Below are 72,089 nucleotides of genomic sequence, written 5' to 3'. Positions count from 1 at the left end.
TTATGTTTATGTATGCATTATTGCACTACTTACAATTTTGTGTTTATTTAAGTTTGTCCACTAAGAACACCAATTTTGATTGTGATCCTTTGCATGCAAAAATCAACTACTAAGGAGGTGTCTTCTGGTATTGCCATAAAAACAATACCACAATGTGCATCTTGTTTCAATTATTTAATGATTTGGTCAAATTATTTTCACATGTTTTCACATTTCCGGTCTTTTGTATGAACTTTTCCTTCAGGGTTTGAAGAGATCATTTGTCTTGATTTTTTATGGCCGAGTGGAAACCACTGTGTCATTTAGGGAGGCACATATTTATAAAGGAAGTTCTAATAAATTCATAGGTAAAAGTGACAACCTTGAATTCCTTAAAGAGATGAATTTCTCCCATTCTTTTACTAATAATTTTTCATCAACATTTTTTAAAATGGTGGTGTATGAAGGAGCTTCTACAAACAAACATCAAACATATTTTCTTCATGATGAAACCTTTGAATGTTAGAGGTTGTATAAATTTTTCATGTTACTACATTAGGGTCATATGTGCTAACAGGGATGGTGGCCAATTTTAAGACCTCTATAGGTTGCACCTATTTTTCTACATGACCATTATTAGCCATGGAATAAATTCCAAAAAGGAGATGTCGGGCATAAATCCACCCCCAAAGCATGTTTTGGGGTGAATTGTGGGCACAGGGCATGAAAGTATAATAGAGTCATAGGGTTTTCCGCCCTGGTTTTGTAATGTAATGTCGGCTAGATAGACCTACCCATGGTCCGCTGACCATGGGATTGTATAAATAGAGTGAGGCTCTAAGTGTAGAAAGGAGATAGATAATAGAATAGAAGAATGAAAGAGTCTAATTGATTAAGTCACAGTGCAGAGTGTGCCTTTGGGTTGTAGGGTAGGAGAAGGATCTGCAACTGAGTGCGCAGACCCTTGCAGCTGAGTGCACAAAGGCCTAGTAGTCCACAGCTAAGTGCGTGGACCCCTGCAGCTGAGTGCGCAGGGTGTAGTCGAGTCTGTAAATAAGGAAGGAATTAATAAAGAGAAGTTTTATCATAATTCTGTGTATCTGTTCTTGGGCCAATGCATGTTTAATTTGAAAATGTACTATTTATTTACTACGCGCACTTATATGAATGATTTATCTTTTTAAGAATAAATTAAAGCTAATATAATCACTAACATTGGAATACCAGTAAAGTCTTGGGTAATAATGCAAAAACACAATGATCAGCCCCTCAGTAGGGCTGCGCGTAGGTAGTATACTATGTTGCGAGGCATGGGAAAGTGCGCAAAGCAACCTGCGTGTAGGGTCAAACTGCAGACCACTTGAATTCATCAGACATATCGAGGGTGTGGAAACTTGGCTCTAGTACCCTCCCATACTACTTTGGGTGAGACCTCAGTCCACTCTCCGCAGACTATTGCTGAAAGGGCCAGTAGTGCTGGGATTTGTTTGGCTAAATCAACTCCAAACCTGGGTTAGGCCCCAATAAGCGAGCAAATGGTTCCATTGCGAGGACCAAGATCTGCATAAGAGATGTCTAATTTCATATCACTGGAATCCAGAAAAGAAAGGAATTGAAGAGTGGTTGGATAGAAACATTCACGAGTTTGCGTCATAGGAAAACAAGAATCCACGACTCTCAAAGGAAGAGTGGTTAGATTGCTACTTATATACGAAAATGCATGAAATTTTCTTTGCATCCTTCCCCTCTAAGTTATACGAGTGGATCGTGAAGCCAGTAGACAGTCAAGGAAGGTATAGGCTTGACAAACCGATTGTGTGGACTCCGGAGTTGGTGTGTGGACTAGAAGCATTGACGAGATCGCACGTGTTGTGGACCATTGGCTCAATCAAATTATAGGAGGGTTTATCATCGAGTTCGTGTTAGATACTTCAGTTAGCTATAGCGAGGTGGAACAATGCTTCCTTAAGGGACTGCGAGGTAAGTACATTAAATCTTTGAACACTTGGATTAAAATGCTACTGTGTGAAAAGTGGGTTATGTGAATAAATTGATGTTTGGGGCTACTCGAAGTGGACAGATCTATAGAAACGAAGGTATCACAGGGCTAGAAACTAGCCCCTTGATTTAGCCTCTGTGTGAAAGCGAGGAAGAGCTCACGAAAGTCTCACCAAGAAGTGCGATCAATTTGATAAAGTAGTGAATTCCGCGCATACCATCCCCACCTACACCACCACCAGTTTCACCATCTTCGCCCTCGTCTTCACCCACACCACCTTTGCCACCACCATAGTTCAATAGGGTGAGTGCGATACAATTGCCAGCGTTCAAAGGAGTGGGGAACAAAGACCCATACTAGTTTTGGTTCATGGTAAAGACTGTATGGGAAGCACAGGGATTCACAAATGATAATATAAAGAAAGCAATGCTAGTTAACGCTTTGCAGGATCACGCACTAATGTGGTACATTAAGCATTCCAATGACCATCCAAACGTAGGGATTGCAGATATCCAAGCTGCACTAAATAGGGAATTTGACAGGCCAAAGTCAGAGACACAGTCGATTATTGGATTTAAGGAGATTGCGATGCTTCCAGGCGAGACCCCGTGGGATCTAGATCAGAGACTAAAGGGTATGATTTGTGAAGCTAACATGACCTTTACAAATGGAAAACACAGTGCATGGTTTGTAGCATCACTAAGGTTGCATCTAGGGATTGTGTTCTCATAGAAGAAGCTATCCACTCAGGTCAAGGCCTTGGAGATTGCAATGAGATTGCACGATACCCCAATACAAGATCCTAACCTGGGAGTTCAACCGATCCACACGCAATTGAAAAGCTTGTGCCTTGAGATGTAGAGTTTGCAACAGGACAGGATAGCTTGTCGACAAGTGCGTGAGGAGGTATGGTGTGTAAAGTGTAAAGGCCATGGACATGACAGGGACCATTGTCCAGTATTCACGAACTACCTAGCAGGAGGAGGGTCAATGCCATTGAGACCAAAGGCATAAGAAGGACCGAACAGGGCGCCTGCATTATGGTGCATGATTTGTCAGATAGGAGCGAAGCATGCTACAGATAACTGCCATCTATTACAGAAGTATACGCAGACTTCCCAATAGTTGTTCTATAATTTCTACAGGTGAGTAGTCCACGATGAGCATACCTGTAGATGTTATGAATTGATGAAGGATCAGACTCCTACCTATAGAGTGCAGACTAAAACATGAGCCCTCAATCAAAATGTAGGGATGGCGCACACTAGATTTCAAGGGTGCGGATGAATTGAAGGTGGAATGGGACCAGGAAGAGGTCACAGACAGCTGATCTATTACAATCACAGAGAGCCTGGGCATTATGGCTATGATTGTACAAATCCAATGAGAGCATCATGCATAATTGTACCCAGTTTGATCATGAGACAGAGGACTCTCCCACACTGATAGAAATGCTGCGATAAAGGAGCACTCCAACCTCCCCCGACTTAGAACCAGCAAATGATGAGGCTTGAGCTGCGTGAGGAGGACCCGAATGTAAACATTGTGCTTTGAAGTGGCATTATGATAGGAGACGACAAAGGCAAGCAGCCTGAAGAGAGTGCATGGTTTCGCAAGGCTCCGACGAAGGAACCAGAATTTGATTTGGAGCACGTTAAGGAGACATTCATGGAAGCTAAGAAGAGCTTCATGGAGGCCTCCACTTCAGGTAGTAAAGACAAACAGGAACTGGAAATGGAGTCAGCAATGCTTACTACCTTTCTAGAGACATGCCTAAAGCTGCTGCACGATAGCAAAGATGTGAAGGGACTACTAGAACTCATCACTTGATGTGATGGGATCGCGCTAGGAGAACCGCATGTAGTTCCGAAGCTTGGGAAGCACACAACTCGAACAGGAAGGGAAATGAGGTTGACTGCATAGATCGGGGAATATTAAATGGATCAAGTGATTTTGGATCTAGGATCTGACGCGAATGTCCTGCCAAAGTAGAGATGGGAGTGCATGGGAAGGTCTGCACTATAATGGTCACTGATTCGGCTGCGAATGGAAAGCCAACAAAAGATCCTACCTATGGGAATATTGCAGGGAATAATGGTGGATATCGAAGGTGCGAGCGCGCTTGCAGATTTCAAAGTGGTAGAGATTTTTGATGATAGCAATCCCTATCCCACGCTAGTGGGAATAGACGGGACCACTGACATGAACAGAGTGATAAATCTAAGGAAGTGCAAAATGATTTTTGAGAAAAAGTCACTGCGTGTAGTGGTACCTTTAGACCTTGTGGAAGGATCACGCTATACAGAGCTAGTGCATGACTATGATAGTGACGACGATCTAGACTATATTTACAAGATAACTGTGTGGGAGCAGGACTGGGTGAATCCAACCGCAGATGGGAGGATCCTGTAGGAATGCAAAAATTCTTGCACTTCAGATTTAGACGAAGAGATAGAACGATGGTTGAATCGGTTACAAGAGGTAACCATGCTCAATTGCAACATGATGATAACATCACTATACTGCATGGAAACAGAGGTAAGAGATCTCCCTATGTATGACGGATTGAATGAGGTGGATGATTTCCTAGACAAATTTCAAAGTGAAGTACTGGAACAACAACGTTTCGACGCTCTAACATCGGCACTATGCGCTACACCTATAAGGTCATGGGGTACGAATAAAATAAGTTTTGAGGATTGGCGCGAATGCAAAAGGATGATCCACATATAGTTTGGAAAGTCTCAGATGCGGATGAAAGCAGGGTATTATGGATGAAACAACCTGCGTGCCCACCTCTCCAAATGAGTACAGGCGTATGGTACACAACCTACACAAACGCACACCATCCTTGCGATAGGTAACACGACCAACAAGCAGGAGTGGGCAACATGATGGTGCAAATGACGAGGTATGGTATGACCAAGCACATCGAAGATTATCCATGTGGAAGCCTTCAACAAAGTATGTGAAGCATTGAACACGGTCCACCATGAGAAGCGAAATGACTGGGACCTATGCGTACAAGCGGTTCTATGGGCTTATAGGACCATGTGCAAAACACTGATCACACGAGCACTTCCAAACCTAAAGTATGAAGCAAAAGATGTAATCCCTATAAGGTATGCAAAGTGTAGTTCACGTAGAGTAGTACCTATAGATACGATGGTCTGCAAAGCCTCGAAAGGAAAGATCACGCAGCCACAAGAAACAAAATGCATGGGACTTTAGGAGAAGTCCAACAAGGAAACCTCAAACTCTAACAACTTGAAGAGGAAAGGGTGCAGTTAAGGAAGAAAAGTGCTTTGATGGATGCGGAATTCAATAAGATGGAGGACGAAATAAAGAGAGATTTTCTCGGAAAAAAGAACAGAGTGGTAAGACAAGAGGCATGAGATCAATATGATAAGTTTAGGCCTATTGTCACAAATTGATCAGTTTGATGCCTTGGATTGGACCAAATATTGCTAAAAATAATGACCACAGTAGTGTGTTGCAAATGGTGAACTATGGAATGCCGACCCTAACAATAAAAGGTGGGGACTCTCTAGGAACCATGACAAAAGATAGGATGGAACTCCACACGGGTTTTGTGACCACCTAACTAGCCAAGAGGAGAACAGTCTTAGTACTCCAGGTAGTTGGAAGGGAGCACGAGACTATAAACTATCCTACCCGAGAGCTACGTGATGTTGAAGATGTACATAGAAGCAGAGAGTCATAAGGTCTGCGTACGCGCAAGTGGGACTGTACTGCCGCACAGATTGGCCAGAAAGTGACCGTTGAAGTCACTATTCATGATGGGATGATCGACTTAAGGCCAAATGGAGCAGGCGGCGAACACTTAAGACGCAATCTATGAACAAGATTTGGGAAAATCTGCTACCAAGAAAGCATTAATGAACTAGAATAGGGGGGAACGGTAGAAGTCAAATTCAAAAGATGGTATAAAATGCAAAGGGTATCCTAGAAAACAACACTTGGTCATTTCCGAATTGAGCGGTTGAACAGAACCATGAGTATTGTGAGCCGAGCGTTAAATAAGCCTTTGAATTTGCGAGTGGTCAATTGCGGCATGAATAAAATGATGACAACTAAGGATGGTCTGGTGATAGAAGAGGTGACTGCCAGTGAGGCTACATAGGCCCCAACTATGGAGGATGTTCTAGAAGGCACTGGGATTATGGCAGAGATCCTGAAATCACCTCATATGCCAAGACCCAAGAAGGATAAACAAGCAATGGTTCCTGTGCATGTGTACCCAAGGAGAAGGGGAAACATGTCATGATAGAAACAGATGAGGAAGAAGAAGGTTTTCACTTCGTCATCATCGCAAAGGAAGAAGACGAAGGCATGGAGGTGGATAATCCACCTTCATACTCTGTGACAAAATTGCCCACCTACACCCTGCCACGAAAAGGGAAGGCCAAAGTGCCCAAGGACCTGGATGAGACCAAGAGTTCGCTCTAGACCCCACTCCTCCCAAACGACATTCTCTTTGAAGGCACACACCCGGGCCGCATGTGAACCATGAAATTTTAATATTGGGACCTCACTAACCTCGAGAAGTTCCTTCAACTTGAGACTCGGAACCTCATGAAACAGAACACTACGGGAGTGGAGACATTGTTAGAGCCGCAGAAGTGGCTGCGTGGAGTGGAAAAGGCCGAGCTACTGAACCTACTATGGGTGTTGCATTTCCACTGTGCCCCAATAGCGATTTTCGTCATCAGGCAGCTACTCTAGTCTTTCAGTGCTTTAGTTATTCCATAGGCTATAGTATAGTAAACCACATACCAATCTGCAATGTTTACTATTTCCTCCATTTCTTCTTGAGATATTCAAGGTGGATCCTGCTCAAACATCAACTTGTACAATGGGATGATACAATGGTTAGTTAGCTTTGCCATCACTCCTCAATAGCTGCAGTCGGAAATCAATTTAAAACAAATGTTGACAAAAGTCTCCTCTGGTGTCCATGTCTAGCTCATGCCAGGGAATTGTAAAGACATGTAAAATATTATTTCCTCATTCTTGGGTGGATTCTGAGCATTAGTCACGTGAACACTGAACTGATGAGCCAAAAAATCCAACGATTTTAATGGCTTCCCATCACTCGCAAACTGGTCCAACACGACTATCCAACCTTCAGGAAATGTTTTTTTGTTCTCTCAACCATATATTCTATAGGAAAAGATGATCAAGGATTGATAAGCCTTCCTAAGGGAATTTGTCATGTAAATATGATTGGGTGTCTATCTAAACTTTGATGACTCCGTCACCTAGTGCTTGACGATATCTCTGATCTTCACAAAGCTATGGGTGGCATAGAAAAATGAATCCATGTGCTTCACCAATTGAGGTAAATTATATATCTGCTCAAATTTCTCTTCCCTAAGGGTGGAAATATCTATCTTGCTGGCACTACTCAATGTCATGGTTTGTTCATCTCTGTGTTAGAAAATCCGACTGATAATTTCCACACATGAGAAGACATGGTACCTGCATGTAACCTTTTATAATCCTGACCACTGGATGCTAAGATAAAATTTTCGGTCCTCTAAGTCTTTCTTGAAGTCCTCTGCAAAAGTATCTTTGATTTGCTGCCTTGTTAATGTTGTACCCTTATCAATGAATAGTTAAGCATCAGCATAAATTGGTATTTCAATTGATATCTACTTAACTGCTTCCCCAATACTTCTTTCGATAGTTTCCTTTGATGCAACTCCCTTGGGTACGATGTTAACTATAGATACTAGAGAGATTCTCAACAACTATTATACCTGTGGGATAGAGAATATAATGATAACAAGAAAATGTCAGCTCAAAAACCAAATCAACTTCAAGACAAGACCAAACAAAAAATAGGGCTCATAATGGGACATATTGTACAATTCTGGTTGACATAGGTAATTGGTTAACTATGTTAACTATGTATTGCGCAATCCCAGTAGTCGGTTGGGAAGCCTGGTGACTAGAACTACATAATGCACAATTCAGTCTTAGGCCAATGCTAGGGGAGATTTCACATTACAGAGTCTCAGAGGCCAAGCTGGGAGGCTATCTCCTAGAATTGCATAGTGAGTATTTGGATTCAGGTTAAGACATCCTCTGTGCAATTCCAAAAGCCAAGGTAGAGTTATTGAGATCCCAGATTTTTCAGTGCATGAAGTGAAGAGTGAGATCTGGGAAAGGGGAGTCAAGATTTTCCCAATGGGACTGTGAAATAAAGAATATCTGAAGGATGGTGTGATGCTGAGTGTAGATATGACTAATTGATGATGCATGCAAGTGAAACAAGCGTAGAAATTAATTAAACTTAAGGAAAATGAAGCATGTGAAGAGAGTCATCATAATAATGATCGTTAGTGCAAAAAGAGGGTAACACATGTGACACTTGGGAAAGGAAATCTAAAACTTGGAAGAACACTTCTACAAACTAAGACAAGTTAAAACACCAATAGTCATTCAAAGAAACAAGTTAAAACACATTCTCATAAGCTAAACAACAAAAAGAAATAGAAAAAGCGTTAAAAGGCTAGAAAAGTAAAACTCACCCAGAAAAGCGATGATGATCGCAATGAAGGTTCCTTGATCTCCTCATGAATTCTAGAGCTCCAAGATGGAATGTGAAAATTATCTCCAGCAACATCGATTAAATAGATTTGGTCAATTTAGGGTTTATGGCATGCATGCCACAAATCTAGGAAAAAGCGACTCTTGGAGGCAGTTTCCAAAATAACTCAAGTGCCTCCCTCGGGTTGCTAAAAAGAGATCCATATTTTTTAGGAATGTTTTTTTCTTTTCTTTTTTTCCCTTTTAGGAAAACATAGCATGCATTGCCCGAAGAGATTGCGTAGTTGTGGGAAGGACCAGGAAACTCTCTAGCTCATGCATTATGCAATTACTAAGCACAATGGGTTCTGCACAATTTATGGGCTGAGTGGCTCCGGGTTTCCTCTCATGTCTTTGCAATTTCCTATCTCAAGGCTAGATTCCATCCAGTTCTATTCATTTCCTAAGTTCAAGACCCACTGTCAGTGTCGACTATGTAATTCCCAAGGGCGAGGCTAGCTTCCCTCAAGAATTGCATAGTCCTATAAGGCAAGATCAAAACTATGGAAAGACCAAGTCAAGAGATCAACTTGTGGGTTAGAAAATAAACTAAGTTTGAGAAAAAAGGCCAAGACAGAAAGAATAAATCTTATTTGAAACACAAGTACCTAGATCAATGCGAGATGAGCTGATGTGATATAGAAGGGAGGCTCGAAAACAAAGCATATGAAAAATTTTGGAGGGTGGTTGTAGCTGTTACAAGTAAATGTTGTTCAACACCCATTGATTTGCCTCTTCTTTCTCAAAATTCTTTCGTATATATTCATTCATTTATAATACTATCTATTTTGTGCAGTATTTTTATAATACTGAACCTATTTTTTGCAAGCTTCATAGTGTAAGCGCTTCACCCCCTTCACCAATAGTGTGAAAGTGACTCATGTGGTGAGATAATCAAGTGGGAAAAGGAAATAAATTTGTGGAAGAGGCAGTCTAGGAGGTGTCAAAAGGTGTATAACATGATATAAACCTAAACTTATTCGCTTAATTCTACGTTTCCAAGTCAAAATTTGGAAATAAATTCAATATGAAAAGTTTCCCCAACCTTCACTTCAAAATTTGAGTTAGAAAAACTTTGGATAAAATATCATCAAGCCCCAACCTAATTGGATAAAATATCACTGGGCATATGGAGTTTTCAATAAGAGGTTGAATGGTTTTCAACCAAAACGTTTGGTTAAGATTTTGGTGAAGGAAAATTTCCAACCTACAACTTCATCTAAAGAGGAAAAATTTTGGTCAAAGCATGAATTAATTTAGAGCCAATGATCGAGTGATCACTAGAGTCCCTACTGGGACTACTAAATATTGCCTAATAAACATAAAAAAATTATATTCTAGTAAAGAAGGGAAAGTATCAAAACAAATGACCACTAGTTTAATAAATAATGGCAGGTGACATGCAACTATATTTCAGTCATCTAGGTAACAAAAATCAAGGATCAAGTTTGGACACTCAAATTTGATGGAAGTGCATCTATGGCTTTTAGTTTATTATCATCACCATGCTATATAAAATTGTAAAATATGTGGGCAAGTGCCAATTTTAACTATCATTCATTCAATTAGGTAACAAAAATCAATGGTGAATTTTGGACATTCAAATTTGATGGATGTGGACCATGTATTATCTGTGTTTTTTAGATAATTTCAATTGGTTGAATTATGTGAGGCATGATGATACAATCTGTATGGAGTGTAACCATTGTGAGAAGTATATGACGAGTGGAACATGGGTTTTAGGTAGTGGTTGTACCACATTACAATATAATTCTCTTGTTACACAATGTGAAAAGTCACTGATACATAAAGATGCTTGATGGCATTCAATGTTGCAACAACAACACTGTAAATGACAATGCTCTCAGCTTTAAGTAATTTGATGTTATTCATAAATATATTTTAGTCACATAACTCAAGAAACAAAAGGGATGTATCAACATATTTTCAAGGCTAGTAATCACATTAGTTATTAATCCAAGAGAAAATTAGCACATGCATTCATTAATCTATGACATTAAATTTGGATGTGAACATTCTCAGTGTCCAATATTAAACCTAAGATCTAATATCACTATGTAACAAAGCCTCTAACTCCATTTATCAAGGCCCATCTAGTCCAAGTGTTGAACTTGGGTGCTCTTATACAACTATGTAACACTTCCTTCCACCCCCTTAAGTATCTCGGGTTATGGAAGGTGTTGCTTATTTACTTGACCTCCAAGGTCCAATATGAAGATTGGGTCACAAAGGTCTATTATCAAGATGGGTCATAAAATTCCACTTTCTTGCAAGCTCATTTGAACTTGAAATTGTTGACACCATGGCATTCTTCTTGTCTATATCCTCCCAGTGATATATGTTTTATCTAGAACACATCTAGCGCACACCCAAGACACTTTTGGCACACCTTTAATGCACATTAGGTGCACACTGATGCACTTTTGAAACACATATGTCACACATTTAGTGCACATCCTGTGCACTTTTGGCATGCTTTTAACACACATTCGGTGCACTTCTAGTGCACTTCCTACCATCATATGGCGCATATTTAATTCACTTTTGCATCCATAAAATTGGAGGGCCTTGCACTGACATGCTCTACAAGGTAGTCCTAGCTCCTCAAAGTAATAACTCACGCATGCCTAATGATTCTAACTCCCATGCTTATTCCTTCCCTTCCCATAGTAATATTCACTCAAACATCTCCAAAAGGTCATTCCCAATTGCTTAAAAACAATCCCAAGTCTTGGCCATAAAGAGGCAAGTATCATCTAGTGAACCTAACTTTCCTTGCTTCACTACAAAAGTTAACAAGAAAAACAAGGGAAGTTTTACTCCCTCCTCCAGTGGACATGTTTTCCCTCACCTCCTCAGATGGAAAACCTTGCTCTGAGGCATATAGGAATTCATTAATGAACCAAACTATTACAATGTTTGATATGTACCACTATGTGAAATCATCCTAGGGTAGGAAAGCCATGACCTTCCTAGATTAATTCTGTTAGGAGGCATAGGGGTGGCAAGTATCCCTCCCAATTTATTTTGCTACATGTTACTCGATCCCCATCTAGGAAGGAAACTAAATTATTATATTTATAAGGGAACTAGGTTATTATAAACAAAAAAGGAACTAAGCTTTCTTTGAAGGTAATTATATTATTACAATTATAATAAAGTATCATCAAATTTTCAAATCCAAATTATTTTATTCATAGGAGAATAAAAATCCATAAAAATTTCGAGGTAGATAATCTAACTATATATATAATAGTAACTAACAAAGAATATAATAGCAAAAAATAAAAGAAACAAAATTACAGATAATCTAAAATGAATTAGAGAACACTAAAAATATGAATAGATTACTCTTCTTCTTCCTCTTCTTCCTACCAGTGAGTTTATTCTTTTGTTGTCGGTGCAGTCAGTTATGACTTCAAATATTTTGACCATATCGATGGTTCGTAGTTGTATTTAATCAAATCATGTCAAAGAAGCACTATATCATACCTAACCGTAGATGAAGGTGGGGGTATGGATCATTGGGCACATAATGCTAAGGAAATTGCTAACATGTTTTGTAACTTAGTTTTCTACATGGATCACATACTTTAGAGTTTCTTATTGGAGGCTTTATGAAGATGTGATGTAGTTGTTATTGCAACATCAATTGTACATGAGGCATCATTACACCGAGAGGTGCATTCTACAACCCATCATGAACTCGATGTGTAAGTATGTCACATCATCAAAACATAATAAAAACAATTTTCACTAAGGTGGCCAAAACATTAACTTGAATCCTAAATTAGGTATACTTGAAACCTTAAATTATATATAACTTTTTAATCTTATTAATCAACTAAGATTATTTATTAAAATATAAATATGTGTTATTATATATAATTTGAATGTATAATAAATTTTCTCATGCTTTAATAGTTCCTTTATCATATATGTGAATTTGAATGGATCATAAATTTATCTTTAACATTTATTTTAATTAAATATTTGTAAAATAATCTTGAAAAAGGAAAAACCATATCGTAGGGATATATTAAAATCTTTAAAGTCAAATATTGCCACATAAAAGTTGTATATTTGAAAATATTAATTTGATATAATTTTATTATAATTTTTGTTATCATGCCATGTAAAAAACATCATTAAACCTAATATTAATATTAAAAGATTAATATTAAATTTAATATAATATTCAATTTGTTATATTATAATATATATTCATATATCATGATATATATTAACTCTAGATATATATGGAGGGGAGAGGAGGAACAAAGAGAGAGAAAGAGAGAGAGATATGAGGGAGAAAGTTGTAGGACGAGAGAGGGAGTGAAGAAGAAAGACTTAGAGAGATAAAAGTGCAGAGAAAGAGAGGGAGTGACAAGGGAGAGATGGAGAGAGAGTGTGTATGTTTTTGGGTGAGATAGAGAGACAAATAAGGATAAATTGAAGGAAGAGTGGAGAGAAGGAGAGAGGGAGGGAGACAGTGATAGACTTGGAGGGAAAAGAGAGAGGGGGGGGTTATAGATGGAGGTGGGAGAGAAACAGGGAGAGAGGAAGGAAGAGAGAAAGGACAAGAGAGAGAAGGAGAACATGAGGGAGAGGGAGAGGAAGGAGGTAGAGATAGATAGATATGGAGAAAGTGTGTGTATTTTTGGGGGGTGATATAGAGATACAAAGGATAGGCAAAGGGAGATAGAGATATAGATGGGAGGTGGAGTGAGAGAAGAAGAGAGAGATAGAGGGAGGGAGCAAGGGACGAAGGGATAGATAGATATGGAGACAGAGAGCATGTGTGTTTTTTGGGGGGAGGGGGGGTAAAAAAGGAGAGATGAAGGGATATATAGATATATATGTAGTGGGTAGAGAGGGCAGAAGGTTATTTCACTAGATGCATTGATTTCAGTGTAGATGATGATTCCTAATCCTATTTGATTGCTTGGACTAGATGCATTGGTTCCAGTGTAGATGTTGATTTGTAATTATATTCGAATGCTTTCACTAGATGCATTGATTTCAGTGTATATGATGATTTCTAATCCTATTTGATTGCTTTCTCTAGATTCATTGATTTGAGTGTAGATGGTGATTTCTAATTATATTTGATTTCTTGCACTATATGCATTGATTTCAGTGTAGATATTGATTTCTTATTGTATTTGATTGTTTGCATAAGATGCGTTGATTTCAGTGTAGATGTTGTTTTCTAATCCTACTTTATTGAAGGAATAAGTGAGAGAAGGATAGAGGGAGGAGGAAAGTGACAAATTTGGATGGAAAATAGAGAGAGGGGGGGGATACAGATAGAGGTGGGGGAGAAAGGGGGGAAGAGGTAGGAAGAGAGAGAGGAAATGAGAGAGAAGGAGAAAGGGAGAGAGAGAGAGAGAGAGAGAGAGAGAGAGAGAGAGAGAGAGAGATGGAGTTGTAGGGGGAGAGAGAGGGAGGTAAGAAGAAATACATAGACAAAGAATAGTGGAGAGAGACAAAGGGAGTGATAAGGGAGATAGAGAGAGTGAGAGAGAGGAGAGTAGGTGGGAAAAGAGATATAAGGGGAAAGAGGGTGAGAATGGGAAGAGAGAGGGAGAGGGAGGGGACGAAGGAGGGTGAGATAGATAGATATGGAGAAAGTGTGTTTATGTTTTGGGGGTGATGTAGAGAGAAAAAGGAGAGGCAAAGGGAGATAGAGATATAGATGGGAGGTGAAGAGAGGAAAGAAGAGAGAGATAGAGAGATGGAGGGAGTGAGGGATGAAGAGATAGATAGATATGGAGAGAGAGAGAGAGAGAGAGAGAGAGAGAGAGAGAGAGAGAGCATGCGTGTTTGTGGGGGGGGGGGGGTTGAGATAGAGAGATGAAGGGAGATATAGATATAGATGGAGGGGGGAGATAGGGAAGAATATCTCTTGCACTAGATGCGTTGATTTGAGTGTAGGTGATTATTTTTAATCCTATTTGATTTCTTGCACTAGATGCATTGATTTTTTTTTTCTAGTTCAGACTAACCTAAGTACCCACGGGGGATTTGAACCGGTGACCTATCACAAGGAGTGCCTTAACAGCGCACCCATTCACCGTCAATCCAAAGCCCCGTGGGCTCTTGCACTAGATGCATTGATTTTAATGTAGATGTTGATTTCTAATTATATTTGAATTTTTTCACTCGATGCATTGATTTCACTGTAGATGTTGCTTTCTAATCCTATTGGATTTCTTGCTTTAGGTGCATTAATTTCAGTGTAGATGGCAATTTCTAATTATATTTGATTACTTGCACTAGATGCATTGATTTAAGTGTAGACGCTGATTTCTAATTACATTTGATTGATTTCATTAGATGCATTGATTTTAGTGTAGATGTTGTTTTCTAATCCTATTTGATAGCTTGCATTAGATGGATTAGATGTTAATTTTGAGGTTGTAAATTATTAAAAATACTTTTCGAGGTTAAATGGAGGTGGGAGAAAGGAAAGAAGATTTCTTACACTAGCTGCATTGATTTTAGTGCAGATGATGATTTTTAATCCTATTTGATTTATTGCACTAAATGCATTTATTTTAGTGTAGATATTGATTTCGAACTATATTTGATTACTTGCACTAGATGCATCGTTTTCAGTCTAGATGTAGATTTCTAATACTATTTGATTGTTTGCACTAGATGCATTGATTTCATTATAGATGTTGATTTCTAATCTTATTTCATTACTTGCATTAGATGCATTGATTTTGGTGTATATGTTGCTTTCTAATCCCATTTTATTGCTTGCATTAGATGCATTAGATGTTGTAATGTTGAGGTTTTATATTATTTAAAAATATATTTTTCAAGACATATTTAGTAATACCTACAGGGACACCATTAAGAATTAATTAGTTGTCAAAAGTTGTGATATCTAAAATTAAAATGAAATAGATGTGTAGAATCAATCCTCTTGCAAAGTGCAAATTAATCCTTGACAAGATCATCTCCCTTCTTCATTACCAACTAATTACTAATAGACAATTACATATATTCAAAATTACTAATAAATAATAGCATACAACAATGTATTCAAAATATTTATAAGAGGAAAATATATTTTTATAAACATTCGAAGCGAATCAAAATATTCTTGAAGGATATGTGATAATTGTTTGGAGAAATAAATCATATGTAAAGACTTTATAAATCTACCACTCATTAAAAAATTCAAAAATATATTATCTTCTGACTTTGAAAATATACTATAGATTGAGCAAATAAAAAATAAAAAATAAATAAAATATATATATTCATTAAAATATTCTTGAAGGAAATAAATGATTTCAATCGTTAGCAAAGAAACAAAATATTTCAAGAGTAATTTTGATGCAATGAATTATTAAAACTACTCTTTAAGATATATTTAGTAAATTATACTTGGAGGGACACTATTAGGAATTAATTACTTGTCAGAAGTTTGATACCTAAAATTAAATGAAATAGATGAGCAGTGTAAATCCTCCAAATTATTGACAAACACACAAACCACTCAAAACTTACCTAAAATTAAATGAAATAGATGAGTAGTATAAAATCCTCCTCCAAACTATTGACAAACACACAAACCACTCAAAACTTCCAAACATAGACGTACAAACCATTCAAGGAAAGTAACACAGGGTAAATTAAAGAAGAGAATGATATGATCATGCCAAGCAAAGAAAACATAATATGAATTTTGAAGTTTTTCAATGTGACACCCATCTTAGATCCATCTAGCGCTGGATCTATCATGCACTGAGAGGAATCAAATTCCTCAAGGTGCAAGTATTTCCTCAAGTTATACTCTCCAAAGGAAGGTTTTCACTTGAGGGATTTGATCCCTCTGGGCGCATGATGTTAGATAGTACCAACATTTTTCACATAAAAGAAATTTTGCTCGAAACAGTGGTCAAGCATACATTGTCCTATCTAGAATTTGATCATAAAACCTATGGGGACCAATCCTCTCCACTAAACCATGTTCTCACAACTATATAATATGAACCTTGTCAACGATTATAACATAAAACTGCATCTCTATACTCTAGGCTCCAACCTAACAATGAATTCAATAATTTTAAGCTATAACTATATACTCAAACAAAAACCTAGCAAAAGATGCGTCAAGGAAATTGAAACTTTGTAATAGGATTTGCATCAAAATGATAAAGCTCAAAGCACTATAAAACATGGACTTCAATTAAGAATTATAATAGAAAGTTCAGTTCTGAAAACCAAAATCTGAATATGCTTGTTTGCCTTGAGGATAGAGCTCATGTGCACCGACTTCGAGTCTTTCATTGTAGTGTAGATTTATGGTTTTGTTGCGTAGTGCTATTTTAGGAAATCTATGTATTTGGACAAGGGCCATTTACCTACTGTAGCTTTCCAAATACGAACTAATAGACTAGTAAACGTTTTGATTGGTCGAAATCTATACCTTACCAAATTAATTTCAATTAACAATAACAAAAAGAATATTTGATTACTAATCGTTAATGTTAAGTATAATAATAATGGAAACCAGATTCATTTTTATATAAAAACAAATCGTTATTTTTAATGTGATTTTAAAATTGTGGGCATGATTGATTTGCAATGAACTGATTGTACAATCATCGATACCAAACAAACTAATGTCGGGTCATATTTTTGGTGAGTCTGGCTTCTTGTTCATGCCAAACACACTGTTTTCACTGCAGCAGTGGGGCCACTGGGGCCATGCATTTGGTGTGACTGAGCGTACCTTATTCATGAACTGAATCTGATTTCTATAAAGCTATAATGGTGAGACCATTTGTGGGGTTTTGATATATTGGACTGTTCAATCATCTGTTCGTATTGGAGTAACGTTTTGCGCACCATCGCTGCAAACATATTGTTGCTGCATCTGAGTAATGTTTTATGCAGCATTGTGGCCAGTGTACAGTTTGTTGTAAAGCAGCTGTTAAAGCCGAATGGAGTGGGCAGGACTGAAAAGAGATGGATTCTAATTAGTAAGAATAGTAAGAAATGGATTGGGAGTGCGATGTCGTCAGTCTTTTTTCCTTCAGGGGGAAGGGCATCCCCGCTGAAGAAGTTTTTGAGAAGATACAACATGCTGCGAAGATACAACATTCACAGAAGTGAGAAGATACAACATGCTGCGGAGCTGGATTGATTACATGTCTTTGATCAAGTCTTTTTTCTTTCACATGCTGGGGAGCAACGGAGCTGGATTGATTACAAGTCTTTTTTCTTTCAAGGGGGATGGTGGATTGATTACAAGTCTTTTTTCTTTCAGGGGGAAAGGCATCCCCGCTGAGCTGGATTGATTACAAGTCTTTTTTCTTTCACATGCTGCGGAGCTGGATTGATTACAAATTTACAAGTCTTTTTTCTGTCAGGGGGGATCAAGTCTTTTTTCTTTCACATGCTGCGGAGCAGCAGAGCTGGATTGATTATGTTTTCTTCTTTCACAGGGGATGCTGGATTGATTACAAGTCTTTTTTCTTTCAGGGGGAAGGGCATCCCCGCTGAAGAAGGGATTGATTACAAGTCTTTTTTCTTTCAGGGGGATGCTGGATTGATTACAAGTCTTTTTTCTTTCACAGGAAGGGCATCCCCACTGAAGAAGCAACATTAGACTTTTTCTTTTGGGGAAGGGCGTTGCTGAAGAAGGGATTGATTACAAGTCTTTTTTCTTTCGGGGGATGCTGGATTGATTACAAGTCTTTTTCTTTTTTTCAGGGGGATGTTGGATTGATTACATGTCATTTTTCTTTCAGGGGAAGGGCATCCCGCTGAAGAAGCAACATTTTACACATTCATTTCTTTCAGGGGGATGCTGGATTGATTACATGTCTTTTTTCTTTCAGGGGGGATTGATTACAAGTCTTTTTTCTTTCAGGGGGATGCTAGATTGATTACATGTCTTTTTTCTTTCAGGGGAAGGGCATCCCGCTGAAGAAGCAACATTTTACACATTCATTTCTTTCAGGGGGATGCTGGATTGATTACATGTCTTTTTTCTTTCAGGGGAAGGGCATCCCGCTGAAGAAGCAACATTTTACACAAAGGGATTGATTACAAGTCTTTTTTCTTTCGGGGGATGCTGGATTGATTACAAGTCTTTTTTTTTTTCAGGGGGATGCTGGATTGATTACATGTCTTTTTTCTTTCAGGGGAAGGGCATCCCGCTGAAGAAGCAACATTTTACACATTCATTTCTTTCAGGGGGATGCTGGATTGATTACATGTCTTTTTTCTTTCAGGGGGGATTGATTACAAGTCTTTTTTCGTTCAGGGGGATGCTGGATTGATTACATGTCTTTTTTCTTTCAGGGGAAGGGCATCCCGCTGAAGAAGCAACATTTTACACATTCATTTCTTTCAGGGGGACGCTGGATTGATTACATGTCTTTTTTCTTTCAGGGGAAGGGCATCCCGCTGAAGAAGCAACATTTTACACATTCATTTCTTTCAGGGGGATGCTGGATTGATTACATGTCCTCTTTCTTTCAGGGGGGATTGATTACAAGTCTTTTTTCGTTCAGGGGGATGCTGGATTGATTACATGTCTTTTTTCTTTCAGGGGAAGGGCATCCCGCTGAAGAAGCAACATTTTACACATTCATTTCTTTCAGGGGGATGCTGGATTGATTACATGTCTCTTTTCTTTCAGGGGAAGGGCATCCCGCTGAAGAAGCAACATTTTACTTTCAGGGGGATGCTGGATTGATTACATGTCTTTTTTCTTTCAGCATCCTGCTGAAGAAGCAACATTTTACACATTCACAGACGTGAAAAGATACAACATGCTGCTTCGCAGTGAAGCTGGATTGGTTACAAAGCTGCGGAGCAGCGATTCATGTGCCGCGAGTCGAACCCGGGCGGGGAGGCTATAAACGACTGTCCCTAACCACTCGGGACAAGCGATGTCATCAGTCTACCAATTCAGCACTGCAATTCAAGGGTGATACCTTTAGTAATCTTTTGGAAATCATTCTCGATACTTAAGCTGAAATCCATGGGAAGATTCATCAAGTTAGTATGGCCAGTGCTCCGATTTAGGAAGAACATTTCCATAAGTCCGTTGTATTGATATCGCTCACCCAGTTTATTTCTCATACCCTGTTTGTTCGAATTCAAGTTTATGGTGGCTTTCAAACCACTCCGAACGTAGCTCTGACTTTTCTAAATAAATATTATTTGGAGTCACAGTATTAAATTTGTACCAATATTCAAAATTGTTCTGTAAATGAATAATTAAATTTTAAGGTGGGTTGGAGGCACTGGGGTTTGGCCGAATAATTTTTTTTTATGAAAACACTATATTTTAGTCTCTTACACATTTGGGTCTTAGATTTTCAGTGTTTGCATATTTCATTCTTATGTTATATTATTAGAAATTTCTTGGATAACGCATAAAATTGAAATCATGAATCTTATAGATATCTATTTTTCTATTAGTGCTAGAAATTATAGTGAAAATCACTAACGTTTTCTAATGTAATATTTACATAACCTTAATTCGATTGCGTTTCAATGTAATATTTACATAAGCTTAATTCGGGATTGATATACACTCTACACAATATTTTTTTATATTTGATCCTAATTTTAAAGTATTGTTTAAGATTTTATTTATCTAATACTTATTGTAAAATTAGTTTCTTATGTAAATTTGAACCATGAAATGGTAAATATTGGAAAACATGTTTTTTTTTTTTTTTTTTTGGGGGTATTTTTATAAGTTATTTGAAAAATATTTTAAATACTTTTTCTTTTTTATTGAATCATGTCAAATTTACATTTTGGATAGCATAGTTTCAAAATAGTAAAGGATTTTAAAACTCTTACTAGATTTATTGGTCAGTAGATATAAGTAAAAAGACACAAATAGTAACAATAGAAAGTTACTACACCCATGATCAACTGTCCTATCGACCAGAATTGCTTGTAAAACAAAATGTATCCCAACATCCTCTTTATCCATCCAAGTTTCTTGAAGCCTATTATCCATCCCATCCTCTTTTGGGTGTCTGAATGTCTCATGTACATGGGACTACACACTATTACACTAAGGGTACTTTTAAGGCATTTTTTAAAGACATTTTATTAAGACAAAAAAGTCTTTTGTCTTAAAAAGTCACTTTTTATTTAAGTTATTTTACATTAAAATTTAATATCAATTGAATTGCCTTAAATATAAAATTTAAGACAAAAGCAGTTTGAGACAAATATTTTAAGAGAAAACTTTATATTTAAGACAAAAACATTTTAAGACAAAATAGTTTGAGACAAAAATATTTTAAGACAAAACAGTTTAAGACAAAAATATTTGAAGAAAAAACTTTATATTTAAACAAAAACAATTTGAAACAAAAATATTTGAAGACAAAACTTTATATTTAAGACAAAAACAGTTTAAGACAAAATTATTGTAAAAGAAAACTTTATATTTAAGACAATGACCACTTAATATGAAACTCATTTAAGACAATTAACAATTAAGATAAAAACATATCAATTTAAGACAATATTATCTAACAATTGCAAAATTGACTCTGATAGTGCACTCTAAGTCTACCATTTTGCAGGCTGCCATTGTCTTGCACCTATACTGAGGTTATTTTCTCACTTACCATTCACTTATCTTATATAAAGACAATGATTTGTTGGGCTCTTTGTTTTCTGGGGGTAGACGACTTTGAAGAACACGTCAACCTTTCCTTGCAAGATTTCCTAGACATCAATTCCACTTCTATCCCTTTGATCTTTAATGTTGATACGGTTAGAGACAATTTGTTTGTTGGTGCATTCAACTGGTGAGTCACTTTGGTTCTTACTGTTGCAAAGTAGTTGATAAAATAACTAAATTGTGGACTCCTTCTCCTAGTTATGTGATTAAGCCTTGAGTTTAAATTTCCCTTCATATGCATCCCCTTAGACTTTGGATCTATCTCAAGGTAATTAGTTGCAAGAAAGATTGCAATGTGTCTGGCTTACAGTTGGGTGGAGAGTTGAAGTCCTTTCTTCATTTTTCAGTCATCATTAAACACACAAATTGACAAGTGTACATTGCTTATGTGTATTGCCTTATGGAGTGTGATGAATCATGTTACATTATGAATGGTGCAATATCTTGCGTGTTTATAAATGTAAATGAATGTCTAATTTTTGACTCTCATTGTGTCTGTGATTATAACGGTATCATGTATGCATGTGAATTTAAAAGTGTGCCTAGAATATGGTATTCATTATTATGTTCATGGTGAATGTTATGTGCTCATATTCAATTAGTTGATTTCCAAATTTATGGGTATACTTAGTTTAACCAATCCCTACGCTAGTTATTCTGTCAAAACTAAGAATTTAGGTATCATGAATTTGGACATGAGTCTCCTTAAAACTAAAGGAGGGTGGGCACACAACAATTGTAGTTCTACTTTATGAACCTAGCCTAGGGTTCTTTTTATTCCATATAGACTATGTTTCCAAGGTTGAGAGGAAGTGGGAGAACATGACTTTATTGACATGTTGGCAGGTCCAACACCTAGTGGGCACTAGTGAAACCACACCCTAGTGGAACCATGTTGTGTGTATAGAGACCAACCGTAATCCATTTACCCCAGTGATCAAATTTGAGGTAAGGGTAGGGTTTATACACTTGGCCAAATGTTATTTTATTTTGGGTCAGAATCCTAAAGGTCAAGAGCATGGTGTAGGCATAATTGGGAGTGTTGGGAACATTTTTAGCTTCCCATCACTGAGATATTTGTACCCTACAACACCCTAGGAGTGTAAAATTAATATAAATTTTCTACTACTCATGTGTTTGAACTAAAAACAAGAGATTGAAAATTTCCTCTACTATTTTGTGAAATGGAAATCACAATTTAGAAGCACATGCAATGACATGCAACCATAAAAAAAAACACAAGAATGTGATTATTTATAAGGAAACCCAACAAGGAAAAACCCTTTCACTGTTTTTCATTAATCGTATGGGAATGAGAAAATATTACAATTTCTTTCTTCAATCCTGAAGCACACCCTTCACTCTAAACTTGTTCCCCTATTGATTGTCCTATTATGGCCAAAACTTAGTCAATTCAAGGCCCCACCTTTCTCCTATTTCCTTGCATGATTCCCAAGGAAATTAATTCCTAAATAATAGGGGAATTCACTATTCCCTTGTGAAAATCCCAAGTAATTGATCGTCTTCCTCAATGTCCAGCATGTACACTCAACTAGTATACAATTAAAAATTACAATGTGCCTTTTACTCCACTTTAGTTTGGCAATTCAAATTCCATGCATGTATGGGTTATTCTTAGTTGATTGAGTAGTTTAACTGAGAGATCATTGAGTTAAGAACAATTCTACTACTCAACTGAATCAACTAGTTGCTTCAGCTCAGTTAACTAAATCAAACTGAAAAGAACTGAATTACATTGCTAAATTTTAACAACACTACAAGCACAACTCTACTTCTAGCCAACTAGAATTTACTAAGTAAACAAGTAGAGAAGGCCATGTCACACAAGTTAACTTCCATCCAAGACATCTTGTTGATTTGGAAAATCGAATTACTAAATTTGACAAAGGAAAAAGTCAAATTTAGCCTTTCCTGCTACATTTTCTAACACTCCCTCTTAGCAAGAAAGGGATTTTGAACCACCCATATCCTGCACCTATCGAATTTAAATTTGCCTCTTGGAAATGCCTTTTTCAATATATCTACATCGCGCTTCTCAGTTGGAATGTACTGTAACATCATAATTCTCCTCTGCACACAATTCTGCAAGTTATGGTCCCTGATATCAATGTGCTTGGACCTGTTATAAAATACTCGATTTGCAAAGAGTTTGATACAACTCTAATTATCACAATAAATCATTGTCAAATCCATCTATTGACTGAAAAGAACCACAAGTATTTTCCTCATCCATATGGCCTCACATTCTTCTTGACTTGTAGCCATGTATTCAACCTCTGTTGAGTTGAGTGCCACATACCTTTATTTCCTACTATATTAGGAAATAGTTGCAAACCCAACACTGAAGATATCACCTGAAGTACTTTTATTATCTGATGGAATCCCTGCCGAATCTGCATCAGTGAAGCCTTGGAGCTTCACTCCCTTTTTCCTCTTCTACCATACCCATTCTTAGTTTTGCCTCTGATGTACATCAACACATGAATTGTCACCTTCCAATAAAACTTGGTGGGCTTAGCCATGGCTTAACTCAACTAATTAGATGCATAATGTATGTTAGCCCTTGTGTTCATCAGATACATCAAGGATCCCACAAGCTATTTGTAGATGTTAGCATCTATGCCTCTCCTAAAGAAGCACTCTCTTTCCTCCAGTTTGTAGCTAGAGGTGTGTCCACAGGCCTCTAGTTCTCCATGTAAAATCTCTAAAGTATTCATAGGCGTACTTTCCCTAACTAACAAACATGTCACCATCACCCTTCCATACTTCCAGCCCAAGGAAGTAATGTATCAATTCCATGTCCTTCATTGCTAAATCACTACTCATATCCTCTAATTATTAAGTCATCAACACACACTACCAAGATACACAACTTGACATATACCACAATGTGATAGAGGTTGGCATCTGCTTCACTTTTGGCTAATCCTAATCAACTGATATATGTATAAATTTGAGTGTACCATGCTTAGGGTGCTTGTTTGACACCATACATGGCTCTTTTGATTCTACACACATATCCCATTCATATGTCTCAAATCCCTTTGGCTTCTCTTTGTAAATTTCTTCCTCAACAACAACATCAAAAAAGGTGGTATTCACATCCATCTAGTGGGTCTTCCATGCCATCTGTGTAGCTAATGCTATAATTCTTATGATCAAGGAATATATTTCCATTGGTGCAAATGTTTCCTCATAACCCACTCCCTCTTCCTAAGAGAAACCTTTGGCCACAAATCTAGCCTTGTGCTTCTCGATGCTCCCATCAGTTGCATGCTTCGCTTTGTAGATCCATATGGAACCAACTACTAACTTGTTCTATGGCCTTAGAAACACCTCCCATACATTTTTCTTCCTGATTGAGTCATACTCCTCCACCATGGAATCAACCCACATTGGTTGAGAAATAAATTCCTCAAATGAAGAAGGCTTTGACTCAATGAGATCTATAATGAGAGCCATATACCCAATGTACTTATCTCATGACCTCATCTTCCTGTGCTAATATGAAGGAGCTCCCACATGCTCCTATGCATCTTGTACCAATCTATCAGCTTCTTGTGTTCTCTTCCTCCCCTCTACGAAATATTCTAGTTGAGTGGGTGCCTCCACTCGACCTCTTGTTTACTCCTCTACATGTGGCTACTCCAAAACCTCCTAAAGCTCTGAATGAATCTCCTCCTTAGGAACTATAAGCTCCTCTTATTATTAATAGTAAACTCTCACTCTACAAATCATCTCATAGCCTTCCCCTCATCAAATTTGACATCTCTCCTCATTACTATCACCCTCTACGACGAAAAATACACCTTATAGTTATGTGGTGTCTCTATGTGTCCTACAAAGGCTCCCATCTCAGTTGCAAGCTCAAGTTTCTTCTTGTTATCCTTGGAGACATGACAATACACAGTAGCTCCAAAAATTCCAAAATGAGATATAGTTGGCTTCCTCCCATAGAAATCTTCAGGTGTGATCATGCCAAGTATTCTATGGGGACTTTGGTTCTAGAAATAGACTGTGTTGTTGCACGCTTATGCCCATAATTGTAATGGTATCCCCTGATCATGTAACATGGATCTTGATACTCCCACTATTATTTTGTTCTTTATTTCAACTACCCCATTTTGTTGTACGTTATGGGGTGTTATCAGTTCTCTTCTAATACCATCTTTGGCACAAAAGTACTTAAAGGTGCTAGATACATATTTTACTCCATTATCACTTCTTAGGGCTTTCAATTTTTGACCAGTATCCTTTTAAACCAATGCTTTGAATTCATCAAATTTTGAGAAAGCTTCATCTTTCTTTTTCATGAAGAAGATGAAACATTTTATTGAAAAGTCATAAAAAAAATAACATAATGATTGTGTTTTATTGTAGAGGTTGTAGAAAATGGTCCACATACATTAGAGTGGACTCACTCTAATATTTCTCCAACTATGTTATCTCGGAGCTGGAAGGTGGATTTGACACATTTCCCAAATGTGCATCCCTTGCAGACATCATGTTGGTGAAGGGTGCATTTCGGAAGACTGGTGGTAATTTTATTCATGATTTTTAAGGCCCCATGGTGTAAGTCTCCCATGCGTATGTGCCAGATTTCTCCAAAATCAAAACTCTTCACTTCTCCTACCTTGGTACTTAGTGCAACGTAAGCTTCCACCTCAAATTTGTATAGGTTCTTCACACAAACTCCAATTTGTTCCACTTTCTTGATAGCTACATGTCTCAGAAAGGATTTCCCCTTAACGAAAACAACATCATAGTCTTGATCCTCCAATACAACTATAGAGATCAAGTTCTTCTTCATCCATGTACATACATGACATCTTTCAAATGAAGATGGGAGCCTAACTCCCTCTTAAAGGTTACAATACCAATTCCTTTGGTATTGTACCACCCATCATCCCCAATTTTTATGTGCATCTAGAGATCCTTCTCCTCTAGGCTACTAAAGAATGTTTTACATCATGTCATATGGAACCAGGCACCTAAATATATATACCACACACTCCCCATTATAGTGTTTTCCATACATGCAATCAGGGTGAAGTCTAATTTGAATTTTGAGGCAAGTGCTTCACTTCTTGCTCATCTTGAAGGATTCTTGTTATACTTCTTGTGCAAACACTTTGTTGCATAGTGCTCGAATTCATGGCAATGAAAACATTTTATCTTGCTCAAGTCCTTCTTCTTGCCATTGTTCTGGCTAGTCTATGGTTTGCTTTGGGCCTTCTTTCCCTTTCCCTTCTTTCCCTTTCCAACCAAGGGAAAATTCTCTTCCTCCTCAGATTTGGATGTTACTCCATCTCTAGTGTTCTGTTGAATTTCTTCCTGCACTAAATCAGATCGAAGTCTCTCCCAATTTGGTAATTTTTCCCTTCCATTTACAGAGTCCCAATAGTTGTGCCAAGATTTTAGAATGCCTAAGAGGGCTAAGATCATTATTTCGAGAGAGGGAATATTTTCTCCAACTCCTCCAATCTCATCACGACACTGAGTGAACCTAGAGAGTAATGTGGAATGGTTTCTCCTTTTTGCAATCAGATATTTATGAGCTTGCCCCTCTATTCCAATCCTATTGGTGTGTTAATATTCAAAGTAACTTTTCCTTCCCCTAATATTATTTTTTAACTTGAGGAGGTGGAGGATTTTGACGATGGCATATTATGTTCTTATAAGAAATGTGAGTAGGCCTTTTACTTAGATGTTCTAGGTAAAAAAATTTGTTCATATGTTGTTAGATACGATCCAAGAGGAAGGTCTATAAAGTATAAATAATTGTGGTTGGATCAATATATTATTTTGTAGCCATATTTTAGAGCAAAATATTTGGAGGAATCAACTTTATGTGTAATTTTTACCACTACTCCCTCCTTGTAAATTTCCAAAGAAAAGCTTTGGGATCAATCTTGAGGCCTTAAATGACCACATTTTTTGGTCTCAACCTTATTTTGGACCTCAATTCCATAATTCACATCCCTGTTATAGCGAAAAAAATCCAAACAATTGCTTGTGTCTCTCTATGGTATGAGGTCCCAACTGGACTTCACAAAATTTGTTATGAAAGGACAATTAAAATTTTGGCTTAGCTCCAATGCTTAGTTGTCTGTAAGTACTATGATATGTGTGTGATAATTACAATGATGGGTGCACCTATGGGGCTAGTAGCTATACTGAATGCAAGAATGCAATAATTTAACCTATTTAAAGGGGGAAATTGATGAAAAAATTTGAGTTGATGAGTAGAAAATTACATATATCCACATTTAAGGATTGTTTATTATAAACCTGGAAGGCATTTCACACATAGCTCATTAAAACAAGACATAGAATAGTGATTGACCAAACTAATAAGTACCCAATGTAGAAGGAAACCAAATTGAAACCAGGTACAAGGGATGATACTTCCAAAGGATCAAATATGCAATTCTTCTTCTTCAATAAGTCCTTATTAAGTACCTTGTGAATCTGAAATCTGTTGCAGGTAGCTATCAAACTCATTAGCTAATAATTGAGGAGAACGTTAACAGTATCTAGCATATCCATTGGTTCTCATAGTTTATTCTTTACCTCTTTAAACGTGACAATTTCCTACTCAAGTATAAAGGATAACTCATATGTCTTTTGTTTCTTATTATGTTGTTATGACTGCTCTACCTATTCTCTCATTTGGACATTTTCAGTAACAAGTTAATGAACTAGTTGTTGCATTGAGTCCAATCGGTCCTCACTTTGGCTTAGGCAAGCTAGTTGTAGTTTATCCATAACTAAACTTATGCAATTAGTCTAGACAACTTCCTTTTCTTTATTTTTTCATAGCATGATAATCTCCTTCCTCATTCTCTTCCACCTCATAGAAGTTTCTCTAGAGACAACATGAAATAGTTGAAATACCTAAATATCCAATACATCTTTTGGATCATATGCTAGTTGAGTCAGTTTAAGTTATTGTGTTGAGGTAAAATGGCCCTTCATTTTCACCGATTTATAATTTTGTATTTTCTTATTTGTTCTTATTTTATATTTTTAAAATATACATATTTCAAATTTTGTTCAATTTATAAGTTTAAAAACATAACAAATACATATCATCATACAATAAAAAAACATGGGAAGTATAATTTTTACTCAATTTGCATAGGATACAATGTATTGCCTTTGGGTAACAAATATCATATTGGGAAAAATATCCTTTGGATGTAGCACTTTATACGGGTAAGAAACACTCTCCTTTGAAGGGTATTGGTCATTGCATTAATTCAAATACATAATTTTTCAATATACTTGAAACAAAATATGATCTCTCAAAAATGTTTCTTATATCCATAAGGCATTGATTAAGTTCCAATAGCAAATGAAGTCATAAATGAATGAAAATGGGTAGTAATTAGAAATGAAAAGCTATTATTAGGGATAGGGACCATAATGATACTAATCATTTGGAATTTAGGACATTATCGACCCATTTTTAGAGTTGTCATGGATTTATGTGGCATAAAATTTGTTTCATAAGTTTTCTCTTTATGGAGAAAACATTTTATGTTTCGTGAAAACATGAAGTACATATTATGACCTGCTGAAATAGGCTTATATGTCATTGGGAAAGGTAGATATAACCTAGAATGTTAACCTTTTTAAAAGATAAGAGGACTTGTTTCCTCTTGTTGATATAAAAACCAAAACCTAAAAATTTGGCTACGTAGGCCATTGAGAGACTAAGAATTACAAACAAATATTATGAAGGAATAAGATAAAAAGAGATTGGTAAGGGAAATTTTTATTTTTTGGATATAATCCAACATTTTTATTTGAGGGGAGAGTATTCAAAGGGCTTCCGTGAGGATAATATTTGCAAATATGATGATACCTTACATGATTATCTAATTTATTTGTAATTTTATTTCCAATTCTTCTTATGTGGGTTGGGATGATCATCAAAATGGAAGGAAGGAGAACTCATATTCATATGAGTAGGATCTGATGTATGAAAATACAAGAAATTATTCTAGTTTAGCTTCATTCTAGGATTCATTTGATTATGTTTATTACAAGTTGAGAATCTCCCACCCCATAAGTTAACTCTAGGCTTGAGTCTAGGAAATCAGTAGTACATCTTGCAAGGCTTTCAATTTTACGACATTTTTACTACTATATCCCACTAAACATATATAAATGTGGATATGGTATCCCAAATTATCCATGAAGATACACCCATATCCCACCTTGGGTCACCTTTTCAAGCGCCGTAAAAAAATCAGCTTTAGAAAATTAAGGGGAGGAGGGATCTAAGAGGATGGAAATGAAATTGTAGAAGAGAAGAGAAGGGGGGAATATTAATTCCTAGAATATATAACTAACTATGACGTACCAAGAACTCCTCACATAAGACATGCTAGTCTTCGTGTATTGAGGTCTGCATGATAATTGATTCCTTTACATTATTTTGAACTATGATCCAATGAAAGTTGTGAAGGAGGGAGAGATTCTTGAATATATGATAATTCCTCTGTTTCAAAATATCCAGAAGAGGACACTTAGAAGGGTATTGAAAATGAGGCTCAAGTTAGGATTGTTAAAAGGATGAGCCCTCCACTGTTAATAATGCAAGGGAGACTAGATATATCACAATTTTATCTCTTCATGCTAGCTTGTAGATTTCTCAATAGATGACTGCAATAGGGAGAAATCTTGCAGAAGTGCTCCACATTTCAGCTTCATCAAGGCACAAAGAATAACAAGAGATGTCCCTATGATTTCATTTCTGAATGTTATTCCGAGTTAATATTTTCCATTTAGCAAGGGGCAATAGGAAGATGGAAATTTTCAGCCATATATTTCTTTGGTAGATGCTACAAAAAATGGAATATTTTAGAAATTCTTTGAATCACAGTTCCAAGATATAGGCCTCATGGATGGAAGGGAATCCATCTCGCTGGTAACCCCATTCTAGTTATGTACTAAGTTCGATATCAGTATGATTCTTTACTATATCTTCCACCAAAAGTTCGACCAAGCCTCTTGAACCGTGACTTTATTCCATCCTTCACAACCATGCATGCAAATGCAATAGCTACAACTCAAACTTCCGTCATTGGAGGTTAAAGAAAATGTTTTCATTGAATTGTTCCAGCAGTTCTAAAGTCAAATGTTTAGAAAATTTATAATTTTAAACACAATTTCATCTCTATCATTTGTACTTTGTGTAATAAAAAAAATAGCTTCCTTCTTTACACCGGTCATTGTGAATTCCATTCCATTCTTCCTGAATGTAGTCAAATTGAATTAAGTATTCAGTGTGAATCCTTTGCTTGGGCTAAAACTATATCAGCATACAGTGAATAAGATGGGTGTATTATTTGAAGAGGCCTTCATTACATTGGAAAAACAATAATCAAAACCGCAGCACCAAAAATGTCACAAGTTTGGTCTTGTAGAACATGACCTTAGACCTTTAGAGACAATGAAATGCAGTTATAACATGTGAAAAACTTTATCACTTCAATTCGAGTACTTGTAATTCAAGTCCAGTACTTGTAATTTTTCATATAGCACTTGCTATAACATAGTTTCAGATAACACTTCTTGCATAATATATTTGGTTCAATGCAAAAAGTACGCAAAGAAACAAGATTGAAATTAGTGAGGTCCATGATGCTGCTTTCCTTCCGATGACCTTCAAGCCCACCTGACTAAATTTGTGACCCAATGAACTGGGAAAAACATTTCTGACATCCTAGCCCTATGGAACCTCCACAAATTCCCTAACCCTCTATGCCCAAACCCTAATTTCCACCCATAATGTTTTCAAACCATGTGCTCAAATCCTCAAGTTACTATCACCTCTATTAGCCTCCTTAGAGGACTCTTAGTATCCAAACTCTTTCAAATTTATTCCTCTCCTCTCTCCCCAAAAATTCAACAAACCCAAATATGACAAAATGACCAGATTTGCTTCTCGCCATCCTCTCCTTCCAAGAGTTATTCCCTCTCCTTCCCCAAAATATTTATTCCCCATTAATGGTTCACCTATCCATTGTTTAAGTCCCATAACTGACATTCTCTCCCCCTCGCAACCAAATAATAAGGAATAATACATGATAAATAATTAAACAGTTTTAGTTATTTAATCAAAGTCAAAGAGTCATGAGAGGGCCAAAATTAATTTAATACTAAATTATTCATAAAGTTATACTTAAAAGCATAGTCATTCTTAATCAATGTTAACGCAAAAGCTTAATCTTTAATCAAACATCTAGCATAATATACCATAGAATACTAGCATATCCATGTGAGTTATGGGTATGTAGATATCATATGCATACCTTGTATTTATACCTCAATACATTTTTTTTTTCCATTTAGTCCAATAGGTTCCTTTTTTGGAGAAACATATCAAGCACTAACATTTATTAATGACTTCTAAATATAAAAAGCTCGAAAGTGGAATGATATTTGTTTATATTTGAATTGTAGTCCACTAGTTTTACCTATTAGGATTTGTAAAGGCACTTCAATAAATTTAATATATCAATTCAAATTACACAAGTGACACCATATAAAGAGAAAAAATTAAATTGAGGTTGGTTATTATCATATTTGCATTGAAATTATACATTTGTTTTTTGGTTAAGTCGAGAGAAAGAAATCTACTTTCACTACGGAAAAGGGGCAAACAATAAGTTTTTTTTTTTTTGCAAGGAAATTCCAAATACATTATCATATTAGTTTAGTGGTTGTCATCTATTGATATAAGTATACAATTGAGGAATGGAAATGGCATCCAAATGAGAGACCATGAAATTAACAAACCTTGGACTTTGTGTGAGATCTCTGCCTTATACCCTAATTTTCTTAGGAGTTTCTCCTATGATATGGTGAAGCATGTATCCCAACATAGACTAAATTAAATTAACACCCAATTTTTCACTAGTATAGATATTATATCTTGTACCAAATGGAAGTAGTCCATTGTCATGGCCCTCCATATCATCATTTTCTTCAATAAATATCTTAGGCCTGAAGGTAAATGGTCTCTTCCATATAGTTAGGTCTTTTAACACTACTTGCATAATAGATCCTTTAGATATATTATGACAACCAATCGTCAATATTTTATGTTTTTCTATGCAAAATCATTAGATAAGTGGGTGAAGATGCAAAGGTCCTTTTTTGAGATATATTAATGAATTATATATGATTAAAATCAATGTCACTCATCACTTTATCTAGTTTGTCTTATGTTAAAAGTATAAACATACCATTCCATAGGTGAATATATTAATAAGATCCCCTAGAGAAACTATTAATGAAGATGATCCCAAAAGATAAGCACAACACCCTTTGTCAAAAGTATCTTCATCCCAACATGATATATCATACTATTAGGTGATATTGCATATATTTATTTATTGGTGATTACAGATCTTATGTCACCCTAAACATAATACATCCTCCTAATAATATTTTCACTCCTTACAAATAAATCTTAATATTAAATATATATTAACCTTTGCATAATAGTAATGGATATAAATAATGCAACAAGAAAAATTCTAATTCTTCTAAATGATAACCAATTATAACTTTAACACCCTTTTTATATTTTGTACAATAAAAATTTATTTTGTTTCAAACTCTTTTTGAAGTAGCCTAAATATATTTTCCTTTAATTGTACAATAATTTGTGTGTATTATCTATTAAACATGCATTAACCTTTTCCATAATAGTAATGGATATAAAAAATGCAATCGAAACAAATCTAGCAGAAAAAATCTAATTCTTCTAAATGAGAACCAATTATAACTCTAACACCCTTGATATATTTTGCACGAAAAAAAACTGTTTTGTTTCCAACTCTTTTTCAATCATCTAAATGTATTTTCATATTTTCCTATAGGTGTTCAATAATTTGTGCACTACACACAAGTTTCCCATACCCCATTGGATTTCCTATTCTTGCTACTCACTCAATTGATTCGGCAGAGAAGAGCCCATAATCAAAGGGAAAATATGGAGAGCAGTGTGCCAGGCACCGCAACAACTATTGATTCAGCAAAGAGGATCTCATAACAAAAGGGAAAAAATGGAGAGCGGTGTGGAGATTTCCAGGAGCCACAGTAACTATTGCCCCTCCTCACCACGACACTGCTAGCAGGGCCATAGGGTTTACTCTTAGCATCCATGGGGTCCAGAGTCTGGAAGGAGACCATAACTAAAGGGAAAATATGGAGAGCAATGTGGAGATTTCTAGGAGCCATAGTAACTATTGATTCGGCATAGAGGAGAGCATAGCCAAAGGGAAAAAATGGAGAGCAGTGTGGAGATTTCTAGGAGCCACAATAAAGCCACAGTAATTGTTGGCCCTCCTCACCACGATACTACTAGCGGGGCCACGGGATTTAATCTCAACATCCATGGGGCGCAAAGTATGGAAGGAGCTCATAACCAAAGGGAAAAATGGAGAGTAGTGTGGAGATTACCATGAGCCACAATAACTATTGATTCGGTAGAGAGGAGCCCATAACCAAAGGGAAAAATGGAGAGCAGTGTGGAAATTGCCATCAACCATAATAACTATTTCCCCTCCTCAACAAGACACTGCTAGCAGGGCCACGGGATTTACTCTTAGCATCCATGGGGCGCAGAGTTTGGAACAAAGTGTCCACGCAAAAATACCAAAATCTTAGGTCCTGTAACCTCCTTCTTTGTCTCGTTTTCTCTCTTCAAACAAGTCAAACAATTAAATTTTTCTAAATGTATGGATAAATTTTAGGATCAAGATATCCAGTTGGCCTCCAAATCCCTTAAAAACCTAGTTACGGAACACTGACCAAACATAGGAATGTATTTCAAGTCTAGGGTTTGTAGGGTTTGTGAATAAATGTACTATGTTGAAAGATGTTGCCACTTCCATACCCAATTTTCAGGATTTAGGTATTAAGGGCTTGACTGGGATTTGTAAAAGTTTAACCCTATTTATAGCAAGAAAATCCTCAATTTTTCCTACTTGTTCTCCTTCTCAGACCTTGACTACAGTTTGTAGTCTTGTACGAAGCTCCTCAATGCATAAGCTCTTCAATACTTTTGAATTACCCTCTAACGGTAGTGATTTCCATTGTAAATTGATCATGGTCCTTTGTATTTTCTTCTCGGATTCTCAAGGAAGGGACGATATTCCACATTTAGCACAACCGTCACCTTCTGAGCAGATATTGTAACATTGGGACTATAAGGAAGGCACCAGTGACAAACACTCCTCTTACGTTGTAGTATTATGCTAGCTACAATGGTGTTTTGTAATGCACGTGGGAAACACCATTCACTACATAATGTTGTTTGCTGTCAATAGTGGGGGCTTAGTTTGAGACGATTATTGTTTGAGTAATGTTGATTTTCCCATAGTGGAAAGATCCTGGTGGATTTGGATGAGCCACACTGGCTATCAAGTTCCATCTGTACAACAATAACCATTCAAAATTTGAGAACTTGATTATATAGGATAGGTACAAGCTCCTAGATATTTTAAAATTCAACTTTGTTTAGTTGAGATTCTTTGGGGCTTCCTCCTTCTTAAACATAAACTAAACAATATAGTCTAGAACATGCTTTGGGAGACTTGAACCTGGATAGATGAGATGTCAAGCCACAATCCAAACTATTCGAACCAAAAAACCATTAACCATTCTTTGAAATTTATTTTTAATAACTATCCCTAATTTCTATGATGATCTTTTATCTATATTTTATGGTAATCATAAAACATTAACAATGATACAGATATACATTCATCTATCTATCTATCTGTAAAATCTATAAGATTATCTCACACATGCATTATGCTAAAACCAAAGTAATCAGGGCAAAAACCAAGCCTGATGGTTCTGGACTGGTTCATAGACCAATCAATCTCGGTAGTGGAAAATGTCAGTATTAAAAATAATAGGACTTTTCAAACGAGTAGATGCAACAATGTAATATCGTTGAGGTGGTTGATCTGTAGTGACCAGAACAGAGTAGGACTAGCCAACATGAATGTCAAGAGAATCATAGACAAGTTGAATGGTGTGAGATCCTTCTACCTCCACAAGCTTCAATTTGTGACCCTGAATCTTGAAGTTCAAAGATGATGATAATCCCACATTTGAAATTCAGAGGTGGAATATTTTCCCTGCAGATTAATAGATGGGTCATTTTAGATACATCTTAAGAGAAGAAACAATGGATTCATCATCCATCAGATAAAATCAAAATAAACTGGATCTTGTGAATCATTGAAAGGCTAGAAACCCATGTACTAAATCTACCAAACTACCTTATGATAGAGATTAGTGATAATTACCTTATTCCACTGTAATTTCTATTTCATTTGGCAGCCCATGACCATGAATGTGAACAAAATCAAGATTACCAATATCAAGTTTCCTTCTAAGGATCTGCCCAAAGATAGAATATGGTTAGATTGATGAATTGCAAGAGAACATTCTGGTGGACAAGCTGAAGTTGAACATACCTAGTCTCTTTAATTTCAAGAGATATACATGTTTCAGGGATGCATTAATAACTTACTAAAGTGTTGGTTTTGTACCAGTCACCTATAAGCAGAGTGATATCACCATAAGGCGGAGGGAATGGAATAGGGATCAGGGCCCTGCTAGCTACATTTAGTCCTCCAAATTCCCCTGCAACTTTCTACAGATACAATGATGGAAAGTAATAGTAGCTACCCATTTGGTCCTTCACCTAGAACTTGTACGTAAATTTTTCCCCTGGTATGGGGTAGTTTGTGCTAGGTACTCCATCTTTCCATGAATTTCTCCATTGTTGGATGCCACTCCTGTACCAAAACTTGTTTAAAGACCTCAATGCAATATTGTAGATCACCAAAGAAATCCATGAATCTCAATCAGCCAATCCAAAAAGATAGAACCCAAAGAATATACCAAGTTAATAAGAAATCTTTATCCATGTTGTTAAATACATTCACAAATATGTTATCCTTAGTGACATTGTCAATCTGGGGTCTATAAAATTGTCCATTTATTAAAATCCCCTGCAACAATAACAGAATGTGTCTCAGAAAAATCCTGGAAAATCATATGTGAGCTACAACTATTGGCATTGAAACATGCCTGAGATTTTTTAAAACTATACCTACTGAAGAATACCAAGAGGCCATATTGTGCCCTATGGAATGTTCCATGTAAAATATCTACAGGGATCTTCAGCTAGAGAATAGCCAAAAAATGCGATGATGAAAAACAACCTCAAGGAACCCATTGAATTCTTGCTGAAGTTCTTTGGCCCTTTTTCTAGGTCTTGATTTATATTTTTATTGGTTTCCAGCAAGATAGGATTATTCAACGATAGTTTCTCTTACTCTACATGTTAAGCAATTGGCTTCTTCAAAAAATATGTTACATTGTCATATATATTTGAGAAAATAATAGCCAAACAACATAGATCTTGCAATACATAACAATTATAGCAAAAGTAGTTATAATTAAACTGAATGGATTAAATATCCACATTCCATAGACTTAGATTGAGATAGTATAAGAAATCAATACCTTACTCCAAAATTGTTGTAAACAACCCAACAAAAACCATGCCTTAAAATTACACACCAAATGCACAAATTCTTGGGCAGCTCTTTACTCCATTCTACTACTGGCTTGTAATTTTTTTATTATAAAAATGTACCTGTGATTGTGTTTGTGGTTTTATTGATGTACAAGCCTGACAGAGTTAAGATGACAGAGAGGATAAAGCTTAAGGACTCATTATTGTCCTCCTCTCAGCTTCTGTCAGTGATGTAAAGCAACAAAGTATCACATGCACTTCCTCTGAGGATATCCTACAAAATTTAGCATAAAAGTGCTCATGAAATTTTCACCTAGTTTCTACGTCATAATATGTAAACCAATCAAAATAATTTAAATTTAAAAAGAGGCACATGCAATTATTTGGAGGGAAAAGAACAAAGACCTCCTTATTAGCCTATAATCTGTTTTTTATCTCATAAAAATGGGAGGCCTTCCCTTTTCCTTTAGGCTATTCCTTCTCTAATGTTGCAAATTCAAGATGCAAAGTTTAGTCAACTTTGGTTTAGAGAAGATTTTCATATTCTATCCAACGCTAATGTTTCCATCTTTCTATGATCTTGTTTGTAATGCTATACCATACTAGTATTGATAGTTTGATCGGGTATATTAAGAATTTAAATGTATTCACATTTTATGTTAAGTTTTACATCTAAATCCTTTTCCTTGTAGCACTCTTTGTGAAACATAATTCATGCTTTTCCATAAGCTATTTTTATGCCAACAACCAAATTCTGGTGGTGTGATAGTTCTTACATTTCTGTTTTAGATTTTGGCAATTGCTTTTCTAGTTTAAATATGTGTAACTTCTTGAAAGGCTTTGAAGGATGGAGTAAGTAATTGTTTAGTCAACATATATTTATGTCAATGTGTACTTTTAATGTTCATTCACATCTACATATGTACTATAGGTATGCAAGTATAATTGAAAGGTACCCACAAGACTGTGATGTGCATTACAATTGGGCTTTGGTTCTGCAGGTATTTACCGCACATCTAAATGAATGGTTAGAAATATTTTTCCAATCATAGAATTTATTATGGTAAAATTATCAATGAATGGATGACTGACACTAATAGATGAGAGGTGAGAGGGTGTATCTTGTTAGAACTTATCAAACTCGTAGTATAGATAGGCTTATGATTTTATACCTTTTGGGGATATAGAAACCCTCTGATTGTTAAAATACTTCCTTTTGAGGTGAGGAATTTCTCATAGGGGTCTGTCTAAAAGGTTTTTACATCTCTGTGCAAGTCATAGATCCCCAACAAAGTGTTGTGATTTTTGCAATAGACTGAAAGGTAAAACAAACTAAAGGAGACAAATTGAATTTCCCTATCTGTTGAATCAAATTCCTAAAATGAGAAGAAAGTAGGACAAGAGAGAAACTCATAAGGTCATATAACTTATAATTATTATTTATGTGAGAGGCTTGCATGATGTGCCAATATTGAAAGCACATATCGCCTCACTAATCAACCAAGTAGCCATGAACATATGCTTTATGCCAAAGCTTTACTCCTCTAAGTCAGGTTCATAGAGAGTAGTCATTATAGTATGGGAATAATTCTTAATAGTCGGGGGTCAATTTATCTTATTCCCACTTGAATGTTTCAGACGATGGGTTCTAGTGCTTTAGCCACAACCTATCCCCTAAACTCTCTTAAGGTAGTTGGAAGGATAGGGAAAAATGACCCATCAAACACTCAAGTAATGGCCCATCTATCATTTTAGTGTGTAAAAACTACTTCAGAAAAGTTTCCATCTTACTCAGACTGGCTAGATTGAAATCCCGAGGGATTCATGTTCAACAAATGCATCAGAATTAATTGTGGATATTAATTAAAGATGATGTGCAAACACAAATAGCCATGGAGTCCTTCCTAATAAGGATCAGGACAAATGATATATTCTTTATTAAACATAACTTAGAAGATGAAGAGTATTTCCACTTGTTTGTTGAAGCTATGAAGGTTGTGAGCAACTTGATCTTATGACTAACCAAGCACTATGTAAGGCATCCTAAGTGAGATGAAAAATGTTTGATGATATGGATATAGTAAGTACACTTCTTTGCATTAAGCCTTACATTGTATCTTGCTTGTGCCCTCACTGCTTGTTAGATTTGGCTTCCTGTTACTAGTAAAGCTCTTGGCCCCTTGTTGATATTTATGGTAGTTGATATTTTTCTTGGATTCCTCTTATCTAGAGGTGTAAGATTGATCTAAAGATCATCTGATTACGACATGTATTCATGGAGGTATGAATTTATTTGTGTTATGGGACAATTCATCAAGGTCGACCAGCAACCAAATTGCCCCCACTTGTGCTCAACATTTTAGTATAAAAAGAGGTTTCTTGCTAGTCATTTGGACACACACTCTTCTTGTGATCTCCTCCTCTTCACTTGTCTTTGGGTTTTGGTGGAAGAAGGAGTCACTAAGAGAATACGATGCCCTAGATGTTTTTCCCTAACCCTAGACACTATTTAAAGAAAACCTGTACTCTACCCTAAGAGGAGATACCCTAGCCCTACTTACAGTCTAAAGGGAGAGAAGACTCTATGCTACCCTAATATGGTAGAAGCCTAATGCTGTCATGGGGGCCAACTCTTATGGTGGAGTCTTCACAACATTCCACACTATCCTAAATGGGACCTTTCTACATAGCAATAAGGAGCCTACGTATGCTACCCTAAATGCTATCAATCTAACGTTGTTCCCTATGGAGATGACGTTAAGGCCTAACGAAGAATAAGGTGAGGTCTACACACTGGTATAATTTGTAGTCATTGAGGGTTCTAAGCAGCAAGAGAAGGATTCATGTACGCTAGAAAGATGAAGTCTTAAATAGATCCAGACGCAGTCAAAAGGAAGTGTTTCTTTGACATGGCAGACAATGTCATGGTATGGTAAACAACATGTATATACATGATATGGAAGACAATTCTCTGATATGGTAGACAATGCTTTGACATGGAAGATAGTGAAAAACCTGTATATGCATGGTATGGCTAACAAGATTTTGGTATGTCAGAAAGTATATATATTATATGACACTGAAAAAATAGTATCCATGATAGGGTAGTCTCCCCAGTGACATGATATAGTAGACATGGTAGAAAGCTTGATGTATCACAATCCACACATCATTATATGGAGACACCTAGTTGCAGTTCACTACTGGGCTAGGCCACAAACCATAGCCAACAGTGGAGACCTTTTTAGGAGTCATGTTCATATGCAGTCCTATAGTGCAGCATGGTGATAAGCGCAACATGGTGATAAGGTGCATGGAGCAACATGATGAGTATTGTAGTAGGGTACATGGGTATCATGGTGTAGTAAGGTACATATAGTGCAGCATGGTGATAAGCGCAACATGGTGATAAGGTGCATGGAGCAACATGATGAGTATGGTAGTAGGGTACATGGGTATCATGGTGTAGTAAGGTACATGGGAAGCATGGTGCAGTAAGGTACATGGGAAGCATGGTGCGGTAAGGTGCATGGGCAGCATTTTGTGCATGGGTAGCATGGTGCAGTAAGGTGCATGGGAAGCATGGTGCAGTAAGGTGCATGAAGCAACATGGTGGAGTATGGTGTAGCACAATGGATGCACCATGATTATGGGCATGGATATATAACACCAACATGGTGTATTACAATATACATTGAGTGTATGATGGGTGAATCATAGTGCAATGAAGGGTACATCAAAGTGCAGCTCAGTGATGGGAGCAACAATGTAATGAGAACAACTCAGTGTTGGGTGCAACTTGGATGGATGCAACAAGGTGACAATGAATGCACTGACTGTTGGATGTAGCATGGTTAATGCAACATACTATATGCTGCAACATAGTTAATGCAACATACTATATGGTGTAGCATGGTGATGGAATCATCTGTGTTCTAATCATCTACCTCATGTGTTATCTTTCTAGGGAAGATCTCTGCTCTTATTTTGACAAGTCAAAATCTTGACTTCTGATGTATATGTACTATTTATCTCTCTGCTGAGCTATTGGAGAATATAAGAAGAATTGATCAAGGGTTTCCCCACATTGGGGTTTGTCCCTGGCTGGTGCCACATCTTGTGTCCTCTTGCCTTGAATTGTTGATGCAGGGCGGACCCCACTCTACCCTGCAATCACCAGGATCTCTAAACACTCTGTTCTGCCGTCAATTTATATAAACTAAAATGTCAAATTCCAGCTGTATGCAAACAGGAAAAAAAAAAAAAATCTTTAACCTAGCCAAAGTCAAAACGCATAGTCTGTCATGAAATCGAAGTGCAAGGTAAGGACAATGGATGTGCGCGAAGCTCTCCAGGCCAATGCACACAGATCAAACTTCGACCAACAGAGTATCTGAAGCCCGCGGTTGTATTTCCTATGCGCTGGTTCTGGGGTTTGGTCTTGTCAAAAAAGAAAGGCAACGCTGCAGACAACCATTAGCACGTCCATTCGGCCTGTTCGCAATCTTATGGAGCATATTTAATTATAACTGGTAAGAAAAACGACAAGACCGACAAAGTGCAACACACAGAACTGCGAACTGGTATTTCTTCACAAACCAGACATTATCAATACCGAGAATGTGTTGTTAACTGTTGTTTGAATGGCGCTCTGCCATCGCCACGGGATTTGAATTCAATACGCAATAAACCAGCGCAATCCTCAAACAAGCTCTGTCATTGATTCAAATCAATTAAATACTGGTGTCGTGGTCCATACAACAAGGCACGGGGCTACGACTACGCACAGCCTCCTAGATATCAGACAATATGACAATATACGCAATTGAATTTTGGTGATCGAACTTGGTGATTCAAAGCTACACGCACTCAGTCAATCCAGGTCGGCGCATGGATCGTGTTTTAACCTGTGGATATACAATCTTTGAAGGGAAACCCAATCGCTCAGGTGCAGGGTTCTGCTTACGCAGGTCACACAGTTCTCTTCCTCGACCTCTTTCAAAATTTAGTGGGCGATCTGTAGTCTCAGGTTGATGGCGATCTCCACGCAGGCTCCACTGAACTATGACTCTTCCATATTCAATCAACAAACAATCTTCCTGCCTCGTGCTTTCAGGCGGACATCATTCACAAGTATGCGCATGAGCAAGTCAAATTAAACACAGAAATAAACCATGTGCACGATGGCGGCCACAGGTTTAGACATATCCACAGGCATACAAGGCATTGGCTATATAAATAGCGCACATACAGCCACACTAAAACGCACATCCCATCCTTTTTATTAACATACAAAACCAGTTTATATATATATAAACAGTCTTTATATATATATGGCCGCATAGAAGATATTACACAGTCCTTACACAAGAATGCGCCTCCCCTTCAATCAAATCCAAGACAGCATTTTTTTTTTTTCTTTCACAATTAAACAATCTGTATATACATCTATCAATTAAAACAAACCAGTTTACTTACAAACGGTGTTGGCCAGATAAGCAGGATTTATGGCCCTTACAACCGCCGGAAGGCTCCCAACCAGAACCCTCTCACACTCTATCTCCTTTTCTCTCCAAATCCCTTCCTATTTAAAAATCATTAAATTAAATGATCAATCCCTTAAAATCCTCAACAACCCCTAAATCTCTCAACATCCCTAAAGGATAGGTTTTATCCCTAAAATCCTTCAATTCATTAAATTTCCTCATATCCTTTTATTAATAGAAGGATATTTACATAAATCCTCACCTTCTCCTATTTAATTCAAATTAATTAATAAAATATTAAAAATCATCACACCCCATATTTACAAATTAATATTATCACACCCCATATTTACAAATGGAGAAAAAGGTCTTGATGCTCCTGCATCAGACTCCCCATGTAAGAAAATTCATGACCGCCTGGTCATAAGTCTGGATATCTCCTCCTGGATCCCAAATTTTATTTTGTAATCCTTTCGTGCTTGTCGATTGCTTCACTGCTGTTGTCATCTGCTGTTGTCTTCCAGGTTTCCATATTTTGTGCTGTAGTGCTCCACTTGCTTTGCTCTTGCAATCCTTCACTGTCATTTTCTTGTTGTCGCTCCTTTTCTTTCTTTCAGCTGTCTTTCTCTGGGATGTCTTTATCATCAACCTCCTTATCAACTCAATTTCTCTGTCGAGTATTTCCTCTGTTTGCTGATTGTTTCCATCCCTTGATTGCTGAATTCTCGTTCTTGCTTGCTCCTCACTTGTTGCTCTAGCTGTCACTATGAATGTTGCGGCCTCCCAATAGTCCTTTCCCTCTGCAACATTCCTTTGCTCGTCACGTGCAATTTCATCTTGATTATCATTTATGACAACTGCTTTGTCATCCTTCATCAGCAATCTATCCTGGACATTCATCCTCTGTTCTTCCAATTTCCTCCTTTGAAAGTCCATTTCTTTATATAACTCAATGATTTTACTTGGAGTGGACTTTGGAAATTTTACACGATCTTCTATTTCCTCACATGGTCTTTCTTCTGCTAAATCTTCCTTAACATCCTTCAGTAGATGTTCTTCTTCTTCCAAACCTGCAATCACACACAAATCATTAGTTTTAAAATCACAAGACCTTACGGTCTTGTTTGATGCTTCAGTCATCAAATCTTTGGGCTGCTTTGAATCATTCATATGATTCAACTTCTCTAGCTCTTCATCACTTTCAAAAAGTAATGGTCCACTCTCTGGGTAACATATCGAAACTTCAACATCTTCTTCAGCATCTTCCTTTTGCTGTAGCTCAACTCTTTCGAGCTCCTCTATCCTCTGTCTGGCATCAAGAACTTGTTCAAGTTCCCTTATTTCCTTTATCAACTGCAAATTTACCTGATGATTCCACTTCTCTTGTAGTCTCCGCCACCTCAACTTCTTCCTCATGACATAACCACCCTTCTGGTCTACCTCATTTCTTTGCAACGTCTCCATTAACACCTCAAGCTGAACTGCTATCTCAGCATTCTCCCTCTCATATTCCTCTTTGCTTAACTGTCTCTGTATGCCAACTGCTTTGGCACCCTTCTCCTTTTGTCCTCTGCTGTGGTTTATTTCAGAACCTTTGTGACGACTGTCACTAGTCATCATCCTTTCCATCTCTATGAGTTGTACTAAAGCCTCTTCAGCAACAAGTCCTATCTTGCCGCCACTTACCTCACCAAGCCCTCATCACTCGGTCTTTTGGCAAGCAATTGGTTCTATTTCCAGAACCTCCTTTGAGCACTTTTCTTTGCTCTTCCTGGCTTCAACTCATCTCCCTGTTCACAACTGTCTTCCTTATCCAATCTCTATTGGATTTCCTCAAGGTTCTGCCACACCTATGCTTTCACCAGTTTTCTGTTAGCAATTTTAAACATGATTTCTATGGATTTTCCTTTTGGGAGTTGCAAAAATACTTCTGCTTTTAATGCAAAGACTACAATCTTCAAATTCAAATAAACCCAGATCACCTTACCCTCAAGATCTCAGTCTGATCTTGTCTTTTTCATTTACCTGTACTTCAATCTCATCCCTCCTGCAGTTCTATCCTGACACCTTTGATAATAAACTCGTCCTCTGCACCAGCGTTTTCACTCCACGCTTTTGTTGCCACTGAATTGTAATTAAATCTGCGCTCTATTTAAAACTTTCAAACAAGCTGCAAACAATTATAATCCCATCGATTTCTGCAATTAACAATTACAGTATTGATCCACATAGAACAGCGCATCAAAATTCTCCATAGATGAGATCGATTTAAAACTGCTACTGTTCTAAATTACCGCACAGTCATGTAGCAGTTGGATTTTTTTCTTAATCAAAGCATATAAAAGTACCCTGTTCCTATACAGCTTAACGCTTTCCATTCAGTTCAACAAACCTTCTGTCTTTATTTAGAAAAAAAACAAACACTCTTCATTTCAACAGAGCCAAGCTCTGATACCACTTGATGCAAGGCGGACCCCACTCTACCCTGCAATCACCAGGATCTCTAAACACTCTGTTCTGCCGTCAATTTATATAAACTGAAATGTCAAATTCCAGCTGTATGCAAACAGGAAAAAAAAAAAAATCTTTAACCTAGCCAAAGTCAAAACGCATAGTCTGTCATGAAATCGGAGTGCAAGGTAAGGACAATGGATGTGCGCGAAGCTCTCCAGGCCAATGCACACAGATCAAACTTCGACCAACAGAGTATCTGAAGCCCACGGTTGTATTTCCTATGCGCTGGTTCTGGGGTTTGGTCTTGTCAAAAAAGAAAGGAAATGCTGCAGACAACCATTAGCACAGCCATTCGGCCTGTTCGCAATCTTATGGAGCATATTTAATTATAACTGGTAAGAAAAACGACAAGACCGACAAAGTGCAACACACAGAACTGCGAACTGGTATTTCTTCACAAAACAGACATTATCAATACCGAGAATGTGCTGTTAACTGTTGTTTGAATGGCGCTCTGCCATCGTCACAGGGTTTGAATTCAATACGCAATAAACCAGCGCAATCCTCAAACAAGCTCTGTCATCGATTCAAATCAATTAAATACTGGTGTCGTGGTCCATACAACAAGGCATGGGGCTACGAGTACGCACAGCCTCCTAGATATCAGACAATATGACAATATACGCAATTGAATTTTGGTGATCGAACTTGGTGATTCAAAGCTACACGCACTCAGTCAATCCAGGTCGGCGCATGGATCGTGTTTTAACCTGTGGATATACAATCTTCGAAGGGAAACCCAATTGCTCAGGTGCAGGGTTCTGCTTACGCAGGACACACAGTTCTCTTCCTCGACCTCTTTCAAAATTTAGTGGGCGATCTGTAGTCTCAGGTTGATGGCGATCTCCACGCAGGCTCCACTGAACTATGACTCTTCCATATTCAATCAACAAACAATCTTCCTGCCTCGTGCTTTCAGGCGGACATCATTCACAAGTATGCGCATGAGCAAGTCAAATTAAACACAGAAATAAACCATGTGCACGACGGCGGCCACAGGTTTAGACATATCCACAGGCATACAAGACATTGGCTATATAAATAGCGCACATACAACCACACTAAAACCCACATCCCATCCTTTTTATTAACATACAAAACCAGTTTATATATATATATATTAATAGTCTTTATATATATATGGCCGCATAGAAGATATTACACAGTCCTTACACAAAAATGCGCCTCCCCTTCAATCAAATCCAAGACAGTGTTTTTTTTTTCTTTCACAATTAAACAATCTGTATATACATCTATCAATTAAAACAAACCAGTTTACTTACAAACGGTGTTGGCCAGATAAGCAGGATTTATGGCCCTTACAACTGCCGGAAGGCTCCCAACCAGAACCCTCTCACACTCTATCTCCTTTTCTCTCCAAATCCCTTCCTATTTAAAAATCATTAAATTAAATGCTCAATCCCTTAAAATCCTCAACAACCCCTAAATCTCTCAACATCCCTAAAGGATAGGTTTTATCCCTAAAATCCTTCAATTCATTAAATTTCCTCATATCCTTTTATTAATAGAAGGATATTTACATAAATCCTCACCTTCTCCTATTTAATTCAAATTAATTAATAAAATATTAAAAATCATCACACCCCATATTTACAAATTAATATTATCACACCCCATATTTACAAATGGAGAAAAAGGTCTTGATGCTCCTGCATCAGACTCCCCATGTAAGAAAATTCATGACCGCCTGGTCATAAGTCTGGATATCTCCTCCTGGATCCCAAATTTTATTTTGTAATCCTTTCGTGCTTGTCGATTGCTTCACTGCTGTTGTCATTTGTTGTTGTCTTCCAGGTTTCCATATTTTGTGTTGTAGTGCTCCACTTGCTTTGCTCTTGCAATCCTTCACTGTCATTTTCTTGTTGTCGCTCCTTTTCTTTCTTTCAGCTATCTTTCTCTGGGATGTCTTTATCATCAACCTCCTTATCAACTCAATTTCTCTGTCGAGTATGTCCTCTGTTTGCTGATTGTTTCCATCCCTTGATTGCTGAATTCTCGTTCTTGCTTGCTCCTCACTTGTTGCTCTAGCTGTCACTATGAATGTTGCGGCCTCCCAATCGTCCTTTCCCTCTGCAACATTCCTTTGCTCGTCACGTGCAATTTCATCTTGATTATCATTTATGACAACTGCTTTGTCATCCTTCATCAGCAATCTATCCTGGACATTCATCCTCTGTTCTTCCAATTTCCTCTTTTGAAAGTCCATTTCTTTATATAACTCAATGATTTTACTTGGAGTGGACTTTGGAAATTTTACACGATCTTCTATTTCCTCACATGGTCTTTCTTCTGCTAAATCTTCCTTAACATCCTTCAGTAGATGTTCTTCTTCTTCCAAACCTGCAATCACACACAAATCATTAGTTTTAAAATCACAAGACCTTACGGTCTTGTTTGATGCTTCAGTCATCAAATCTTTGGGCTGCTTTGAATCATTCATATGATTCAACTTCTCTAGCTCTTCATCACTTTCAAAAAGTAATGGTCCACTCTCTGGGTAACATATCGAAACTTCAACATCTTCTTCAACATCTTCCTTTTGTTGTAGCTCAACTGTTTCGAGCTCCTCTATCCTCTGTCTGGCATCAAGAACTTGTTCAAGTTCCCTTATTTCCTTTATCAACTGCAAATTTACCTGATGATTCCACTTCTCTTGTAGTCTCCGCCACCTCAACTTCTTCCTCATGACATAACCACGCTTCTGGTCTACCTCATTTCTTTGCAACGTCTCCATTAACACCTCAAGCTGAACTGCTATCTCAGCCTTCTCCCTCTCATATTCCTCTTTGCTTAACTGTCTCTGTATGCCAACTGCTTTGGCACCCTTCTCCTTTTGTCCTCTGCTGTGGTTTATTTCAGAACCTTTGTGACGACTGTCACTAGTCATCATCCTTTCCATCTCTATGAGTTGTACTAAAGCCTCTTCAGCAACAAGTCCTATCTTGCCGCCACTTACCTCACCAAGCCCTCATCACTCGGTCTTTTGGCAAGCAATTAGTTCTATTTCCAGAACCTCCTTTGAGCACTTTTCTTTGCTCTTCCTGGCTTCAACTCATCTCCCTGTTCACAACTGTCTTCCTTATCCAATCTCTATTGGATTTCCTCAAGGTTCTGCCACACCTATGCTTTCACCAGTTTTCTGTTAGCAATTTTAAACATGATTTCTATGAATTTTCCTTTTGGGAGTTGCAAAAATACTTCTGCTTTAATGCAAAGACTACAATCTTCAAATTCAAATAAACCCAGATCACCTTACCTTCAAGATCTCAGTCTGATCTTGTCTTTTCGTTTACCTGTACTTCAATCTCATCACTCCTGCAGTTCTGTCCTGACACCTTTGATAATAAACTCGTCCTCTGCACCAGCGTTTTTACTCCACGCTTTTGTTGCCACTGAATTGTAATTAAATCTGTGCTCTATTTAAAACTTTCAAACAAGCTGCAAACAATTATAATCCCATCGATTTCTGCAATTAACAATTACAGTGTTGATCCACATAGAACAGCGCATCAAAATTCTCCATAGATGAGATCGATTTAAAACTGCTACTGTTCTAAATTACCGCACAGTCATGTAGCAGTTGGATTTTTTCTTAATCAAAGCATATAAAAGTACCCTGTTCCTATACAGCTTAACGCTTTCCATTCAGTTCAACAAACCTTCTGTCTTTATTTAGAAAAAAAAACAAACACTCTTCATTTCAACAGAGCCAAGCTCTGATACCACTTGATGCAGGGCGGACCCCACTCTACCCTGCAATCACCAGGATCTCTAAACACTCTGTTCTGCCGTCAATTTATATAAACTGAAATGTCAAATTCCAGCTGTATGCAAACAGGAAAAAAAAAAAAAAACTTTAACCTAGCCAAAGTCAAAACGCATAGTCTGTCATGAAATCGAAGTGCAAGGTAAGGACAATGGATGTGCACGAAGCTCTCCAGGCCAATGCACACAGATCAAACTTCGACCAACAGAGTATCTGAAGCCCGCGGTTGTATTTCCTATGCGCTGGTTCTGGGGTTTGGTCTTGTTAAAAAAGAAAGGCAACGTTGCAGACAACCATTAGCACGTCCATTCGGCCTCTTCGCAATCTTATGGAGCATATTTAATTATAATTGGTAAGAAAACGACAAGACCGACAAAGTGCAACACACAGAACTGCGAACTGGTATTTCTTCACAAACCAGACATTATCAATACCGAGAATGTGCTGTTAACTGTTGTTTGAATGGCGCTCTGCCATCGCCACGGGGTTTGAATTCAATACGCAATAAACCAGCGCAATCCTCAAACAAGCTCTGTCATCGATTCAAATCAATTAAATACTGGTGTCGTGGTCCATACAACAAGGCACGGGGCTACGACTACGCACAGCCTCCTAGATATCAGACAATATGACAATATACGCAATTGAATTTTGGTGATCGAACTTGGTGATTCAAAGCTACACGCACTCAGTCAATCCAGGTCGGCGCATGGATCGTGTTTTAACCTGTGGATATACAATCTCCGAAGGGAAACCCAATTGCTCAGGTGCAGGGTTTTGCTTACGCAGGTCACACAGTTCTCTTCCTCGACCTCTTTCAAAATTTAGTGGGCGATCTGTAGTCTCAGGTTGATGGCGATCTCCACGCAGGCTCCACTGAACTATGACTCTTCCATATTCAATCAACAAACAATCTTCCTGCCTCGTGCTTTCAGGCGGACATCATTCACAAGTATGCGCATGAGCAAGTCAAATTAAACACAGAAATAAACCATGTGCACGATGGCGGCCACAGGCATACAAGACATTGGCTATATAAATAGCGCACATACAGCCACACTAAAACGCACATCCCATCCTTTTTATTAACATACAAAACCAGTTTATATATATATATATATATATATTAACAGTCTTTATATATATATGGCCGCATAGAAGATATTACATAGTCCTTACACAAGAATGCGCCTCCCCTTCAATCAAATCCAAGACAGCGTTTTTTTTTTCTTTCACAATTAAACAATCTGTATATACATCTATCAATTAAAACAAACCAGTTTACTTACAAACGGTGTTGGCCAGATAAGCAGGATTTATGGCCCTTACAACTGCCGAAAGGCTCCCAACCAGAACCCTCTCACACTCTATCTCCTTTTCTCTCCAAATCCCTTCCTATTTAAAAATCATTAAATTAAATGCTCAATCCCTTAAAATCCTCAACAACCCCTAAATCTCTCAACATCCCTAAAGGATAGGTTTTATCCCTAAAATCCTTCAATTCATTAAATTTCCTCATATCCTTTTATTAATAGAAGGATATTTACATAAATCCTCACCTTCTCCTATTTAATTCAAATTAATTAATAAAATATTAAAAATCATCACACCCCATATTTACAAATTAATATTATCACACCCCATATTTACAAATGGAGAAAAAGGTCTTGATGCTCCTGCATCAATTGTTTTCTGTGATTTATGTGTATGTTCTATTTGCATTTTACTATCATGCTAAATGTGATTGCTAATCTGGAATTGATATTGAGCTAATATGGAAAATTGAAGTAAATTTTCTCTTAGCATAGAACATACCTAAAATTAACAAAAAAAACCATTAAAAACAAAGGAATAACCAACACATGAACTACTTAAATGAAGTAGAGAAAGTAGTACAACCTTCTTATTGGACAAACAACCAACAATATAGGTTGCACGAAGTATCCACACTGTGTTGCAACATCATGACCAAATCATTGCACTGTGTGTCATCAGAAGTAAGAAATTTACCTTATTACGATGGTTTAATTGACATAGATATATTTTTGGATTCTTTTGAAATAGAAGTTCCATAGGATCATCGCTTTCAAGCACTAGACTTAGAACTGCATGCTAGGCCCACACGGTGGTGGGTACGCATAAAGATAGATTTGAAGAATGGAGTGACTACACGAGGATGATGAGGATGAGATTTAGTCATGCTAAAGTATGGTTAACTGAGAAGTACAATGGGAGAAATGATCCACGCGATCATTTTCCAAAGTGGACTAAGGTTTACAGAATGGAGCCCCAGCCAGAGTGGGTGCATTTATTCTGTTACGCTCTGGATATAATCCCTATGAACTAGTATTTGGAAACAGAGCTCTCCCATAGCACCATAGAATGGGATATATTAAGAGAAGGGTTCGTGAGGACATTCATATTTGAATATGGATTTAAGAGTATTGATGAAGCATTGCAGGAGGTTAAGGTTGTGATCTTCAGAATTCCACAGGATCCTTTGGAATTGGTTCAACTAGATTGGAGTACCCAACTGGACCATGCGCTGGAATGCTATAATATGACTGCTAAAGGAGAGGATGATGATCCAAGGAATATTAACATCCCAGAAGCAGAAGGCCACCGCGAGGTAGAGGGACTACAGATAGAGAATCCAAACATCACAGTGCCATTGAAAGCTAGGCAAGTAAACATTGGTATAGGAGCGGAGACAAAGTTTGGAAAGATTGGGGATTAATGGGATGATTCTACAATAGTTAAAGTCGCTGAGCTGCTTCATGAATATATGATTTATTCCCTATAAAATTTTCAGACTTGAAAGGCATCATATGCGGTTTGGGAGTGATGAAAATAACTTTGAAACTAGATGCGAAGCCCGTTAAGTAGAGACCATATTGCCTTAATCCCAAATACAAGGAAAATGTCCGCTTAGAGTTGGACAAGATGCTTGAACCTGGTAATATTGAACAGCTGAGGAATCTGATTGGGTGATCCCAATGATAGTTTAGGAAAAGAAGCAAAAGGATGAAATAAGGGTTTACGTAGGTATAAGAAAGCTTAACGATGCCTGCGTTCATGATACTTTTTCGACACCATTTACAAATGAAGTACGAGATAATGTTGGAGGGCATGAGGCATACTCCTTTACTGATGGATTCTCTGGGTACCATCAGATTAAGATTGCGCTAGAAGACAGGACTAAGACAACCTTTGCGATAGAATGGGGATGTTTCCAATATATAGTGATGCCTTTTGGACTTAAGAATGCATCGACGATCTTCTCGCACGTAGTCATTGCGACGTTCAAGGAGTTTATTCACAAATTCTTGGACGTATATTTTGATGACTAGAAAAATTATGTTTGGGCTAGTCAAGCACCATGTAGACAGTCTATGCTTAATATTGGATACATTTCAAAGGTATCATATTCCGTTGAACCTGAAGAAGCGTTTGCTTTGTGTTCCCTTTCGGATTTTTCTAGGTCATGTGGTATGCAGGCAAGGATTGATGGTGGACCCTACCAAGATCACAGTAATAATAAATTTGGAAGCCCCAAGAAGTGTTAAACAGAAGTACGCAATGCTGGACCATACTGGATACTATTGGAAGTTTCAAGAGTTATCCTCAAATTACTGCATTGTTGATTGTGTTAGACCAGCCAACATGTTAAGGGGATCTCCTTAGTAAGAAGTCTCAATTAGAACTCAAACCATTTGGTGTAGGAGTCCCAGCAGTGGGTCGTAAGGTAATGCCTTGACTGCGATGTCGCACAGAGGCAAGTAAGATAACTTTTTCAGTAGAAAGGGTGTGACTAATGTAGTGAGTCAAGGAATGAATATGAGAGGTTCCAACACTTCAAAGGGAGAGGAAGGTGAAGGTGAGTTCTAGCTTGAAATGGAACAGTCCCAACTAAGCTAGGAACACAAAACACAAAGGACATGAATAGCTTCCGGCAGAGCAGTTGACACGGATGCGGAAATCCCAACATACAAGGTAATATAACATGAACAACACATGAATCAGTCTGAGAGGAGTGTGACAGTTGATATAACAAGGTTCATAGAAAGGTCTGTCTAATGTTTGGTAGAGCGTTTGACATGGAAGTTGACAACATTAACAACATATGCAACACATTAATAACAAGATTCATATATTTGAATACAAATAAGTTCATATAGGGTACGTAAGTTAAAAAACTTATATCGTTTAGATAATCTTCGGCAAAATCACATAACCAATCTTTTGTCGACGCGTTTCGAACCAACCAGTGTGGTTCATCGTCAGGACAAGTTGAAGAACAGATCCAGCTTAGCCTGTTTAAATAGCTAGAGCAGAGACACCAACGGTTACCTGGAAAAGATTGGTTATGTGATTTTGCCGAAGATTATCTAAACAATGTTATGGATCACAGAAGTCTAAATTCCTTACCAACATATATCATTAAGGCAACTGAGCAGTCCAACTACAATAACAACATATGCATGAAAATGTGTTGGCTTTTATTATATAAAGAAGTGTAAGTCACAATCATATAATACACCATGTAAACCTATTAGCCCTATTAGTAGAATGTTGCAACCGCATCCACCTGCTCCTCCAAAGATACTAGCTTCGTGTAGTGGAGAAGCCAAGGCGCGTTACCATATTGTCCAGGCCTTCTTCAAGATAGTCTTAGTAGCAGCTTGGCTGACCAAAAGCCCTTACAATGAGTTATGAGGGACTATTTATAGCAAAGGGTGGAGTGACGCTTGACAATCCCATTTATGACAGTTCATGTATCCTCATGACTCTTCACCTACTCTATGACAGTTACATCCAACTTTTGACACTTGGCTTACACTTGACATAACTCAACATTACAATGCACATGTACTCATGTGAGACAACATGGATTGAGCAAGCTTTGCAAGACATCACTGACACTTGGTCCATTTTGGTGAGACCAACTCTTTGACATGCTTTTGACAGTGAAGCTAGTTAGCTAATGCCAAGTTTGTTCATCTGTGATGGTGTGCATGCACCTCATGGTGATATCTTGCTGAAGCGAATTCTTGCCTCCATTGCAACCGGTGCATTGCTTCGGCCCCTTCATCCAACCCGTCTGATAATATGCACATGGTCTTCTTGGGTATAGTTGAACCAGCAACACATTGATGCATAGTGTCTGTGATGATCTTCAAGTGTGTGTTGGTGGTCATGCACATAAACTTTCTAAAGTGCATGTTCAGCCCCAGTTTGAATTGCTTCTTGTCTTCACCTTGGTGAGTGTGTTGAATGGGTTGGATTGCATGTATGCGTTCTATGACACGTGTGATAGTGGATCCTTTTCACACAATCAAAAACACTTCTCATCATGTTTTTTCTATGTGAGCTGCTAGGATGGATCCTTAACTTGTACTGGTGCAGTTTCATCAGTGAGTGCATGTTGCGCCCACTGCTGTTCCTGTTCTTGTTGCAACTCATTATACCATCTGTGTAGCTTCATGTTCTACCCAAGTTGCTACTTCAGCACATGAAAGTGCTTCTTTGTTCCATCCTCTCCCTTTGTGCGATCTTCACGTCACGCTGTCACTTCATAGCCTAAGTCTCCAAAGTTGCTTTCATATCAGTGGATCTCCTTGATCCTACAACTTTGCTCCGCCTCTATGTTGTCAACAACCTTCCTCTTGTGTTCATTGTGTTCACTTCATTTGTTGCATTTGCCACACTCTGTATGATCCCTTCAACTATTGTTCATGGTGCTGCTCACTATGTTGCTACTTCTTGATGTCCTTTTCCATGAACAACTTGATATCCTCGTGAGTAGATAAGCCCATGGACACTTGATTGACTGCATCCCCAAGAGTGCTCTGAACAGTGCCTTCATCTCTACTCTCTTAGAAACCATTGTACCTGTACTGCTGAGAGGCAGATGAACACCTTTGATACCTAGAGACATGGCAGCACTAATAGCAAGCAATCTGTCAGTCAAAAACTGAAATGAACATGAGAACTAACTTGCAACACACGTGGGTGAATGATCATGAAGGTTGCGCAATTTCGGCCGGGATATCGGGAGACCGATTCCCAAGACTACAAATGGCACATTCTGGGTTGGTAAGAGATTGACGAACTGTTGGAATTGTTCAATGGATAGTCCAATTTGGCAGTTGGCTACTAGGATTACATAATGAGAAATCCCAGCTGGGAGGAATGCTGGCCCAAAGGAAAATTTGCTCAAATTTTTGGGCCAAGCAGCCACTGGCCCTAGAAATGCACAATTCAATCCAAGAAGCCAGTGTTAGGCTAGAATGAATAAATCTGGAGAGGAAGGTGAGCCTTCTTTCTCCAGATTGCACCATGCAGCCTTGGTGAAGGCAAAGACCAGGCCAAGGTTGGCTCGACTTGCCGATGGGCAACTTAAAGCAGGTAAGTCAATGAAATTCATGGAGACACTAAGTGATACCAGAAGTGATAAACAGTGCATGCAAAACATGAATGGAATATTGAGCAAATAGATCAACATGCATGTGGGTGAGGCAGTTCGTCAGTTGCGCGAACGCCCATGAAAAATAGTTTCATGCATGTGACAGTAGTGAGATAGCAATGAAAATTGAAAAATGTCTAAGACAAGCTAGAATATATGTAAATGACAATAGGCATACAAAGAAATCAAGAAAACAACACTCACACAAGCGAACACACAAAAAGTGACAGAAATGCAGCACAAGACATGGGAAGCAAGCTTTCCCCAAAACAAATGAGCTGAATGTGCTGACTGCTCCTAGATGTGATGTGGGATGCCAGAGCTACAAGGTTGATGTGAGTAATAAGCTCTGTAATGTTCGGTTTTGAGTTTTTATAACATCGACGTTGTCATGCACATGCCACAAATCTAGGAGAAGCGACACTTGGAGGAAGGTTTCTGAGTTGTTCCCTTCCATGTAACCTCCAGCTGCTAAACATAGATCCCTGAAACAAGGGATGCCATTGCATGTTTCCTTGGTAGAAGGAGCCGATGCATGCAAGTCTATTTTTCTTAGTCCCATAGAGAATCGGTCAACTCAGCTGCTCATGCAAGAGACTGCTTGACTACTGGAGAAAAAAATGCACATTCTTGACTGTAAGTTGGGCTAACTGCCAAAAGGGATTACGCAATTTTTAGGCTCAAATGCTAATTGTTGCCGAAATTTTCACAAATCCTAGGCTGAACTACCTGTTGATGGGAAAAATTGCACAATTCCTACTGGGAGGGTTGGTTGGCAGGATTTTTAATCCTAGAGCCCAGTAGGTTGTTAGAGGAAATTGCATAATTCCTAGAGGGAAAGGATGGTTTCCCTCTATAAATCTACAAATTTCACTGGGATGTCACTCAGCCTACAGCTGGACCAAGTCTAGATGAGCGACCTATGAAAGGAAAACATCAAACTATGATCGACAGGTTGCCCTTGAGCAAGAAAGACACTGAAGCTTGAGGACTTGACGAAGCAAGGCAAGCTGTTGTGAAGGTTCGTAGGTGTTGGCTTGCATGGGCCTGGCCTAGGTTCGGAAGAATTAGTTAGCCAAACAAATCCCGTAGCTACCAGACCTTTCAGAAACAACCCATGGAGCATGGACTGAAATCTCACTTGAGGTAGCAGGGGAGGGTGCTGGAACCAGGTTTCCACACACTAGGGATGTCTTGGTGTGGTCTGGAGGTTTCACGCACTGGTTTAAAGATCGGCGCCACTAGGTATTTGCCTAGATCCAGATTCATTATCTTTATCAGTGCGCTATTTTATTAGAAGATGTAGTTACAACTTAACAAGATCTTTAAGCAAACATCTAATTAACACAACTAATTCGCGTATTAAATCGAACCCAGATTTACATTCATTCATACCATAAGTAGTTTAAATTAACCAGATAATATGAAAGTCAGATTCGCGATAGCTTAGGAGGAATACAGAATTTCAGAAGAACTTATCTTTATTTCCACTTATCCTTAATACATTTAGATCCGCCCTGCGCACTCAGCTACAGGGGTCCACACACACAGCTGCGGACTTTCCAAGCCTCTGCGCACATAGCTATAGAGCCTCTATCTACCACCCCCACCCTTGACTTACAGATGCTTTCAGACTATCTTCCTTAATAACCCATTATATTCCATATTTCTCCAAACCAGAACTACCTTTCCCTCATAGATCGACACTCTATTTATACCCTTTCTTGGCCCACGATCCCTACGTGGGCCGACTCTATTTATATTTCTTTACATTATTTTCGGGTGGACAACCCTTTGAATCAATCCTATTATACTTCACGCTCCGCATACTTCGAAGTTTTTACAATAATTTAATCCTACTTTTTGGGCTTTTTTCCCCAAAACTATTACGTGGGACCTCCGCTACCCAACAGTCCCCCAACACAATCATCATGACTCATCCTGAGTCACTGGCCAGTGCGGCTAGATGCTCTACCTTTGCTTCATGGGTCGCCTTCCTTTCAATGGTGCTTGTCATCCTGCTGCTCTTTTGTTGTCTCCTGCAACGCTTCATCCGGCTCTTGCCTCAATGTTCCTACCATGCGTCGCAACCGATGATGCTCATTCTACTCTGCTCGGTTAACACAAAACACCCCATTACAAGATTTTAACGCAAGCGGGGGAGCTGCCTACAAGACCTCCTACGACCACCGCAGCCACTTTCGACCTTCTCCTCTTCTCTTCGCAGCATATGTTGCAGCTTGTGTTGTAATTTTGCAATACCCTGGCTGTTGTTCGCAAGATCCCAATCTTCGAGGGACATCATAGATGGCTTATTATCTACATATCTACCCATGGTCGTCATCTGTACATACTTTCGTTGTTCTATCGTAGTGCGTTGGCCTGTCCATGGGCGAGGCAACGACATCCGGACCAATTCTGCTTCGTGTTCCCTCATTTCTGGTACATCCCCTACCAGTGATGTGGTAGCTTGTGGGATGCTCGCATTGGTCAACACCATACCCCTTAGAGAGTCCTGCTTCTCCATCGACTAGATCACTATAGTGGGGTGCATGTATTGTGCAGAGCTAATGAAGAGCGTCATATGTGTTTCTAAAGTGTAGACTGCCCTCAGTGATTTATAAACCATGCGAATTTCAAATTCACTACTTACTGCCTATTCTTACGTGTGTAACATGCTCGTGTAAAATTTGTGGTAGCTCGTTTCATATCTGAATTATACTGTTTCTCTTAATTTCCCGCTGCCTGCTCCCTTTTTCCATAATGTAGACATCTTGTCATGAATAGTGATATCAACAGTCATCATTTCTTGTATCACCGCATCCACATGGTCCTTTTTGTGCAACCAAAATCCTTGTGTTTGGTCAAATGTACACGCACCGTAGTACTCGCACATCCATCCCCCAGGCTACTTTATCGTTCCTCGCTCTCTTCCAACTGCGTGAGGCAGTGAGACTATCCTCTCTTCGGCTAGTCAGGTGGTCGGCCCACCCATGTAGAGCTTTAAGTGACTACCGTTCACTCTGCCTAGAAAGTGGTCTCTATTGAGTTTATTCAGCTAAACCGCACCCCCATTGGTAAATTATTTGGCGACATAGGGTTCCAACCAGTGCATGCGTAGTTTACCTAGGAATTTTGTGAACTTACTATCATAAGTCAATACTAGATCATTTTCCTTGAATGTGCACACCTTGATATGGCGATCATGCCACACTTTCTTGCGTTGTTTCTGTACTTGTTGATGGAATCTAGCCAGAAAGCGTTCCTCCTCTAATTCTTCTAGTTGTGCGAGCCTTTCTTCCAATGCCTTGCAGTCTGCCATACCTGTGAGTGCCGTGATCTATAGAGTAGGCACGATATATTCCATAGGCATAATGGCCTCCTTGTCATAGACTAAGCGAAACAGTGTTTGGCCTGTCAGCTTCTTGCATGTAGTTTGGTATGCCCATAGCACAGCAGGGATGCACAAGTCCCAGTCATTCCGTTGTGCATTATAGACCTTAGTCAACACAGTCTCTAGGATTTTGTTGAAGGCCTCGATGGTCCCATTTGTTTGCGGATGGTAGGGCATACTCTGTTGGTGATATATCTGAAAATCCTTGGTGAGTGCGCTAATCCTTTTATTCAGGAAATGCGTTCCCCTATCACTCATGAGAATTTTGGGATAGCCAAACCTGGTCAGTATGTTCTCGAAAAAGAATTTTGCTGTTGTCGTAGTCGTGCAATTCTTAACTGGCTACACCTTGGCCCATCGGGTCAAATATTCGGTCATAGTGATGATATAACTTTCAATAGGCTCGACGAAGTTAATTGCCCATTTCTCAAATGGCTATAGTGTCATCTATGGTTGAAGGGGCATTTCATTCCTCTGCGATGGTTTTCCCGTTCGTTAGAATACATCATAGGCCTAACAGTATGCTTTCGAATCTTGATGTAGAGTGGACCACCATAATCCACCGTGAAGAATCTTCTAGGCTGTGTCATGGCCTGCATAATGTCCGCCAGCAACCGCTCCATGTGCTTCGGCCAAGATCTATCTATGCTCAAATTCTAATACATACCTACACAATATTTCATCGTTGCTCATCTTGTAGAGGTGCCCTGCAATTACGGTAAAATCTGTTGCGCGTATCACTAATTCTTTCTTTTGCTGGAAAGAATACCCCTGCAGCGCAGTGCCCATGGTTAAAAAGTGGATAATATCTTCAAAGTGGCCATCTAAAATGCACACGACATATAATTGGGCATCCGAGATTTCCTCCTCTAGATTTGTTGGTTCTTTGCCGATCTCAATTTGGGACAGGTGATCCGGACCTCCATTTAGACGTCTCAGCTTTACAACAACCTCAAAGTCGTATTCCTAAAACAACAACAACCATCGACAGATGTGCCCCCCCAAACATAGGCTTATTCACTAAGTACTTGAGTGCAGAGTGATCAGTATACATCTTAAAATGTCCTCTGAGCAAATAGTGACAGAACTTTTGTAGTGCGTATACCATCGCCAATCCCTCCCGCTCAGGAGTAGAGTAATTATTTTAAGCTTTGGACAACCTACAACTGGAGAACACAATCGGGTGATCGATGACCTCTACTCCTTCTTCAGTGATTACCGTACCCAACATGATACACGACGCATCGACATGTACATGAAATTCAACTTCCCACTTTGGAAAGAGCAAGATAGGGGCAGATGCTATCTTTTCCTTAAGCGTTTCTAGGCTATTGTTACATTCCTCGTTCCAGAAATACGTAGCATCCTTCTTCAGTAATTGTTCCATTAGAGCTATGATCTGGGCATAGATTTTTATAAAATTCTGGTAGTAGCCTATGTGCCCTAATGTAGTGCATAGCTGCTTTACATTTCGTGGTGCTTGTAGGTTTAGTATGACAACGATCTTTTCTAGATCCACCATCAGTCCTTGCTTACAAACCACATGGCCTAGCAAGTTCCTGAAAGGGATGAGGAAAGTACACTTTTTTAGGTTGAGTGCAATCTGGTGCTGGCAGTAGGTATCCAACATCAATCATAAGCTCGCAACATGTTTCTTAACCAAGCCAAATACGGTCCAGTCATCCAAGTAGACTTCTAAGAACTTATGGATAAATTCCTTGAATGCAGCTACCACAATACGAGAAAATATCACTGGCGCATTCTTCAGCACAAAGGGCATTATGGTATATTGAAAACAACCCCATTTGGTATTAAATTTTGTCTTTCTCTGATCCTCTAGCACAATCTTGATCTGATGATACCCGAAGAACCCGTCGGTGAAGGAGTATGCTTCCTGCCCGCTCACATTTTCTAGTACCTCATCTGTAAAGGGTGTTGGAAATGGATTGTTAACACATGCATCATTCAGATTCCATAGATCTACATAGATGCAGATCTCACCCTTCTGTTTCTTCTCCTGTACGACCATAGGACTTACCCAATTGGACTTACACAATCCAGTTACTAGTATTCAAAGGAGCAGGAGGAGAAGACCCGGAACAATTTTGGTTTGTGCTAACATCAGTATGGAACATGCAACAAGTCGCAGATGATAATATCAAGAAAGCCATCTTAGTCAGCGCACTACAAGATCGAGCGCTAACATGGTACATGAAGTATTCAAGCATCAACCCAACGGCAGGGATAGAAGACATCCATACTGAATTATCAATGGAATTTAGCTGGCCAATGTCAGAAGCGCAATTGGTTGTAGGATTCAAAGAGATCACGATGATGCCTGGTGAGACCCTATGGGACTTGGATCAGAGGTTGAAGAGCACCATTCGTGAGGCCAACATGACCCTAATGAATGCACAGCACCACGCTTGGTTTGTCGCATCATTAACACCATATTTGAAGACAACTTTGTCACAACAAAAAATCTCCACCCAGGTGGAAGCGCTGGAGGCAACAATGTAGCTGCACGAAACCCCGATACAATACCCAGGGTTGGGAGTTCAGCAAATCCAAGCGCAGGTCCAAAATTTGTGTTTGGAAATATAGAAGTTAAAATAGGAATAGACACCGCGTTCGAAAGTCCGGGAGGAAGTATGTTGCATAAAGTGCACGAGCTAGGGACACGATAAGGATCATTGTCCGGTGTCAGTGAATTTTGTGGTCACGGGGAGACCGATACCATTGCAACTAGAGGCACAAGTAGGGCCGAGTGCAATCGCCCCACTTTGGTGCGCAATCTACCAGGTAGGAGGAAAGCACAACACTGATAACTGTCATCTATTGCCATAGTTATCCTTGCTCTACTGCTGTCCCTGATCCTTTTCAACGTTTTTTTCTATAGAGTCCCCATGTTTAACACCAGACACCCGTTATGAAGATCCCAGTCCCGTTAATAGAACCATTTGTTGGCTTATATGGGCATGAACTAGGTTCGGAAGAATTAGTTAGACAAATAAATCTCGCAGTTACCGGACCTTTTGGCAACAGCCCGCGGAGTGCGGACTGAAATCTCACCCGAGGTAGCAGTGGAGGGTGTTGGAACTAGGTTTCTGCACCCTAGGGATGCCTTGGTGTGGTCTAGAGGTTGTGCACTGGTTTAAAGCTCTGCACTGCTCAGTATTTGCCCAAATCCAGATTGATTATGTTTATTAGTGCGCTATTTTATTAGAAGATGCAGTTACAACTTAACAGGATATTTAAGCAAACATTTAACCAACACAACTGATTCGCGTATTAAATCGAACCCAGATTTACATTCATTCATACCATAAGCTATTTAAATTAACTAGATAATATGAAAGTCAGATTCGCGGTAGCTCAAAAGAAATACAGAATTTCAGAAGAACTTATCTTTATTTCCACTTATCCTAAATACATTTATATCCACCATGCGCACTCAGCTGGAGGGGTCTGTGCACACAGCTGCAGACTTTCCAGGCCTCTGCACACACAGTTGTAGAGCCTCTATCTACTACCCCTGCCCTTGACTCAAACTTACAGACGCTTTCAGACTACCTTCCTTAATAACCCATTATAGTCCATCTTTCTCCAAACCAAAACTACCTTTCCCTCATAGAGTCATGCTCTATTTATACCCTTTCTTGGTCTGTGATCCTTGTGCGGGTCGACTCTATTTATATTTCTTTACATTATTTTCGGGTGGACTACCCTTTGGCTCAATCCTATTATACTTCGTGCTCCGCATACTTCGGAGTTTTTACAATAATTTAATCCTACTTTTTGGGCTTTCTGCCCCAAAACTATTATGTGGGACCTCTGCTACCCAACAGTAGGGATGCTTGAAAACAAGATAAGGAAAAATTTGGTAGGGTGGTTGTACCCGCTACAACACTTGGTGACACACTGGTAGAACTCCAGCTCGCTAAATGGACCTTTTTCGTGAAAACGAGTCTAACACCTCCAGAAGTATTGTTAATTTCTTAGCTCATCTTGGCTTCACACTGTCTTGATGTAAGATGCAACATCTTCCAGACTCTTGGTCGATTGACACACATTCCTAGCCAAGGAAACATAATTGTTTCAATTGGGGTTGAGGGGAACATAAGTGCACAAGTAGTATAATCTTCAGAGTCTAAGTTTCATCTGTAGTGTTGCTCCACTACTAGCAAGACTGAAGAGTAACCCAATGGCGTTAGATAGGAACACAAGCATGGTTCTATTGCCAGCGAGCCTGGTTAGTACCTAGGCGAAGTTACTTGCATCACCTCCCTGTCGAGGAAGCTTTTCTCTTCTTTCTCCTTATTCATTTTTTATTTTGATTTTTTATTTTTACTTTTCATTTTTTTTGTTTTTTTATTTTCACTGTGCATAGAACTTATCAATTTTAGAGGCGGAAGAGGGATCCCAACTTATTGAGAGTATAATAGGTCCAGAAGAGAAGTAGTTTATTATATCTCTAATGTGCTTGTTAAAGTTTTCCCCCTCACCTTACGTATTTTCCTTGGATGTATCATGGACTATGAGTAACAAGTTCATCATACAAAGGCAAGATGGCAAATAACCAAGTGGTGATAGTTGTACAAACCCTCTTGTACTTTACCCAGCTCATTTCATGAGTCACGCATGGTTTCATGCAAACTAACCTACGAATGAATGAAACAAGAAACAAAGAAAAGCAAGAGCAAAAGTAAAACTGAAAGCAAAACAAGCAACCAAGCAAGAACAAAAACAAGCAAGCAAAGCATGTAATAAAATAATCATGCAAGCAAACAACTGAAAGAAAACACTACTCCTACTCCTATAATAATAGTGCAGGGGCTTGATCACGTGAAATGATACTTCCAATGCAACCATTGGTGCATTGGTAGACCCATATGGGTGAAAGCTTGGTTTGCAAGTAACCCAGTTGTGCGGACCAACATACAAGAAAGATATGACAATGAAGACAACCACACTTCATGTTTCAAAGTGCCCACAGGACATAAGTGAGTCCATGTGCATGACGGACAATCCGTGGACTTATCATGGTGTTGTGTGACACTACGTGCAACTTTGGAGCAAAAGCACACTCTTGATTGAGACATGCAAGCAAATGAAAGAAACAAAGATAACTTGTGTCGCGCATGAGTGCTTGCAATGTAAGACTCCTCCAATGCATGAGGAATGGGATCATGCAGTTCAAGTGGAGGAAGTGTGACCTATGTGTGACATGGATCTTCAATGCATACATATGAGTGATGAGGAGCCTTGGGTGATTGAACAGTTTCATGATTGAAAGTGAGACTAATCCGAAGGGAGTGAGGACCTGACATAACCATCAGCTTAGGTGGAAATGCCTTGACATTATTGGCTATCTCAACTTCATCATCAAGTAGATTATCATAAAACAGTGGCTTCGAAAGATCAACTGTGATAGATTCATGATCGTGATAAAAAAATGGAAGCAAATGAATCATGATCACCACGATAAAAAAATTCAATTAATTCTTCCGCATCCTCATGATCAGATAAATCAGACAGAGGGGTAGATGAAAAGAAAACGAACTCATCCTCTGTGTTTCTAGAAAAGACAGATGAAGGATCAAGTGGATCTTCATTGAACAAATTATCCTCTCTGTTTTCGAATGATGTACTAGCATCCAGTGAGTCTTGAAAGCGATCAACAATGGGTGCATCCGTAGATGAAGACACACATACAAAATCATGGATGGAAGATTTACCAAAGATGCTAGGAAGGAACGGAGGGGGCTCAAACAGATTGGAGTCATCCTTTGCCAAGTGTTGATGTTCAAGCTCCCACTCATACTCTTCATTAATGAGAATACATGTTGGTTGTGGAACACCAACTCCGTCAGTGGGTTGTTCCTCATTCACAACAAGTGAAGATTCTAGGAAGGGCAAACACAATGTAGCATCATCCGGAGGAACACCTGGGTGTGAAGATGGAGGTAAAAAAAAAAGAATGCATATGGGAACTTGAAGGACTAACAACCAATTCTGTGAAAAAATTAAGTGGAGTGATGTTGGGAAGGTGTGAAGGATGAAAAAATGTGAAAACATGGTCCTCAACATCACTTGGCGATGGTGGAATTGTTGATTGAGAGGGAGGAAGACAGTCTATTGAGACAGTGCCTACTCCCACATGGGATTGCGTAGTTCCATCAATGAAGAAGGTTAATCAAGGCTTGAAATCAAGCTTTCTCTTTGGGCGGGCATATTTCTTAAGACAATACTTGAACCGGTCCCAAAGATAAGCGAACTTCATCTAGCTCCTTCGAGCATGAAACTACAAGTCACAGAAGCGCTGCCAAAAATCAATAACGGATTCATACGGAGCCCTCAGTTGTTGTAATAGTTTCTAGTCAAGATGGTCTGGATCAAAATTATGGAATGTGTCTTCAATAATATCATAGAAGTGCTCACATGAGTGCACGGTGTCAGCCGATAAGTTGAGCACCTGATGAAATGGGGATTCACGAAGTGTGAATGCAAGCAACAGATCGACCTATTCATCAGTAAACTCATCTTCCTCATAAATCATGGAAAGGAAGTTATGTAAGTTCTCAGGCCATGCCACTTTGCCTTCACCATCATATGTATGAATGGACAAGGGATTGAAAAGATTCCCCGAGATGGAGACATCTTCATGATTCTAAAAAACACCTCTAGGGAAGAAGAATGCAAGATTCCATGAAAGATATGCAAAGGTTCAAAACTTGATTAGAGGACACTGCTTGTCATCAACCCCTCCTTCTAGCGCCAAAAATGTTGATGGTGCTGGACCCGCCAACATGTCAAGGGGATATCCATGGTTAGAAGTCCCAATTAGACCTTAGACTGTTTGTTGTAGGAGTCCCAACAGTGGGTCGTAAGGTAATTCCTTGACAGCAATGTCACACAGAGGCAACCAAGATAACTTTGTCAGTAGCAAGGGTGTGACTGATGGAGTCAGCCAAGGAATGAGCATGAGAGGTTCCAACACTTCAAAGGGAGAGGAAGGTGAAGGTGAGTTCTAAGTTGAAAGGGATCAATTCCAACTCGGCTAGGAACACACAACACAAAGTACATGCACAGCCTCCGGTAGATTAGTTGACACAAATGCGACAGTCCCAACTTACAAGGTAAGATAACACGAACATCACTCACAGATCAGTCTGAAACAAGTGTGACGGTTGATATAAGAAGGTTCACGGAAAGGTTTGTTTAATGTCTAGTGGAGCAATTGACACAGACATTGACAAAATTAACAACATATGTAACACATTAACAACAAGATTCATATAATTGCATACAAATCAGTTCATATACAAGTATATAAGTTAAACTACATATATCATTAAAGCAATTAGAGCATTCCAACTATAATAACAAGACATGCATGAAAATGTGTTGGCTTTTATTATATAAAGAAGTGTAAGTCACGATCATAAAATACACCATGTAAACCTACTAGCCCTATCAGTAGAATGTTACAGCCACATCCACCTGCTCATCCAAAGATATGTACTAGCTCTGTGCAGTGGAGCAGGCAAGGAACATTACAATACTCTCCAAGCCTTCTTCAAGTTAGTCATAGTAGAAGCTTGGCTGACCAAAATCCCTTACAATGAGTTATGAGGGACTATTTATAGCAAAGTGTGGGGTGACCCTTGACATTCCCCTTTGTGATAGTTGAACTATCCTCACGACTCTTCACCTACTCTATGACTGTTACATCAAATTGTTGACACTTGACTTATAGTTGACATGAATCAACATTACAATGCACATGTACTCATGTGAGACAACATGGCTTGAGCAAGCCTTGGAAGACATCACTAACACTTGGTCCGCTATGGTGAGACCAACTCTTTGACATGCTTGTGATGGTGAAGCTGGTGAGTTGATGCCAAGCTTGGTCGTCCATGATGGTGTGCATGCACCTCATGGTGACATATTGCTGAAGCGAACTTTGGTTCCGTTGCAACCGGTGCATTGGTTCGTCCCCTTCATCCAACTTGTCTGCTAACATGCGCATGGTCTTCTTATGTATGGTTGAACCAGAAACACACTGATGCATAGTGTCCATGTTTATCTTCAAGTGTGTGTTGGTGGTCATGCACATAAACTTGCCGAAGTGCATGTTCATCCCCGGTTGGACTTGCTTCTTGTCTTTGCGTTGGTGAGTGAGTTGAATGGGTTGGATTGCATGCGTGTGCTCAATGACAGGCATGTCGCTGGATCCTTTGCATGCACTCAAAAACACTGCTCACAATGTTTTCTCTATGTCAACTGCTGGGATGGATCCTTAACTTGTATTAGTGAAGTTTCATCCATGAGTGCATGTTGCACCCACTGATGTTCCTGTTCCTGCTGCAACTCATTGGACTATCTATACAACTTCATGTTCTTCCTGAGTTCCTTCTTCAGCACATGAAACTCCTTCTTTGTTCCATCTTCTACCTTTGCATGATCTTCATGTCACATCATCACTTCATAGCCTGAGTCTCCAAAGTTGCTTTCATTATCAGTGGATCAGCTTGATCCTATAACTTTGCTCCACCTCTATGTTGTCAACAACCTTCTTCTTGTGTTCGCTGTGCTCGGTGTGTTCAGTTCATTTGCCGCGTTCACTGCATTGGGTACGTTGCCTTCAACTACTGTTCATCATGCTACTAATTGTGATGGTGTTGCTTTATGTCCTTCTTTGTGAGTAGATAAGCCCATGGAGACTTGATCGACTGCATCCCCAAGCATGCTCTGAAGGGTGTCTTCGTCTCTTTTCTCTTGGAAACCATTGTACCTATACTGCTGAGAAGGAGATGAACACTTGTGATACCTGGATACATGGCAGCACTCATAGCAAGCAATCTATCAGTCGAAAACCAAAATGAGCATGATAACTTACTTGGAACAAACCTGGTTGAATGATGATGAAGGTTGCGCAATTTAGGCTAGGAGGTTGGGAGACTAACTGCCAAGATTTCACAAGGCACAATCCGCACTGTTGAGAGACTGACTAACTGCTAGAACTATGCAATGCATAGTTCAGTCTAGGAGTTGGCTACTGGGATTACGCAATGATCAATCCTAGATGGGAAGGACTGCTGGCCCAGGGACAGATTTGCACAACTGTTTGGGCCAAGTAGCCACTGACCTCTAGAAATGCACAATTTAGTCCAGGAGGCTAGTGTTGGGACAGAATGAGCAAATATAGAGAGGAAGGTGAGCCTTTGTTCTCCAGATTGTGCAATGCAGCCTTGGTGAAGGCAGAGACCGGGCCAAGGTTGGCCCAACTCATCGACGGGCAACTGAAAGCAAGTAAGTCGATGAAATTCATGGCGACACTAAGTGATAACAGAAGTGATAAACAATGCATGAAAAACATGAATAGAAGATTGAGCAAATAGATTAACATGCATGTGGGTGAGGCAGTTCACCGGTTGGGCGAATGCCCGTGCAAAACAATTTCTTGCATGCGACAATAGTGAGATTGCAATGAAAATTGAAATAGAGCTAGGAAAAGATATAATATATGTAAATGGCAACAGGTGTTCAAAGAAATCAAGCAAATAACACTCACACAAGAGAACATACAAAAAGTGCCAGAAATGTGGCACAAGGCATGGGAAGTGAGCTTGCCCCAAAACAACTGAGCTGAATGTACCGACTACTCGTAGATGTGATGTGGGATGTCGGAGCTACAAGGTTGATGTGAAGAATAAGCTCTGGAACATCTGGTTGATGAGATTTGATAACATCGAGGTTATGATGGACATGCCATAAATCTAGGAGAAGTGACACTTGGAGGAAGGTTTCTGAATTGTTCCTTGCATGTAACCTCCAACTCCTAAAGATATATTCTTGAAACAATGGATGCCTTTGGATGCTACCTTGGGAGAAGCATCCCATGCATGCAAGTTTGTTTTGCTTAGTCCCAGAGGGAACCAATCAACTGAGCTCATGTAAGAGACTGTTGGAGAAAAAATGTGCATTCTTGACTGTAAGTGGGGTTGACTGCCCAAGGGGATTGTGCAATTTTTGGGCCAAAAAGCTGACTACTACCTAGATTTGCACAAATCCTGGGCTGAACTGCCTGTTGATGGGAAAAATTGTTCAATTCCTAGAGAGAAAGGTTGGTTTCCCTACATAAATGCGTAAATTTTACTAGGTAGCTGCTCATCTTGTAGCTGGAACGAGTGCGGATGAGCATCCTATGAAGGGAAAGGATCAAACTATGATTGGTAGGCTTCCTTTGAGCAAGAAAGACACTAAAGCTTGAGGACTTGACAAAATAAAGCAAGCTACTATGAAGGTTGGTAGGGAGGTTGCAAAACAGGGTAAGGCAAAATTTTGGAGGGTGGCTGTATCTGCTACAACACAGACTTATGGAGACGCTGTAGAAGAAGGATGCTACATTCTATTGGGATGAAGAATGTTAACGCAGTTTGGATGTCTTGAAGGAAAAAATGTTCACTGCGCCAATCCTGGCTTTCCCAGATTGGAAGAAGGAATTCCATGTGCACGTTGATGCCTTGTGTATTGCGTTGCGAGTAGTCCTGATGCATACCAGTGAAGGAGAACTAGATCATCCTATAGTATTTGTGAGTAGGAAGTTGTCAAAGGATTAAAAGAATTATTCGACAATAGAGTGTGAAGGATTGGCTATGGTGTATGCGCTCCAAAAATTCCGACATTACCTTCTAGGCAGGCATTTCAAGATGTACATAGACCATTCTGCATTGAAGTATCTAGCAAATAAGCTTGTGTTGGGGTGGGGAATATGCATATGGTTTCTACTGTTTCAAGGATATGATTTTGAGGTGATTGTGAAGCCAGGAAGGTTAAACACAGAGAGGTAGTCCTTAAGGCATGGTTGGACCCTTGGTTGGAAGAAGCCTACCATGTCTCCGCCAACATACAGGGCAATTTTTCTAACCTACAGCTTACACAATAGAAGATCAAGTAGGACAGCGAAGGACCAACCATAGAGAAGCTGATTGAACAAGTGAAGCAGGCAGTCATGCAGAGTGTGGCTGAAGTAGCAGTAGTGAAAGTGAAGTTGGGGGATCTTCACAGCAATATCTCCATGCCAACTGAGTGACTTGAGGGAAAGTCGCTATATTTTTGTTGGGGGCCTGTTGGGATGGGGTCCCCTGGGGTCAGTTTTGGGGCAAAATACAAAGTTTTGATGTATAAAAATCTAAAGTCTCCTCAAATTGTGGTCGCAGAACACATAGTTAATTAAAGAGTTAAAAATGGTTTTACCCTCTTTTATGTAAGTTGAGTCGTCTTTTGAAGATCTACCCATGGTCCATGGATGATGATATTGTATAAATAAGTGTGTATTAGAGAGTCTAAGAGAAGAACAATGAAGAAGATGAATGTAATGGGTCAATAGAAGGAAGAGCGTAGAAGTCTTAAAGGAGGCAAAGGCTCAACAGCTGAGTGCGCTGAGGCCTAGAGTAGAGTCTGCGGATGAGTGTGCGGACCCCTCCAGCTGAGTGCACAGAGAAGTCTTGAGTCTGTAAGCTTAACTGAATATCAATAAAGAAGATTATTACAGAAATTCCTGTGTTTCGTCTCATTACTTCTATTATGTATGAATGCACTTTATGCTATAATCAATAATGGTTGTATGAAATAATGATGTATTGGTGCACGACTTTACTTGATTTATATTCTTATTTTAATGCAATTTATGTTAAGTGTTTATGTGAAGAATATATTGTTGTCTATTAAAGTTATCGAACACTTAAGGAGAACTAAATAAATACTGGGTTAAGAGTAATCAATGGTGCGTGTAAGTAGCTAATTCACTTGCTCAGGGTCCATGAAATCCAATTGTAGACCTTCACGGAGGTCTAGAGGCTGATTAAAGGAAGTTACATCGATAATCCATAAGGGCTTATCGATCTTCACAAAGGCATATCTAGGGCACAAAATCACATCATGTTGATCTCTAGGTGTGAAAGCTTGGTTCCAACATCCCACCATACTACTTCAAGTGAGACTTTAGTCCATGATCCGTGAATTAATGATGAAAGAACCAGTAGTGTGGGGATTTAAGTGGCGCAACTAACTCTAAACCTCGGTCAAGACCCACTAAGTCCACACACATAGAGCTTGGAATGTCAAGAGTTCTACACTTATCTGAGTTACAAGTAGACATAATGGATGAAGGAGAATTAGATGCGATGATTCATGGAGCGCAATTTAAGGATATGTTGTAGAGGCTATAACCACCCTCCTAAATTTTGCTTTAGATTTGTTTTGGAGCCTCCCTACCAACCATCCTTAGTAGCATGTCTTTCACTGCAAGTACATAGGATTCATTGATTTTTAGTAGCTTTCCAACCTATGCATGTTAGTTTGCTTCACTGCTTTCACAGGTTGCCTTTCTAGACTCAAGCTCATTACTGGCTGAGCAACTCCCTCAGAAAATTGTGTAATTATGGAGGGGAACCAACCTTACCTATAGAAATTGTGCAAATATGTTGGGCTCAGAAATTACGCAATGCAGTCAAACAATCTTCCTTGAGAAAATTGTGCAATTTGGCCCAACACTATAGCTCAGCCCATAAATTGTAGAATTATGGGAGGCAGTGACCTTCTTAGCCCAGAAATTACGCAATGCCTGATAGACAGTCAAATTTTCTAAGACCAGAACTGCGCAAATTTCCATCCCATGCCTGTAGACCGATGAATGTGCCTTCATGTTGACCAGTTCCCTTTGGGACTGAGAAAAACTTATTTTCACGTAGAGGATGCTATTCCTGAAATAGAAAAAGGCATCCTTAGATTTAGGGATCTATTTTTAGCAGATGGAGTTTACATTCATAGATCATTTTAGAAACCTATCGCCAAGTGTCTTTTTTTCCTAGATTTGTGGCATGCACATCATAATCTTGATCTTATTAAAACTCATGAACCAGATGTTGCAGAGATCATTCCTCACATTGACCTTGCAACTTTGACATCCCACATTGCATTGAGGAGTCTTCGACACTTTCAGCTTATCTGTTTCAGGGTAAGTCTGCTTTTCATGTCTTTTTTTGTGTTTCTTTTGATTTTTGTGTTTCTCTTTGTGTGAGTGTAGTCTTATTGATTTCAATGAATGCTTGATGTTGTTTTAAAGTATGTTAGCTTGTAGAAGTATCGTTTCAGTTTTTGTCTGCATCTCACTATTTTCACTTGCATGACACTGTTTTTCTTCGACAGTTCCCATACCGACGACCCGCTTCATAGGCATGCATACATTTTCCATTTTCTGAATCTTGCACTTACTGTTTGCATGCATGATTGTTCACTCTTTTTTACACTCAGTTTCACCATGCATTAAGACTTCTCATGTTTCAGTCGTCCGTCAGGGGCTTTGGGTTGCCTTGGCCCGGACCTTGCCTTGCTCGGCTAGCATTGTGCATTTCTCGAAGTGAAGGCTCTGCCTTCCCTCTATAAATTGCATAATTCTAGCCGAGCACTGACCTCCATGCTTTCATTCCACAATTCAGAGAGGAATTGCCTTGCTGGCCCCAG

The 72,089-nt window shown here is 38.6% G+C and overlaps 1 pseudogene; it reads right to left on the bottom strand.

The window, feature by feature from the left end:
• Positions 1-34,523: 34,523 nt before the first annotated feature.
• LOC149172036 (L-ascorbate oxidase homolog) lies at positions 34,524-57,689 on the bottom strand (annotated as a pseudogene).
• Positions 57,690-72,089: the final 14,400 nt, after the last annotated feature.

Source organism: Pinus tabuliformis, chromosome 4_2, assembly GCF_031772625.1.
Source record: "Pinus tabuliformis cultivar Carrire ecotype Pingquan chromosome 4_2, CPIR1, whole genome shotgun sequence".
Lineage (NCBI taxonomy): Eukaryota > Viridiplantae > Streptophyta > Pinopsida > Pinales > Pinaceae > Pinus > Pinus tabuliformis.
This window is presented reverse-complemented; position numbering and strand designations above follow the sequence as displayed.